This window comes from Triticum aestivum, chromosome 6B (genome assembly GCF_018294505.1).
Source record: "Triticum aestivum cultivar Chinese Spring chromosome 6B, IWGSC CS RefSeq v2.1, whole genome shotgun sequence".
NCBI classification, from domain to species: domain Eukaryota; kingdom Viridiplantae; phylum Streptophyta; class Magnoliopsida; order Poales; family Poaceae; genus Triticum; species Triticum aestivum.
Window position 1 is genome coordinate 135,665,952 of NC_057810.1, and position 72,089 is coordinate 135,738,040.

Here is a 72,089-nt window from a genome sequence, read left to right on the forward strand (position 1 = left end):
CTAGCAATGGTGGAAGGGTGAGGGTGCGTATAATCCATGGACTCAACATTAGTCAAAAGAACTCATATACTTATTGCAAAAATCTAGAAGTCATAAAAAACAAAGTACTACGCGCATGCTCCTAGGGGGATAGATTGGTAGGAAAAGACCATCGCTCGTCCCCGACTACCACTCATAAGGAAGACAATCAATAAATAAAATTGTGCTCTAACTTCATCACAAAGCGGTTCACCATACGTGCATGATAAGGGAATCACAAACCTCAACACAAGCATTTTTCATAATCACCTCAACTAGCATGACTTTAATATCACTACCTCCATATCTCAAAATAATTACCAAGTATCAAATTGATCATAGCATCCAATTCACTTTCTATGATAGTTTTTATTATACCCAACTTGGATGCTCATAATTCTAGGACCAAATTTGTAACCATAGCAAACACCATGCTGTTCTAAAAGACTCTAAAAATAATATAAGTGAAGCATGAGAGACTAGCATTTTCTTCAAAATTAAGCCACCGCCGTTCTCTAAAAGATATAAGTGAAGCACTAGAGCAAAAACTATCAAGCTCAAAAGATATAAGTGAAGCACATAAAGTATTCTAGCAAATTCTAATCAAGTGGGCTTCTCCCAAAAGGTGTGTACAGCAAGGATGATTGTGGTAAACTAAAAAGCAAAGACTAATATAATACACGACGCTCCAAGCAAAACACATATCATGTGGCGAATAAAAATATAGCTCCAAGTAAAGTTACCAATGAACGAAGAGGAAAGAGGGGATGCCTTCCCGGGGCATCCCCAAGCTTAGGCTTTTGGCTATCCTTAAATATCTTGGGGTGCCATGGGCATACCCAATCTTAGGCTCTTGCCACTCCTTATTCCATAGTCCATAAAAGCTTTACCCAAAACTTGAAAACTTCACAACACAAAACTCAACAGGAAATCTTATAAGCTCTGTTAGTGAAAGAAAACAAAACCACCACATAAGGTACTGTAATGAACTCATTCTTTATTTATTTTGGTGTTAAACCTATTGTGTTCCAACTTCTCTATGGTTTATAAACTATTTTACTAGCCATAGATGCATCAAAATAAGCAAACAACACACGAAAAACAGAATCTGTCAAAAACAGAATAGTCTGTAGAAATCTGTAACTAACGCAAACTTCCGGAACTCTAAAAATCGTACCAAAATAGGAAGTCCTGAACAATTTGTCTATTGATCAGAAGAAAAAAGAATCAACGAAAAAGCATGTTTCTGTGATTTAACAAAACTACATTCGTGCGCGCAAAGTTTCTGTTTTTCAGCAGAATCAAATCAACTATCATCATAGGTTATCCTATAGGTTCTACTTGGCACAGACACTAACTAAAAGATAAAAACACATATAAACAGAAGGTAGATGCAAGATTTATTACTAAACTAGAACAAAAACAAAAAACACAAAGAAAATTGGGTTGCCTCCCAACTAGCGCTATCGTTTAACGCCCTAGCTAGGCATAAAAGCGAAGATATATCTAAGTAGTGCCATCTTTGGCACTAAATTCATAAGTATCTCGCATGATAGATTCATAAGGTAATTTGACTTTCTTTCTTGGAAAGTGCTCCATGCCTTTCTTTAATGGAAATTGGAATCTAATATTCCCTCCCTTCATATCAATAATCGCACCAATCGTTCTAAGGAAAGGTCTACCAAGAATAATAGGGCAAGAAAGATTGCAATCTATATCAAGAACGATAAAATCTACGGGCACCAAATTTCTATTTGCAACAATGATAACATCATTGATCCTTCCCATTGGCTTTTTAATGGTGGAATCCACAAGGTGCAAATTCAAAGAGCAATCATTAAGATCATGGAAACCTAGAATATCACATAAAGTTTTCGGAATCGTGGAAACACTAGCACCCAAATCACACAAAGCAAAACACTCATGATCTTTAATTCTAATCTTTATAGTAGGTTCCCACTCATCATTAAGTTTTCTAGGTATAGAAACTTCCAAATTAAGTTTTTCATCATAATATTGCATCAAGGCATCAACGATATGTTTGGTAAAAGCTTTATTTTGACTATAAGCATGAGGAGAATTAACAACAGATTGCAACAAGGAAATACAACCTTCTAAAGAACAATTATCATAATCAAATTCCTTGAAATCCGAGATAGTGGGTTCAATACTATTTAAAGTTATGACCTCTCCAATCCCACTTTTACCAAATTTAGTATCAAGATCTAAAAACTCCAAATTTTTGGGATGCCTTCTTGGTAAAGTTAACTCATCTTCAGTCCCATAATTATCAAGATTCATATTGCAAAACAAAGATCTAATAGGAGACGCATCAATAACTTTAAGATCTTCGTCATTATTTTCATGGAAACTAGAAGAACACGCCTTTATAAAGCTATCTTTCTTAGCACGCAATCTAGCGGTTCTTTCCTTGCACTCATCAATGGAAATTCTCATTGCCTTGAGAGACTCATTGATATCATGCTTAGGGGAAGAAGATCTAAGTTTAAGAGAATCAACATCAAGCGAAAGTCTATCAACAGTCCTAGCCAAATCATCAACTTTGAGCAATTTTTCTTCAAGCAAGGCATTAAAATTCTTTTGAGAAATCATAAATTCTTTCACACTATTCTCAAAATAATAGGGCATCTTATTAAAATTGCCATAAGAATTATTGTAGGAATTTCCATAATTATTAGAGGAATTACTAGGGAACGGTCTAGCATTAAAGTTTCCTCTATAAGCATTGTTTCCAAAACTATTCCTACAAACAAAATTCACATCCATAGATTCATTATGTTCTCAATCAAAGTAGACAAGGGCATATCAATGGGATCAAGAGGAGTATTTCTAGTAGCAAACAATTTCATAAGTTCATCCATCTTTCCACTCAAAACATTGATTTCTTCTATAGCATGCACTTTTTTACTAGAAGATCTTTCGGTGTGCCATTGAGAATAATTAGCCATAATATTATCAAGAAGTTTTGTAGCATCTCCTAACGTGATTTCCATAAACGTGCCTCCCGCGGCCGAATCTAAAATATTTAGAAGCAAAGTTCAAACCGGCATAAATTTTTTGTATGATCATCCATAAATTCAAACCATGAGTGGGGCAATTGTGAATCATCAATTTCATTCTTTCCCAAGATTGGGCAAAATGCTCATGATCAAGTTGTTTAAAATTCATAATATCGTTCCTAAGAGTGATAATCTTAGCGAGAGGAAAATACTTAGAGATAAAAGCATCTTTGCACTTGTTCCAAGAATCAATACTATTTTTAGGCAAAGATGAAAACCAAACTTTAGCACGATCTCTAAGTGAAAATGGAAATAACTTCAATTTAACAATATCATTATCCGTATCTTTCTTATTTTGCATATCACACAAATCAACAAAGTTGTTTAGATGAGTAGCAGCATCTTCACTAGAAAGGTCGGCGAATTGATCTTTCATAACAAGATTCAGCAAAGCAGTATTGATTTCACAAGACTCAACATCATTAAGAGGAGCAATCGGAGTACTAAGGAAATCATTATTATTGGTATTCGAGAAATCACACAATTTGGTATTATCTTGCGCCATGGCAACAAGTAATCCAACACACAAGCAAACAGAAAAAGGCAAGCAAAAGAGAGATAGGGGAGATTGGGAAAGAGAGGGCGAATAAAACGACAAGGGTGAAGTGGGGGAGAGGAAAACGAGAGGCAAATGGCAAATAATATAAATGCGAGGGAGATGAGTTTGTGATGGGTACTTGGTATGTCTTTACTTGAGCGAAGACCTCCCCGGCAACGGCGCCAGAAATCACACGTTGGCGGGAGGTCAAATCTTGAGTTGACTTGGTGGAAGCCTCCCCGACAACGGCGCCAGAAATCCTTATTGCTACGTCTTGAGCTTGCGTTGGTTTTCCTTGAAGAGGAAAGGGTGATGCATCAATAGTAGCGTAAGTATTTCCCTCAGTTTTTGAGAACCAAGGTATCAATCCAGTAGGAGGCTCCTCAAAAGTCCCGTGCACCTACACAAAGAAACAAAGAGCTCGCAACCAACGCAATAAAGGGGTTGTCAATCCCTTCACGGCCACTTGCGAAAGTGAGATCTAATAAAGATAGTATGATAAGATAAATATATTTTTGGTATTTTATAATATAGATGCAAAAGGTAAAGATGCAAATAAAAGTAGATTGGAAGCAAATATGATAAAAGATAGACCCGGGGGCCATAGGTTTCACTAGTGGCTTCTCTCAAGATAGCATAAGTATTACGGTGGGTGAACAAATTACTGTCAAGCAATTGATAGAAAAGCGAATAATTATGAGATTATCTAGGCATGATCATGTATATAGGCATCACGTCTGTGACAAGTAGACCGACTCCTGCCTACATCTACTACTATTACTCCACACATCGACCAACTCCTGCCTGCATCTAGAGTATTAAGTTCATAAGAACAGAGTAACGCCCTAAGCAAGATGACATGATGTAGAGGGATAAACTCATGCAATATGATATAAACCCCATCTTTTTATCCTCGATGGCAACAATACAATACGTGCCTTGCAACCCTTTCTGTCACTGGGTAAGGACACCGCAAGATTGAACCCAAAGCTAAGCACTCCAAGTCCTCTGGATCACGTTCGTTCCAAAAATCATGCTCCTGAAGGTTTCATTCCGTTTGGACTCCATTTGATATTCCTTTTCTTCGAAATATTGAAATAGGCAAAAAATAGCAATACAGGCTGGGCCTCCGGTTAGTAGGTTAGTCCCAAAAAATGATATAAATGTGTAAAATAAAGCCCATAAACATCCAAAAGGGGTAATATAATAGCATGGAACAATCAAAAATTATAGATACGTTGGAGACGTATAATTTACCACAGACCTTCGGGTCCATAGTTATTAGCTAGATGGCTTCTTCTCTCTTTTTGAATCTCAATATAAAGTTCTCCTCGATCTCCAAACTCTGCAATAACCTTGTTGTGTTCCTCATTTGTGTTGATGGGGATCAGGACGGATTTGTGAAAGTTAATGGTGAGCCCAACTGAATTGGCATAGTCCGTGAGGATGTTTTTTATCGTAGTCGCTTGTGTGCGTATGCTGGGAGAACAAGGATCGTGTCGTCAGCATACTGGATCACTGGATAGTCTATTTGTCCTGAGCAAGGAAAAGGTAGCCGGAGAAGCCCCTGTCTAAAAGCTTTATTGATTGCTGCTTGGAGGAGGTCGGCTGCTAGGATGAAGATGAGGGGGGACAGAGGATCGCCTTGGCGTACACCCTGTTTACAGTGGAAGGAACGGCCTGGTACCCCATTGAGCAAGATTGATGATTTTCCTGATGAGAAGATGCATTTAATCCAGGCTAACCAACGATCATTAAAACCCATGTGCTTCGTAATGTCTAGCATGGATGTGTGATCTATGGTGTCGAAGGCTTTAGCGAAGTCCAGCTTTAATAACACAATCTCCCGTTTGGATTTTTGAAATTGATCAATGTATTGAAATGCCCATGCGAGACAATCCTGGATGGAGCGTCCCTTCAAAAACCCATATTGATTTCTGTGGATAACTCGCAGTGCAATTTTTTGAAGGCGATTTGTGAGAAACTTGGTGATCATCCTGAGATAGCAATTTAGTAGAGTTATTGGCCGATAGTCACTAACGGTTGCTGGAGAACGCGTCTTTGGGATTAGGTGATGAGTCCTTCATTGATGCTTTTTAAATTTAGGATGCCTTCATAGAACTGGTTATGTAGCTCGTACATGTCATGTTTGATGATATGCCAGCAAGTTTTGAGAAAAGCCCCACATAAACCATCTGGGCCAGGTGCACGATCGCCTAGCATTTCTTTGATCACAACATCGATCTCATCGGTGGTGAATGGAACTGTGAGGGATTCAAGGCCAGGAGTAGGCATAATGAGTGTATTCAAGTCAAACTTCATCTCTGGCGGAGCAGCAGTACCAAGTCTTTCTTTGTAGGCATGAAACAACAGAGATTCTTTGCCATTGTGATCTTCCACACATGTACCATCCGGGGCCAGTAGCGATGACACATTGTTTCTTCGGTATCTCTCTCTGGCTAGGGCTTGGAATTTTTTTGAGTTTTCGTCACCGAATTTGACCCACCTGATGGTGCACCTTTTTTTTCTAGTACTGACGTTGGTAATCAAGAAGACGCAGTAGATGCTTCTTAATGCTTTTTCTGAAGTTTGCTTCAGGCACGGTAAGTGTCCTTTTATCCTCGAGATCATCCAGTTCCGTGAGTGTTTTGTTTGAGTTATCAATGGTGATGGAGAGTTTGGAGATGTTCTTACTCAAAATCTTAAGCTCACATCTCAAATGTTTGAATTTCCAGCAGATGGTACTTGCTGCATTAGAATTTTTGACTGGCTTGGCCCAGGCCCTTTGGACAACTTCCATGAAACCCGGGTGGAGGACCCAGTAAGCTTCGAAGCGGAAAACTTTACTCCTGGGAATTTTGGTCTCAGTATTAACAACACAAGGTGTGTGAGCCAAGGTGGGTTTACCAAGAGGTTTAACCAAAGTGTTAGGATACGTAGTCATCCAATGGTTAGGAAACTTAACCATCTTTGATCAACGAGCTAGTGTAGTAGAGGCTTACTAGGGACACCGTATTTTGTCTATGTATCCACACATGTATCAAGTTTCCAGTTAATACAATTCTAGCATGAATAATAAACATTTATCATGAAATAAGGAAATATAAAATAACAACTTTATTATTGCCTCTAGGGCATATTTCCTTCATTTAGTTCTTCAGAATGTTTGTGTATATATTGATCGTCATTACCACTTGATACCTTTTGGTGAGAAAGGTGTAAGCAGGTTCATGAGGAGAAAACTCAAGATATGAAACATATTACTGTGGAGATTTGTGCTTTAGTGGAAAATTATGTCATGACATCCTCCCCTACTGCTACTCCCGGCCTTGGATTTTATAAAAACTCAATGTCGATGCATCTTTCAATCAAGATCTGCTTAGGGGCTTGATCCCACATGGAACACATGAATCGGACTTTTGCCTCTTGTAGTGAATTATGTATTTTTATGCCTGCAGATAATTGTAGACTTCAAGCAAAGTGAGGGAAGAAATAAAGTGAAATTGAGTAATAATGGTAATAGCATAAAAGTAAATAGAGAACAATAGCTAGAGTGACTGCTGGAACAACAAAGGAGTAAGGTGTTCTAAGTGCCAGTTCTTTTCCTGGCTTTTTTGGGCTTCCAGAATAAGCTGCCCCTACCCAGCTTATTCTAGAAGCCCAACCAAAATTTTCATTTTATAAGCCTACTAATCAAGTCTTAACTACTAGGATTCCAAAAAAATAAATTTGGTTGGGCTTCTAGAATAAGCTGTGTAGGGGGCAGCTTATTATAGAAGCCACCAAAAGAACTAGCCCTAAGGGAGTCCAGAATTCCCATTAGTATGTTTCTAGCGCACCTATGCATGGGTATAGTACGGTATGGATACTTTACCCACTCTTGATGGTTATGTTGTGCGAAGCTGGGTACAGAACACGTTCTACTCGAGGTAGACTCCATGCCATGCACGCCACCATCATAGTCTCCCCCATAGGGTTACAACTCATGATAATTAAGGGTTTACCCTGTGGACGCGGCCTCTCTAAGGGTTCTCCGTAACTCCCCTATCAATTGCAAAGGTTAGGAGCAAAGGCTTTTACCGTCACCTCGAATTACCTTCACATCCTAGCCCTTTACAATGATAGTGATATACTTCGTGGCCATAAGACTATTGCTAAGTGGGGCCCCTTCACAACATTCATGAAGCTATTAAACTAAGCATTCAACAGAGAATCTCACATCCAAAATAATGATTTAGATCCTACACATATCAAGACTCATCCATATCCCCAAGAACTATGGAGTCTACTCACACATGGAGACAACAAACATCATGTCAAGGGTGATGGAAAACATGGATGGGTGACACAAATAACACACAAGATGATCCACTAGGGTTCCCGATGTTACAGTGATAAGGATGTGGATGATGATGACAGTGGTGGTGGTGGTGATGATGATAGTGGTGATGATGTTGTAGCCCCCTTGTGCATGATGAGAAAGATGACCGTCTTCTCCTTGTCAATCCTTCCTTCGGATGATCTCCGAAGGTTAGGGTTCTCTCTTCTGGACGAGTTTCTGGTCTCTCTGAACATCTGATCCCCGATCCAATTTCACGGGGTGGGAGTAGTCGATCAGGCGGTGGTGTTGACACTTCATATGACCAACCATGCGAGCGGGCGCGATCACATGGAATGCCATCTTTTGCTCTGGAAGCATGGCGATGACTCTTTCTTTGCCCTCCTTGCTTGATTCTTTTTAAGCCAGGTGATTATCACTTTAAGTACATGATTCCACTACCCTTTATGGAGATTTCCTCCTTATTATGCTAAGTGGCCCAAAAAGCGTTACCTGAGAGACTATCAACAAAAAGAGGTGCGTGAACGCGGTAAAATTCCACAAAGCCTACCATGTAGGCACGAAATACCTAGTAAAATTATCACATAAATTGGACTCATCGGGGCTCGGCTGGTGCAACCCTGAGGTGATACATGGAATTTCATTGTCGTGGAAAATTGGAGAATTGATTATTGTGTTGATGGCCTATATAACGGCTAAAATTTTGGCACTGAGATTCGGGCTATCCTTTGCGCAAAAGGCATATTGCAACCTCCTTTTTTTTATTAACTCCGATTTGGAGAATATTGATACCATAAAAAATGGAGGGCATTCCCCGGAGGTGGCGGCGGCAATGTTTTACGGATGTTATTATATTTCTTGTGATTTTCTTCTTACTAGTCCTGAACATTGTACACGGAATGGGTTGAGGAGCCTTCGAGTGAAATTGTACCTCTCCTTATAGATAATGTAATGGTTATTTCAAATTAGTAAAGCTTTAATTTTTAAAAATATATTAGATTTAACGATGAAGACATGTGAGACGATCTAACAACCATGATTTGTTTAGATACAATTATGAACATATAACTGCAATAAAAATGACTGCAATCCATTAGTTATAAAAGAGTCTGCTAAATAAATGGTTAAATGTTTTTGTTGTGATAATTTCTAGTGATCTCTATTTTTTTTCTTCTGTTTTGTGCTAACTAGTTTTCCTAGTTGCAGTCAAGTACGATTAAATAATAATATAAAAAATATATATTTTTAAATAATTAATCAAAAGGTTAAACATAAAGTAAAAAAATTAGAGTGCTTCTTATGTGTGAAACTGAACGGGCCATATATTAGCGTTTCTTATAAACCTAAGTGGCACATAAATAGAAGCATATGCATTATAATTAATAATTCATTCACCCAGATGGTCATAACAATTATTGTATATAGGCAATATATTGTAGGTTTATCTTATGCTTCTTAATTATGACACAAACGGCTCCATTCATCGGGCGGTACATGGGGCAAGTGTGATTCTACGAGTAGGTATTTTCATAATATAGTTGCAGTGTCGCAATTGTATTGATGTATGTGCATTGCTCCGCAGCCCCAACGCTTCGGAGGATATCATGGCACCTTCAATGGTTGTAAGATAGTTGTTGGTGGACTTTGTCACATAGAATTTTTGATGATATGTCATACAATAAATAAGAAAAGAGAGGAAGGTTGTATGTATATGAACCAACACCCCTTACACAAGCTTCAGTGTAGAATGAGAGAGTACCTTATTTATTATCTCACATCCTATTAGGCAAACTAGATACAACCCATTGAATGTGTTGTATGTTAAGGTGTTGATTGATGACATGACATATTTTACCAACAAGCTAACATATAAATTGTTGGAGATGTCCTCATGCGAGCCCTCGACCCCTGGTGGTGTGGTGGTGTCTACAAGGATAGTGGGTGGCGTTGGTGTTGTTGGTGCAATGCATGGTGGCCATGTCATAGGGTAACTTCTCTATGGTGCCAACGTGAGGGTAGACACCATGTGTCGGTCGACGCTTTATGACTTGTGTATCCATGCATTGGGCACCATGTTATTGAGTAGGCGTCATCGACGGTGCATAGTGGTTGGTGGTGCCACTCCATACTAATTATACTGGTATGGAGGTGCTGTTGTTCATTCACACATTGCTCCATCCCACGTATCCCTCCCGTCTCTCCGTTTGACGATGCCACAAACCACCTCGTCGCCCTGTATGTTTTTTGTCGTCGCTGGTCGCATGGCCGGATGGTTGTCCCTCCTTTCCCGCCGCCCTACTGTCAACTCCTCTGAATCTCTGATGATGTTGGTCGTCCCGTCATCGCCTCCTCTGACGTTGCTGCCGCCGATGTCGACATCTTTGATGCTACTTCCCATTTCCAATTTTTCCCTTTCCTTTGTTTGCCGCCTCTTTTGGCCATGGGTGACGCGGCCACCGACTCGAAGCCTCTGCGACTAGACATGGGCACATAGCTTCCTCCCTTCCTCCCTTTGACACCAATCATCACATCGACAAAAAAAGAAGCAATCCCCACCTTCATGCCATTATAAGAATCATGGTGTCGAACATTGCATCGTAGAGTAAATTGTGTTACCAGCCGTTGTGCCCAACACTGAATAGATCCTTAAAGAATGCAAATAGACTGGGGTGACTTCTTTTGCACCATTTGAAAATGCATAAATAAATCCCAAATTATTTCCCCCCACTTTCCATTCTTCATTCTTCGTTCCACAACAAGCAACGCCATTAGCCCATCACACACACTACTAGGTACTCGCTCCCCCATCTACTAACTCCAACCAAACCTTAGCCCCTAATCCCGTCACTCTCCACCCGGGCGGATTAACGGCCGATTGGCCGCACGCCATGACCTCGGCGTGGCCGCCAATCGCGAACATCAGATTCAGTCTTTACCCCAAAACTTCGGCGACAAACTTCTGGAGGAGATCTTCCTCCACCCGCCCACCCCTGCCGCGCTTGCCCGCGCCTCCACCGCTTGCCCCTGTTTCCGCGGCATCATCACCGAGCGCTCCTTTCTCCACTGCTTCATCAAATGCCATCCACCCCCGCTCCTCGGACTCATCGACGACAAAGGTGGCTTCCAACCCGCACATGCGCCCCCTCCTTCGCCCCGCTCGCCCGTGCCCTCGCCGATGCCGCGGATTTCACATACTCCTTCATCCCCAAGCCCAGTGATGAAAGCTCCTGTTGTCCCCGCAGCGGCCGCGTCTGTTGACACCAAATTTTGGCACGGTCAATAACTTATTTAAGATGGCCTCAAATGGAGAAGTGATCTTCATGAAAGAGTTCCGTATTATCGATATGAACATCTTTGAAGTTTGGGTCATCGCAGTCCGATTTCATCTCGAAGGCCGAAACTATGCTCAAAGTACTAAGATCTTATATTCATAGTACAGTTTGGCTGATTAAGCCCCCAAGAAGACCTCAAATGGAAACATTATCTACATGGATTGTCTTCGTCTCGTCGAAACGATCGATTTTGATATAAAAATTGTTCCAATCCGAATTCGTATGCAAAAGTTAGAGCCATCGGAATACAGCCCTGTCAGGAGGCAAAAACTGGCGCGCCCCACCAGACACCCTGTCTGATGGGTAGCGCGAGGGATAGCCTGTTTTGCGCGACCGATTTGACTCTCAAGATGACCTCTGATCAAAAAACGTTCAACATAAAAGTTGTTCGTCTCGTCGAAACGGTCAAGATTACTTTTGGGATCGTTTCCATCCGAGATCGTTTACCACCACAAAAAAGACCCGCAAGGTGCAGCCAGTTTAAACCGAACAGTTTTGGAAAGTTCGGACAAAACCAATCCGAATTTGACTAGGGTTTTGGACGTGAATCCAAGGTTTTTCCTTGCACGGGAAGTCCAGCCGCCTCTTATATACCTAAGGGGTGACGGCCGATTGAACAACACACAATCGATCAATCAATCTACCACTTTTTATCTTTTATCTTTTCTCCTTAACCCTAGTTCTTCTTCTTCCTCGTTCTTCGTTCGTTCTTCTTCATTGCAGGGCGGCGAACCTCGAGGCCCTAGGGGCGGTCAGGCCGACCTAGGGCAGCCCATAGCCGCTGCGCGCCCTGACGGGGTTCCTCCCGGGCGTGTGGGGTTTCGGGTCTTCAAAAGCACCCGCCGGATTGCTTGCGTACCGCGCATCCGGACGGGTCTCCTTCGACGTAAGTTGCGGTGTATCACCCTCGGCGTTGGAGGTACACGGTGACGTGTTCGTGTGCGAACAGCGTCCTCCTCGAGGGCAGCGCATCTGGGGAAATCATCACAAACCTCGTGGTGTGTGATCCATTGTAACGACGCTACGTGCTACTTCCACCCATACCTATGGACCTAGCACTGGCGGTCGAGGAGAAATCACGAGGATTCAAGCCCTTACTCGCACCCATTGGCAAGGACGAGGGTGTGACGACCTTCAAGGTGATATGGGTGAACTCCGGGCGGAAGGAAGCGGAGAAGATCGCCGAGAGGCCGTTCGATAGAACGAAAAAGACAGCACGCACTGGATTTTTCCTCTCCTCACATGGTAATTTTCCTTCGGCCTTATTTTTGGGAATAAGATACTCCCTTTTTTAGGGGAAAAAATACTCCTAAAATGTTGAACCAAAAAACCTCAAAAAAAAAAGAAAGTTGAACCAAACGAGGCACACGCCCTCCCGCCCGGAACCCTAGGAAATTCGTTTGGTTCTTTTTTTCCCTCGATCCGCCGTTCCATTCCCCACTCACCTCGTTCCAGGTCCAGCACACTCCCTAAAAAACTGCGGCGGCCCTGCTATCTCCGACGAAAACCCTAACCACGCTCGCAGCGCACCGCCCACTACTCCGTCCCCTGAGCGGCGGCCGATTGGCTGCTTTCCATGGCCTCGACGGCGGCGCCGGTCGCCGAACACCGGACTCAGTTGTTGCTCACAGACCTCGGCGACGAGCTCCTGGAGGAGGTTTTCCTCCGCCTGCCCACCCCGGCGGAGCTCGCGCGCGCCTGCACCGCCCGCGCCTCCTTCCGCCGCATCATCACCGAGCGCTCCTTCCTTCGCAGCTACCGCAAACGCCACCCGCCGCCGCTCCTGGGGTTCGTGGGTGAGGAAGGCGGCTTCCACCCCGCCTAGGCGCCCCACCCCTCCGCCCCGCTCGCCCGTGCCCTCGCCGACGCTGCCGATTTCACCTACTCCTTCGTCCCCCAACACGGCGAGGGGCACGTGTGGGTCCCGTGCGATGCCCGGGATGGCCGTGTCCTTCTCGAAGACGGACAAATTTGGGAGGCCTTCAGACACCTTGCCGTCTGCGATCCATTGTTTCGTGGCTACGCGCTGCTTCCACCCGTTCCCGGGAACCTGGCACTCCAGGAGAAAGGCCGCCCTGTAACCAATTCACTCATGCCCATTGCCGAGGATGAGGATGAGACATTGTTCAAGGTGATATGCTTGGCTAACTACGAAACCAAGCTGGTTGCATTTCTATTCTCTTCCGTCACAGGAGAATGGTGCATAGCCGCAACTGTCAGCTGGAGCTCTTTGGGCAGCCAGCCACAGATATGGCGAAACTTCAGAGGTTGCGATTACCGTGGCGTGTCCTGTTTTGACTGTGCGCGCGGCTCCTACTACTCAACATCGACTTTTAACGACAAGCTGCTTGTGTTGGACACAAGGAAAATGGAGTTTTGCATTGTCGATGATCGTACTGGCTACCATATGAACCTCAGATGTCTGCCTGGCCAGCACGAGGACGTTGTCGACATCTATGTGCCATCCCGATTCCGGCCTGGCCAGAGTAGAAGTCTGCCTCGCATTGTTGTGGGTAGAGAAGGAGCCCTTGAGATGTTTTCTCTCGTTGGTGATCACACTCCAAATGGCTCTTTTGATCTCTATCATACCACTCAGCAAAATAATGGCCAGTCTTCCAAGGAATGTCAGCTGGAGAATATTATACCGTTGCCCGGCAAGTATGACTATTTCACTGTGGGTGCAGCTGAGGGATTCTTATTCCTTGGAGCCACTACAGAAGATCAGCTGGACTTTGTTGAAAGCGTCCCTATGAGCTTGTTGACGACTGAGTGGAATGTAGATTATTTTGCATTGGATGTCAAGACTTCTGAACTTACTAAGGTTTGTAGGAGCAGGAGGCAATTCTTCCATAAAGAAGATGTTCACTGCTACTTTGGCTTCCCCCTGTCGTTGTCAAAACCGAGTATATGATGAAGTGGTAAGTTTATTTTGTTTATATTTGGCGTGCTTTGGGAACCGTGTGTTGGCCAGTTGGCTAGTGGCGCGCGTCCGTCTGCGTGCCCAGCCCGCCACCCGCGTTCGAGCCTAGGCTCCGCATGGTGTGAATGGGTTGTTTCTTCTTAATTAATTTGCCACAGGGGCTAATCCCTATTGGTCTAGTTTTAAGAACAGAGCAGTGGCCAAATTGGTTAGAGCATATGCCAATGAGAGCTCACGCATCCGTGCTCGAGTCGTGGCCTCCGCAGGATGCCTCACTTCTACCTAAACAGCATACAGATTTTGTTTTTTGTTTTTGTTTTGAAACGACGAGCTCCCTCGTCGATCTCTATTAGAGAAAAACAACATGTAGTTAAGGGAGGGAACTTCCCCCGTTAACCATGTTTTTTAATTTTTGGCGTGCTTCACTGTCCTAATTATGCATGCTGAGAGTTATTGTTTCATGCTATTTTGAGAACCTATCTAGCCATGAAAGGTGGTCATGATTTATTTTTGTCATGTTCGATAGTTGTCATGCAACCTGCCAGTTAAAGAAAACAAATTCATTTCATAGGAGGAAAGGCATCTCTATCGCACCAAATTTGCGTATTATGCTCATCAGTTAATGTTTGAGGGCCATTCACATTTTTGGAAAGGCTTTAATTTACCATTCACATCTTATGTTCCTGCTACTATTGTTGTATACTGCTTCCTAACTGAAATAAGAATATATGATGGCTATGGAACATTTGAAAGCATGAACCGGCAGCTTATGCATTTAGTTTTAAACTGTACTGTTTTTTCAATATTTTTTTTGGAAATTACTATTTTTTCAATTTCACTTGAAAGGCATTACTGTGAAACTATGGAAGCATATTTCTGTTGCATTTGGGTGACTTGCCTATTATGAGTTTTAACTGAATATATCTGCAGGGATCAACTCGCTTTGTTTCAGGGGTTCTTGTACTTGGGCCATGTATCTGATGCCTTTGATGAAATGGAGGATGGACATGATGGTGCTGAGAAATATGCTCACTAGATATAGCACTCAAGCCTTGGTATTATTCATTAAGAATTAGCCATCATGTACTTTCTATGGTTGTATTAGGCTTTTTTAAGCAAAGACATGTTGTAAACAAGCTGAATTTGTTGAACTCTATCTCCAATGAGAGTTGTACTGTACTTTTGTGTTGGAAGCATGACATTGTCTGTTTATCCTTGTTCAGTCATTAACCTGGTCATGTTTGCAGCCACATCATGCTCTGCTCAGCATGCTCATGCATCATCTTGCTTTTAAGATCTGATGATTAGTTACAGGTTATTGTTGCCCATGCTGTTTTCAGTGTGCGAGTGTTTTGTTTGGTGCCTTTTCAGAGTCAGGAAAGCAACAGTGATCATGTTCAAGTCGCATTTTGATTTTTGAGGCTTCTGCAAAAAAGAAAAACATGCTTCTTGCTTCATCCTATAACATTCAGATATCCTCATCTTGTAAGCGAGACACCTTACATTTCCTGGTTGATCCCACACATATGCCCATTGTTGTAGTGTTTATGCAGGACATGCTTTTTAATGGTTGCTGTCATGTTTATTGACTGCAAATACTCCACCTCTTATCCAGTTGGGCATGTCTTTGATTGAGAACACTTTTCTATAAGGCTGGGCAGCACTAGAACTTCTCCCCAATCATGCTTGTCTGATTTCGTTTGCAAGGGATAACTTGCAGAGCATGTCACAAGAAACGCACGAAAAGGAGTGACCCATTGGCACAAGTTGCCAACCACCGAGTGAGTCAACAGGTAGGTGACCAGAAACTCATCATATAATACTATACTGCATGCTGGTGCTTAAGAAAATCCATCACACAGCCACTCTTCTATGTATATATGCTTGCCTGGCTCTGGCTGCTAATTATCATCTTCTTGCTTGTCGTTGCCGCCAGTGTTGCACCTTGAATCAAGATCCATCCATGGAGCCAATGCAAGGAAGAGTGCAGATGTGGATGCTCCTGTGGCTCGCCTTCTGCTTGCTCGAGCATTCGCATTCGCTGGTGTTCCCGTTCCCCATGCCGTTCTTCGCCCCTTCCTACACCAACCAGCAAGACGGTGAGAAGAATCTGCAAAACTTTTCTGAGTCTTGCAGTGCAATGCATGTATGCTAAGTCATTTTTTCCTCTTATTTTGCTGGTGCAGTTGATGCTGTGAACGAGCTGTACGCGTCACTGGGCTCGCCGGACCTCCGTGGCTGGGCTGCCTCGGGAGGAGACCCTTGCGAGGAGGCATGGCAAGGGGTGCAGTGCCTCGGCCCCAACATAACCGAAATGTTAGCTGTTCTTTTAGAATCTCTTGTACCATGCCGAGCTTCATGCACTAGCCAATCACAGAAAAGCTTTTTGTTGAAACTGACAGAGCACTCAAAGGCGCGGGTCTAGAAGGGAAGCTGAGCGAGGCACTCGGAAAGCTCACTGCTGTTACAAGATTGTTTGTGAATTTACATCATATTTCAGTTCTACTTTCTGTCCACTACCACTTCAGTTTATTTATTGACATTGTTTTTGGATTGTGTTCATGCAGGGACCTGTCATCAAACAACCTCGGCGGTGAGCTGCCGGAGTCAATGGCAATGCTCAAATCCCTTTCAGCACTGTGGGTAGCTGAGTATTATGCTTCCTAATTAGTACTCCCTCCGTTCGGAATTACTTGTCGTGGAAATGGATGTATCTAGACGTATTTTAGTTCTAGATACATTCATTTCCGAGACAAGTAATTCCGAACGGAGGGAGTACTATGCAGTGATACTCTTTTCCTGGTAGTTTGTGGTTAAATGCATTGTTTTTCTGAATTTGCAATGTGCTGCAGGCATGTGCAGAACAACAGCCTAACTGGGACACTCGATGTGCTGCGTGATCTTCCCCTGAAAGACCTGTAATTGCTTTACCTATTTACACAGATACCTCCTTAGCTCATACTGTGAAATATGATGATCACTCTACTCCTTGACGAGATAACGTGCAAAATCCTGCATGTTGTTGAGAGGGAAAAAACATTTCCATGAAACAAAGGTCTGACTGCATTTCCCGCATGCCCATTCCTGAATCTTGATTATGTGACCGTTTACAGGAATGTGGAGAACAATCAGTTCGCAGGATCAATCCCAGAGAAGATGCTGAACATCCCAAAATTTCTGTAAGAACTCCATCCTCTCTTATCGAGATTCAAGAACCAAAAGAGCTTGGCTAACTGCTGCCTGCCTAACAAATCAATAATCTTGCCTGAATTTTCTGCAGAAGAAATGGCAACCATTTCACCATTCCGATCCCTGGTTCCTCTCCGACTCCGGCGACGTCGTCTCCTTCTCCAGCTGCACATCCTCACATTACTGTAATTCCAGCAGTTACTCCACAGGACACTACACACGGTGGGGCTCCTCGGAGGCACGCCAACAAGGTGTTTCCGGCAAAGGCTGCCGGATTCAGCATTCTCGCTGCCAGTTTATTGACCATTGCTGTCGTTGTAATCGTGTTCGCAACCTTGAGAAGGCGGCAGGAGATGTCCACTCGGGAAGGGCACCTGAGCGCAATTGCGAGGAGCGTGGCAATCTGGACAAGGAAGCCTCCTAAGCTAGGTGCAACTGCCAACCCTGACAAACAACACAGTACAGGTACATGAAAAACAATGCTGAAATTTTATCCTGAAAATTAAGAACCTACATATTCTGATATCAATGTCCATTGTTGTTTTGATCATTGAAGTCGCTGCAAATGACATTGTGGGGAGCACTCTGAGAGATTGCACAAAGGTGTCGGGTTTATCGGCACATACACCTCTCAAGAACTACAGCATGCCAAGCATTGTTTCAGATAAGAATGTTCAGCGGGGGTCAGAAGAAGGCAAACCCTCGACGGTTTCCTTCAAGTTCTTCACTGTTGCATATCTGCAACAGTGCACCAACAGCTTCAGCGCTGAGAATTTTCTGCGAGAAACTCGGTTCGGCAATATCTATCTTGCAGAGCGCCCAGAATGCAAGGTAAATTGAACTGTATGTAGAACTTTCATTCCTAATTGTATCATATTCAGTTTCTTTATAGTAGCAGAGTACCATCTCTTTTTCCTGTTGGAAACTTTGTGGTGTTATTGACATCATCTTCCCATGATCACATTTCTTCTAGTTTGCGGTGCTGAAGCTTCGCGACACGGCTACGAAAATGGCGGCTGACGTGTTTCTGGAGAATGTTCGGACCATCGCCGACCTTCGACACCCCAACATAGAAGAGCTTGTGGGTTGCTGCGTGGAGCACGGACAGAGGCTGCTCGTGTACAAATATTTCAGCGAACACACATTGGACGACATGATCCACCGCGGCAGCAGCGACACTGCCGATCCCGGCAGCAAGTTCCTGTGGGAAGCTCGGATCGCCGTGGCCCTCGAGGCCGCCAAGGCTCTCGAATACCTCCATGACGGTGGCGGCGGCCAGGAGGGACATGTCGCCGTTGTCCACGGACATTTCAGGCCGGAGCATGTCCTTGTCGACGGCGAGGCGCGGGTGCGCGTGTCCGGATGCGGCCTCGCCCCGTTCGCGCCACCGTCAGCGTCAGGAACTACTACGGACTGGCAAGACGACGCACTGAGCTACGTCGGTCCGCCGGAAGAAGCCGCAACGACGGAGGCGGCCACAGGCCGCGACGTGTACTGCTTCGGTGTGGTGATGCTGCAGCTCCTGACGGGGCGCAGGCCCTACGACAATGTGCGGCCGCGAGGGGAGAGGCTCCTGGTGCCGTGGGCTGGCGCGCGGCTGCACGATCTGAGCGCTCTGCGCAGGATGGCCGACCCACGCCTCCGGGGCACGCCGGTGCCGGTCAGGTCCCTATCACGGTTCGCGGACATCATCAGCAGATGCGTGCAGGTAACTAAAGCTCGTCCTTACTTTGGTTTCTCGTTTTCTTGGGCTGCTGCGTTGTCGTCGTAATGGAGTTTGCCTACGTGCAGCGGGAGGCTGAGTTCCGGCCGGCGATGGCGGAGGTGGTGCAGGACCTGATGGGCGCCACCGCCACGGAAGAGGCGCACATAGCGAACGACTGCGGAGAGCTATCGCCGGTGACGGCAGAGTACCAACTTGGTGTGAACTGCTCGCTCTGATTGACATAGAAAACTGCCAAACATGTCCTCACCATCAGCATAGAATGCATCTATTGTACTCACTAAGCCATTTACTATGCTGCATTGCCTTTGATCTCAGGCTGGAAGCACTGTTTCAAGCAAATTATTTTTCCATCAAAGGAGAATTCTTGGGTTTTATTTGGTTATAGGGTGCAACGCCCGGACTACACTTGAGGGCCCCAATAGCAAGCTATTCTGATGGACCCTCCCTGACACTTAGCCCACATATCAAACAGATACTGCACTTGATCTTAGCCAAAAGGTCGAGAAAGATATGATTTGAAACTTTGTCCTCCCTCTCCTTTTATGGCTTCTTGGGCCAACTCCACCACGTGTGCCGGCGAGGTGGGACTAAACGAAACTAAGAGTAAACTAAGAGTTGCAGTGAGTATTAACAAATTTGTACCTGCCCCCGTTGCGCCCGTTTCTTCGCTGCACGCAAACGGGCGCATACCCCCCGCGCCAGGCTGGGCCGGCCCATTTCTTCTTTTTCTGTTAAAATTGCATCAATCAAAAAAGCATGAGTGCGGTGGTTCGAACTTGGGATGTTCCGTTTAGACATCAGCGCAGTTACCACTAGGCAAAGAACCACTTGCTGTTTGCAAACCTCTTTTGCCTCTTTTATTGTTTTTCCAGGTCGCGAGATTTTTTCTCCTTTTTCCTGCTCTTTTTTCATTTTTCTTTTCTTTATTCCTTTTTCTTTTTTTTCGTAAATGTGCAATTTTTTATTCAAATTTGATGAACCTTTATCAAATTGATGATTTTTTTTAAAACTCAATGAAAATTTTCAAATTCCATATTTTTTTAAAACGTGAAAAATTATTGAAAACCTGAACAAAAAATTATATACGATGAGCAATTTTCAAATATACATTGAACATTTTTTTGGTGTACGATGAACAATTTTTAACTACACAGCAAACATTTTTGTGATATACATTGAAATAATTTAAAACATATTTATACATTCTTTTGATATAAGATGAACAACTTTTATACATTGAAATTTTTTGTAATATAATCTGAACAATTTTTAACTACACATTGAACAATTTTATGATATGCGCTGAAAAACCATTTAAATACCCATTGAACATTTTTTTTATGTACACGGAACAATTTAAAATTGTGAACAAAATTTTAAAAAGTGAATAAATTTGAAAAACTATGAACACATTTTGAAATCATGAACAAAAAACGAAAAATACATTTTTTAAAATTCCATGAACTTTTTTCAAATTCAATGAACTTTTTCTAGATTTCGATGAACCTTTTTCAAATTCGATGATTTTTTTTCCCAAATTTGATGAACTTTTTCCAACTTTGATGAACTTTTTTTCATATTCGATGACCATTTTTCAAATTCATTGAACTTTCTTCTAAATTCAAACAAAATTTTTTGATATTGATGAACTATTTGTCAAAATTGATGAACTTTTTTAAAATCAATGATTTTTTTAGTTCGTTAACCTTTTCAATTCGTGATTTATTTTGAAATCTGTGAATTTTTTCAAATTTCGTCCCGAAAAAAATTATGTTTCCCAAAATCTGTGCGCAATAAATAGCGTGACGTTGATTATTCTTAATTCATGCGCGCTGAATATATCCATGATTGATTGGTTGCACTAGTGGTTAGTTGACTGGGACATGTACCGGAGGTCGCGTGGTTGATTCCTCACGGGAGCAACACTTTTTAGGGGATTTTTTTGTGGTATAGATGGGATTTTTTTTTCGTGGTATAGAAGGCGTGTCGTGGGCCGGCCCAGCAGGCGCGGCTGTGAGCGCCAGCTTCCTGAACCGGCGCTTAAGGCGCCGGTTAGGAGCTCCCCTCCTATACAGCGCTGCAGGCGGCGGTTGCTGCAACTGGCGCTCGCAGCAGCGTCTCGGTGGGCCGGCCCACGAGCGCGCAGCGCCAAGAAAACCCCCGCAAAAAATGCGTACGCTGCAGGATTCGAACTCACGCCATGACAGTGCGAAACCTTGAAGAATAGAAAGGTAGGCGCACTATTTATTGCGTGGTCCACTATAATGTTTAGATTTTCAATTATTTAAAAACATGTTCACATATTTCAAAAATGATGTTCACGAACATGCAAAAAAAAAGTTCACCAAAATTAAAAAATGTTCAGGTAATCAAAAAAAAGTTCATGAATTCAAAAGAAGTCCATTACTTACAAAAATGTTCAATATATTTTGACAAAATTTGCAAACTCGAAAAGAGTTTACGAATTTCAAAAAAAAGACAACATATGTAAAAGATTGTGAGTTTGAAAAAAAGTTCATTAACTTTGAAAAAACAATTTGTCGAATATGAAAAAAGTTCATGAAATTTGAAAAAGTTCAGAAGTGGAAACAAGTGCATCGATTTAAAATTTTCATCAAATTTGGGAAAATCTCATCCAAATTGAAAACAAAATCATCAAGTTTTAAAAAAAGTTCATCGAATTAGAAAAAAAGTTCACGATTTTCAAAACCAGTTCATCAAAAATGAAAACAGTTCATCAATTTGAAGAAAAAGGTTGATCAATTTGGAAAAAACGTTAATACTAATTAAAAAAAAGTGAATGGATTTTCAAAAACGTTCATCGAACTTGAAAAATAGTTCATAGAATTTGAAAAAAAAGTTCCTTGAATATGAAAAAAAGTTAATGAATATTAATACAAAGTTCATCGAATATGAAAAAGTTCATAGAGTTTGAAAAAAGTTCATTGAGTTTGAAAAAAGTTCATCAAATTAGTAAAAAGTTCATTGAATTTGAAAAGAAGTTCATCGATTTTCAAGAAAAAAGTTCATGAATTTGAAACAAAAACATCAAACCAGGAAGAAGGAAAAAAATAAACAAACAGAAACAAAAAAGGAAAAAAGGAAAAAGGGAAAAGAAAAAAGGAAAGAAGTCATGAACAAAAACCAGAAAAGTATGTAATGCGACAGTTCAGTGAAGTAGGCGTAGTGGTTATTGTAGCTTTGCCCAATGTGGAGATCGCTGGTTCAATACTTGGTTGGTGTGCCTTTTTTGCTGTTTGAAACAGAAATGCCGAGCAAACGCACACAGGAGCGAGCGGGATCACATGTACTGGGCCGGCCCAATTACGTGATTCGGTTTTAGGAACCTTCTAGCAGTTCTGTCTGGTTTTATGCATCTTGGGAACCTCCCAGAAGGTTCTCTGAACCGGTTTTTGTCTGTTTTTTCCCTTGTGTTTTCTTTTTCGGTTTTTTCCCTTTTCTGTTTCTCTTGTATTTTATTTTTTCAACAAATGTTCAGAAATTTGAAAAATGTTCGCATTTTAAGTTTTTTTCACAAATTAAGGAAATTTTAAAAAATATCCATTTAGAAAAAAGTGTTCGCAAATTTTTATAATTTTAATGTTTTCAAATTTTTTCCGCAATTTCAAAAAATGTACGGAAACTTGAGAAAATGTTCCAGGTTTTTAATTTTGTTCTAGAATTTTTCAATTGCCCACGTTCTGAAAATTCGTTCTGACACTCAAAAATCTGTTTATTTTTCTTCTTTATTTTTCTTCTTTTCTTTTCCTTTTGCTGTTTCTTTCTTTCTTCTTTGTCTCTTTTTCATTTTTTTCTTTTTCAAGTTGATATTTTTATTTTATTTTAATTCAAACCTTTTAGGTTTCTAAAAAATGTTCTACTTTAAAAATATGTTCACAATTTGAAAAAGTGTACAAGAATTTTAGAAAATGTTCGTCTACTTCAAAATTTGTTCAGTTCACAAATTTAGAAAATGTTCCTATTTCAAAAAAAAACTTCCGACATTGCAAAAATTGTTTGCGGTTGCAAAAATTGGTCTAAAATTCAAAAAATGTTCGTGTTTGATAAAATGTTAAGGAATTTCAAAAAATGTCCGTGGTTTAATTTTTTTAGATATTTCATAAAGTTCCATTTTCAAAAAAAAATATTCACAAATTCAAAAAATGTTCGCGGTTTCATTTTTTTGTAATTTCATAAAAAGTTCCATTTTTCAAATAGTTGTTCAAAAATTCAAAATTGTTCGTGGTTTACAATTTGTTCGGGATTTCATAATTTGTTCACAACTTCAAATAATGGTTCATGTTTTTCAAAAACATTTTCTGCAGTTTCAATTTTTTTGTGCACATATGCAAAAAATTGTTCCTGTGTACAAAATATGTTCAGAAATGAAAAAAATGGTCGCACTTTTTCAAAATATACACTTTCAGAAAAAATGTACAATTTCTTTTAAGATGTTCACTACAGTGTGTAATTCTGGTTTGATACAGTAGATAAGTCCGGTTGTATGGTTGTGCCAGTTATTAAAAGTGCGCATTGGTTTGCTACAATCAATGCTAGTCAGGTGGAGTGGCTGGGAGCATGCACTTCAAAGCTGTAGGTCGCAGGTTTGAGTTTCCATCGCTCCTTCTCTCCCCTTTTTTCTTTCTTTTCTTTCCACCGATACAGCGCGATGGGCCGGCCCAGTTAGTTTGCGCCCCTGTGTGTTTCAACGACATTTTGACGCAAAGCGCGTTCAATAGGACCTCCCCTAGAATAGTACTAACTTGTACGGGAGCTCCTAGTTGGCGCTGTAGGCGCCGGTTCGCGCCGCTGGTGCCCGCGCGGACACGAACTGGGCCGGCCCAACAAGCTGCTGAGAAGCAAAAAGCGAAGGGAAAAATTACTGTGTGAGGTTTATTCGGGAGAATCGGGAGTCAAACTCGTAACACCCAAGTAAACGACCACATGGGTCGACCACTGGACCAAGCTCACTGTGATGCTTACTTTAGGAAATCATAACTCTTTAATATTTCATACAGTAACGCACAGGTAGAGGACTACAGACCATACGACAAGGAGTGGCTGAGAAGTATACTACGAGACTCCGTGAGGGAAACGAGCCACCGGAGGCCTGAGGGGCATATCATTGATACTTCCTCTGTAAAGAAATATAAGAGCGTTTAGATCAGAAATCCCTTTTGATGACCGAGCTCCAATGAGGCCTCCAAATTCAAATTTCAAATTTCAAATTTCATCAAAATTCATATTTTTACGTTTCAAAAAATTCTGAAAAAAAACACAGATATACATGAAGGCATAACACACATGTGTGTAAATTTTCAGGGCAAAATACGTTGAAATGAGGGCTGTGCAAAATAAACAAATATGGGGTTGTTTAACACATGATACTATTCATCCTCTCATGCCATGAATTTGTCTTTTTTATACAGGTCGCAACTCAAGTTATTTCATCATGAAGTTTTACACACATGTGGGTTACATCTTTACGTACACGCATATTTTTTTCAGAATTTTTTGAAACATTAAAGTTTGAATTTGAATTTTTCAAACATAAAGGGCTCCATGGAGCTCGGCCTCCAAAACGCCATTCTCCGTTTAGATCACTATTTTAGTGATCTGAACGCTCTTATATTTCTTTACGGAGGGAGTACGTGATCTATCTGAAATTTAAACACAAGGACATACTTTCAATCATAGATTTTGTTTAGCTACGGTATTGCATCTATGTGTTGTGTTCGTTAGCAGGCTACGCCCATACCTAGCTTGCCAGGAGGGGTGCCAGATGCAAGTATATGAAATTACCATAATTGATAACAATTGCAACATCTGAAGGAATGACCAAACTCCTAATCCTGCCATGCCCCTTCCGGCTTCTACGTACTACCCTCCCACTGACCAACTCTGCTCTCAGTGTGCCTTCCATCCCCGGCAATGTGTTGTGACCCGGTTCCTCGATCCGACCAATCCTGATTTGATAAGTAAATCACGGGTGTTGTGAAGAAACGGGTAGGAAATGAGGGAAGGCGTATGGACCAGATGCACAGAGTGAATCTTGCAGGACAACCATCACGCCCATTTCAATAATATTAGTGTTTTAATGTTTTGAAATATTCCCTTGCAGGGGTGCAATGACATGTACGACATGTGGGGCAAGCTCAGTGTCATGGGATTGCCCACATTCGGATACGTTGTGATTAGGTGATGTGTTCAAATATATGATATGGACCTATTGAGAGCTTTGAGTTATGCTTATCAGCTAGAAACAAAATCAATTATTTCCCCGTTGCAACGCATGGGTCACTGCATATACTTTGCATGTACGTCAAAGGCAGGTCGAAGACAATTTTTATAAAACCGATTGAACAATCGTCATGTGCCAAGCAAAAGTTGGAGTCAGGGCATCTCCAGCCGTTGGCCCCCCAGGAGGGGCAAAAAATCGCCCCCTGGTGGCGCACCGGCGCTAAACCGCGCACTGGGGGCGTGATGCCCCCCAGTCGCGGCGCCCACGGTATTTTAAAAAATTTAAACACGGCACAAACACGGCGCAAATTCATTGCAAACTTCGGCGAGTTCGTTCAAACTTAAACATATTTTACAAAAAAAAAAACCGTGGGCTACTCCCGACGTCTCCCTCGCCGCTCGCCTCGCCGCCCGCCCACGCGGCTACATGCCGAGGAGGCTGTAGAACCGCGTGTAGTCGCCGCCGCCGTTGTCGTCGTCGTCGTCGTCGTCGTCGTCGCCGCTGCCGCCCCCGCCTAAACCTCCGCCGTCCCTGCTGCACCCCTCCCCCGGTTGGCGCGGCGGGTTGGAAGGTCCGGGGGCGTCGTCGTCGTCGCTGTCGAGGATCACGACGCCGTGCTCGTCCTCGCGCCCACACTTGCGGGCGGCGATCTCCTCCAGGGCCCGGCACTGCCGGACCGTCTCCTCGCGGAGGTAGTCGTCCCGCGCCCACTGCATGGCGTCCTCGTCGGAGAAGCCGCGCCGGGCTATCTCCTCGCACTCCGCGGTGAGGCCGGGCTCCGGCTTGGGCTCGACGAGGCCGGGCTCCGACTTGGGCTCGACGAGGACAAAACGGCCGGTCGGTGGCGAGGCGGGGGCGCCGATACGGACGCCGGCGCTGCGGGTGCGCGCGGCCACAGGCGTGTCCTGGGGCTCCGCCTTGACGGGGCGGAGGCAGGGCGAGCCGCCGGACGAAGAGGAGGACCCCCCGGTCTCCATGCGCCTCGGGGTCCAGGAGCTTCCCCGGCGGCATGAAAAGGAAGGGGGAGCGGGGTAGTCGAGGCGCGGCGTGTTGCCGCCCTCGATGTACTCGAGGACGGCGTCCAGCGTGCGCCCTGGCACGCCCCACCATCGACGCCGGCCGGTGGAGTTTTGCCTGCCGGAGGGCACGATGCCGTTGGTGGCCTCGAGCTGCTGGGCGTGACGGCGGCGGAAGTACGGCTCCCACAGCGGGCTGTCGGGGGCGTACCGTGGCGCCTCCCTCGCCGCATGCGACATGTTCGAGCGGATGCGAGCGATCTCCGCACGCCGCACCGCGCCGGAGGGTACCGGGGGCACCGGCACGCCGCCCGCGCTGATCCTCCACGCCCCGGGCACCCGCATGTCCGGCGGGACCGGGTACTCGGCCTCGTAAAGGAGGCGAGCCTCGTCTTCATGGAGATGGCGGCGGCCGAAGCCGTTCGCCGCCGCGCCGTCGCCTAGGAAACGTTCAGCCATTGGTTTTGAACTGGAGACGGCGAAAGGAGGAGAGGAGAGGGAGGGAGGAGCGACGGTGGAGGGGAAGTGTGAGACGGCCGAGTGCGCCGGGGCGCGGCATATATAGGCCGACGTGCCGCCCACACGCGTGGCACCGTGCGTACGCGTGGCGGGCGAGGCGAGGGCGAGGGACGCGCGTCGTCCGGCCTTCACTGCGCCGCCCGTGAAGCATCAATGGCGCAGGCTGACCGGCGCGGCAGCGCGGCAGCTTTGGCATTGATTCGCCGCGGGAAACGAGGCGATGAGAACGACGAAGGGCCAAGAAGTAATCCGGTCGCTGACGCGTCGGGCCCGCGGTTTCTTCGCGCCAAAAAAGTTCGCCCGGCGCCCCCGAGCGCCCCCAGCGCGCCGGGTTCAGGCTGGGTCCGCCGGCGCTGTTTTCGGCCCAAGCTGGCGAAAATCGGGCTTCTGGGGGCGCGACTGGGCCGTTTTTTCGGCGCCGGCGCGAAAAAATCGCCTGGGGAGGCCTTCTTGGGGGCGCGGCCGGAGATGCCCTCAGGAGGCAGCCTCCTTCAAAACTCCACTACACTATGTCCCTACACTTTGCCATAAAAAAACATATCTCCCTACACTATACCTAATATTAAAGAATGGAAGCTTTCATAGTTCTCTATACATCATCCCGTTTATATCCGTTGATTTTGTTTTAACCATGAAGATTGACGGTTGAGTTTTTTCAAAATAAAAAAAGGGTCACGAGGTGTTTCCAGGTCGCATCGCTGGTTCCATCTGCTCGTCCATCACATAACCAACATCGTAAAGCTAATCCCCTTGATTTTCTCCTCCGAAATCCCCTTGCCAGATTTCTTCTCAAATTGAAGAACATCACGTCAGCAAGGTGCAGCCATTGGAGGGTGAGCATAAGCTCCACGTTATTGGCAGAGGACGAGCCAGCCGACCCAAGGTTCGCCGCCGACGAGTTTGATCACTTCCCTGGGATGAGGCATGGCTTTCCATGATGATCGGCGTAGGCGGACACCTCAGCGTCGGCAGCTTTGGCCTGATACTGCGGAAGCACGGCCTTGCCGTGGATCACGTCCTCGACGCCATCATGGTGGATACCACGGGGAGGCTCCTGGACAAGGCCGCTATGGGGGACGACACTTCTGGGTCATCCCAGGTGGCAGGGGCGGGAGCTTCGGCATCATGGTGTCTTGGAAGCTCCAGCTCGTGTGTGTGTCCACGAATCCGCCAGTGATCTCATCACCGAGTGACAACATGTAGCGTCGGCTCTGCCCCGCGACATCATCCTCCGGGTTGTTGTCCAGAACCAGGACGCGCAGTTCGAGTCCCTGTACCGTGACAGGTGCGCAGGCGTCGTCGCGACAATGACCAAGATGCTCCAGGAGATGGGCGTGACGCGACACGAAAGTGTCAAGATGAGCTAGATCGAGTCCATCCTCTTCTTCGCATTCTACTGCACAAGGAAGCCGAAGGAGCTGCTCTTGGGGCACCAAGCCCGACAGGTACTTCAAGGGCGGCAGGGTAGGCCTCAAGGGCGGCAGGGTAGGCCTCATCGCGCCATCGACGAGGCCGTTCCCGCACCGACGCATGCTCTACAACCTGCAGTACTACGAGTTCTGAAGTTCTGGTGGTACAACATGATAGAGACGTCGTAACAGCATATGGGTTTGGATCAGGGGCTGCACTTGGAGATGCAGCCCTATGTCCAAGAGCCCGAGGGGCACGTACGTGAACTAAAGTACTTGGATTATTACACAGGGCTGATTGTATTTTATGACGGGGCTCAATTGCAAGGACATGACCATAAATCATAGGGAGCTGATTGTACTTTTATGAGGGGAATATTATTCTTTTTAGCAGTTCATCACACCATCGTGTTACTATTGTTGAACTGATGAATTCGAGAGTTTGTACTGATGCTGTCATTTCGTTGTACTGATCGTTTTTATTAAAAGAGTAAATAGGAGCTCCCTCCCGCTCTCTTCCCGTTTCACCGGCCACTCCAGCCATCGACCGAGCTGCTCGAGGCCGATCCTTCCACCCGCCTGCCTCCCTCTCGGCAACCTAGGCCCCACCCTAGGCGCAATGATGGGCACCGAGGCACGGGCGACGACGGCGGCGCTCGCGGGGGCACTCGTACTGATCTCTCTGTGTGTTTGTACATAGGAGGTATTTTTCATAGAGTAATTTTGAATGATTCCAAAAAAAGTACTTGACTTGATGTCCGTATGGGTTTGTACTGAGCGTGTTTTCGCAGACTAGATTTTACTCTCTTTTTTGTATGGCTTTTCCACATAACTTTTCAATGGTTTACGGTTTTCATAGTGCTTGAACTTGCATGGTTTATATCATTGAATTGAAAGATATTTTTTTTTGAAAAGAAAATGTTTTGTGTGTTTCTTTTTTAGAACTCAATTAATTTTTTTTTGCAACGATGTTTTGGACTTCTCTCATTTTGCGACTTGAACTTTTACCATTTGAATTTTCGTGGTTTTTCTTTTGTTTGAGCCTTTTCCCAAACTTATCTGAGACGTCATGTTTGAACATGCCACTTTTATAGTTGTGAACTTGTGGTTTTTCCAATTATTAAATTGCTTTTTTCCTCCGAACTTTTACTGCTACAATGTTTTTTTTGCAAATTTATTGTCCCTTGAGTCAGAACTGATGCAATTTTTAATTTTTAATTTATGGTACTTACGGTACTAGAGAGTTTGTACTTCTCAAAATATAACCAATCGATGTTCTTTTAGTTTTAGTTTTTAGTTTTCTTTCTCATCCTTATCCTTACTGACGGTGTCATCACCATCGTTCCTTTGTGGTTTATATAGTTGAATGGATTTACATTTTTACCATTTTCTTCTTTTAAAAAATTATGTTTTCTTCTTCAAACTTCCTACCTAACAAGAATCAGACCTTATTTATTTTTTACATTTGTACTTCCAAGTGTCTTTAATGACATTTTCACTATTTTACTTTGTTTTACCTCACCAAACAGGCGCACAACACATTTGAAGAAACAAAATACGAATCTTTGAAGCACTAGGGAGGTAACCATTGCACAGGACTTCATGTGTGCCTTCATCATAGAAAAATAGACCGAACATCGCCAAGTTCTAAGGTTGAATAAATGAATTATACAGAACATTGTCAAAACCCCGCATTTTTCTCACTAAAACAAACTTATGTACTTGCATACAACCCTCTTTGAACTTGGACGGCACCTAGTGCTCAACTTGGACGATGACTAGTGCTCAACTCGAACGGCGGAGCTTCCATTGCAGTGGAGATGATGTTGACATGCACTGGAGTTTAGCGTGCTGGAGTGATACACTTCACGCCTACTCAATGTCACGGTACCCTGCACACACACCAGCCAACAATTAACCACAGGGACTAAATTGGAGCTACAATATGAATTGAACTGGATGAAATTTAGAAATTGACCTGACAGAAGAAACTAGACACCACAGGTACATCAAATAAAAAATTGGAGTAGTTAGTACCAACTACTAAACTAATGTACTGGATATTGAACTTATAGATTGTATGTTGGCAAACTTTTACACTTGACGGCAGTAATCAACATGAACATTTCTCTCGAAGTTACAACATGTATTCCTAGATGATAATATTTGAACATCAGGGAAACAAATGTTTGAACGTTTGAGACAGTAGTGTGTGAACTTTGTCGATGAAAACATAAAACATGCTAAAATATTTCAGGAAACATGCTAAAATTGGTCCTGTTTAGTGATCAAGAAAATATTTAGAGATCACTTCTCGAAATCTTCGTTTTTGAACTCTTAAGTGAGCAACGATTGAACATACATAGAGATACAAGGATGAGATGACAAAAACCTAAACTTTAGGAGATGTTGAAGAAGAACAGCCAACGGCGGTGGTCAAATAATTTTGTAGACCACATGAACTAAAAAAAATGATCCATTGGTTTTCTAACTAGAGAACTGTAGGAATTAGCAAAATTGAACTAACATATTATAAAGAAATGAAGAGAGTTAAAAAATGCTAACAAGTAGTACTAAATAGGACTATTACAACTTGCCGTAGGGAGAGAGGCATCCCTGAACTTGGTCATCCACGACAATATACCTGAACTTGGAGTAGATTGGTAGTTGAACTTGGTACACATCCACACTAGCAACTGCAGCACAAGTCGCGGTGGGGGTGTCGGTTTGGTGCTTGACATGTAAGATGATCTGCAAACACACACAAAGGTGAACTGAAAATTTTAGTTTTTGTGTATAACAATACAAAAACATCTATGAATTTCACCCTTCAAAATGGATTCAAACACCACTTCTAAGCAATGCATCCGAGCTAATGTCCATTCATCCAGCCCTCTATGTTTCATCACTTGACATGAGCAAGCACGTACCTCGGCCTGTACATCTTTGTATAGGTGAACAGACAGGGGTGGTGGCTGTGAACGGCCAGGTCGCTCCGGCGACGGAGCCCCGCCGGGAGGAGATGGCGCGATGGTGTGGGAGCCAGGGAAGATGGGGCGCTGCGGCTACCAGAGCCAGTGCTATGAACTGAAATTTGTTTTTTTCAAGAAGTGTATGAGTGCATGTTGTTCTGAACCAGGAGCAGGTTCTCATGCACTCTTTTGTTAAAGGATTAATATCAATGATGCATCCCTTTTGATGCTTCTTTACGCATGGAAGCCAATTAAAAATTCTACAATATTTTTAATGAAAGAACAACAGAGGAGGGAGATAACCTGGAGCAGAGCTTGTAGGCGACGATCTAGTTCATACATGAAGACTCTGTCCCATGGTGAGAGGTGAATCTACAGGGTGTGCCGAAAAGCTATCATCAGGAGATGGTAGGGCCTCGCCGCCCTCTCACCTGAGGAGGTGCTCGGCAGCCTGGACTATGTGCGCGACAAGGGGGTGGAGATACTCTGATGCTAGATGTGGGAAGACGATGGATGACTCACGCAGGCTAAACTCTTGAACTTGCTCCATGACAATATTTGAACCTCCTACAAGAAAAGAATATATATCATACATCATTTTTATTTATATCTTGCTCAATCATGCACCCGAAAAATTTAAACACAACAAAATATCAGCCTTTTGGCTCCCAAACCTCCTGCACATACATTTTGAACCGATGTTTTTTCTGCCATTGCACCGTTGTTGATATATATTCGGATGAACTATCAAATGCAATACATTTTTTTCCTTCTTTTAGGAATAAGAACAAACACACACGGAGCACAAAATGCAAGCCATCTGCATTAGATGCCGTTGAAACAAGTTGAACTATCTGTTCTAAGATATTTGAACTTATCTAGGGATCCATGGGAAGGGTGTAGGGGGAGATAGCTACCTGGATTCCTAGACCGGGCGGCGCTGCTGCTTCCTCCTTCGTTACTATACAAGTCCGAATTTTCTTTGAACTTCTCCCATTGTCTCCTCTGAATTTTTGCCATTGTTCGACTTGAAATTCTGCAATTTTTCACCACACATTTATCTCTTATTGACTTAAACCACCAAAATACAAAAGTGCAACACAACTTTTCATTCAGTCCACATACGGAAGATGATTTTCTCATGCACATTACATCAAACAACTTGCATATGCCAAATAGGAACACCGAGGACAATTACCTTTGTCAAATTATCCATCAGGCACTGTCATCCTTGTCATGGAGAAGTAGGACTACTGGAGACATTGCAAAAGAGCACCGAATATTACATGTTTTCTAAAGTTGAGTAAAATATGTTTGAGACTATCAACAGTACACATATCGTATCTTTCAGCTATCAGTTCAAGAGTCAAAAACTTTTCGAACTGATGTTTTTCTGTCATTGAATTGATGTAATTTTTTGTATTTTCAATTGTTGTAAAATATGTAGTTGAACTTATAGATTTCCATTTTGTAGTTTTTGCTCTTATAAAGATCGTGTGTGTTTGTTTACGTACTGAAAACGGAATACATACTGAACTTAACAATACGGAAACAACAATACTTCATACTCGTTCTCTCTTTGTTGCCATATGGTTAGAGCTTACAGCCAAATGAGAAAAATCTTTTATTGTATTTTGTAATAATCCGACATATAGTATAGAACCAAATTGGGTTTTAACACATACAATTGAACTTTTGTTGTATGTCTTTTTTGAACTGATGACATATATTCATGGTGAACTATAGAGCATCAATTTTGGCAGTAAACACAATTCATATTTTCAGAAACAGGAGATGGATCGAACTGATTGTTCTAGGTACGGTGAACTGATGTTGCAGAGAAAAATCTAGTTTCTAGGTACGACGGACTGCTGCTCGCGACTAACTCGACCATCTTGATGCCATGGGGCTGAACTGAGGACGGCTATGGGAGTAGGGAGCATCGAGCGCGGAGGGTGGTGGCACATACCTAGGTGAAGCAGGAAGGAGACAGGCATGCGAACAAAGGCTGGCTGCTTTGGGCCCGGCGGTTGGAGGTCGTCTTCAGCCATGGCAAGCACCGGGGTGCGCCTTCCTCAGTCGTCAGTCGCGGAGAAACTTGCGCCTCCACACTTTCCCACAACTTGTCCAGAACACGAGGTTTAGCAACACGATAAGTAGTAGTAGTAGTAGCATTAATCTAGGTGGCAAGGTAGCAGTGGAAAAAAAGTAGGCAACTATTCCTAATTTGCTCCACAATAGCTTCAGTTCACATTTGCTACAACTTTCAGTTGGAAAAGAAAGAAAACGGATTGAAAATCCCCTAGTTAGGGTAGTGAACCTTTTTACTGAACAACTACAATTCTACCACATAGTAAACTGCTATATAATTAGAAAACAGTCTGAATTTTTTGCACAAACACCATACTGTTTTATATGTTTACCAAGAACTTGAGATAGCTCACGTACTGAACTGAGAACACCTACTTTGTGTTTCAGGAAATAAAATAGACATCCTCTGCTTTTTGTGATAAAACTAGTGTGGACTTGGGAGGAGAGGCAGTGTGGACGGACAATTAACCTCTCATTTTTCTTGGTCCTAAATGCATGCAGCTGGGAACTCAGGGCGACAGAGGTGGTCCCCGCGCGGCAGGGAGGAGCAGGAGGGCGGAGGTAGTTGTTGCCGATGCTCCACTTTCCCACCGGTGGTCGCCCCTGTGGAGGCAGATCCATGGTCCATCGCCGGAGGTGGGAGGCGAGGGCGTGGCGCATCGCTGGAGGCGGGAGGCGGGGGCATGGCGCCTAACGGAGGTTGGTCAATCCACTAATTATTTGGTGGTGATGGTTCATCACACTAACTCAGTAACAGATACTGCACTACCTATATTCATCGGATGATTTGGCAATAGGTATTGAATTTTGAGGATTAATGGTGAGATCACTACAACATTAGCATGTCCATGCTTTTTGAACTGATGAGTTTTTTCTCATTGTACTATTGTAACATAAGGACTAGAACAATTATCAATATAAATTGATGTTTTTTTGTAGGTTTTTCGGAATGAGAATTCCTGTTTTTGCACCCCCAGTGATGAAGGCAGGGCGAGCAGAGGCAGAGGAGGACCGTTGGTTGTTGTCTCCAATGCCATCCTGCTCGAGAACAAGACATCAAGGAGTTGAGGACTTGGACTACTGCTCACGATGAACTGAACTAAAATTAAATTTTGAAGTGAACTAAATAGATCTTTGTTTAGGCATTAAAGCAAGCACCTGAAGGACATTAGTATTATAAACTTGGATTAATACCTACTTTTCTCAGTGTTCATTTTTTTGCTTACAAGATAACTCTAACTGAACGGGGGCGAAATGAATCAGTAAGCAAGAGATGTTACTAGGGGTGAGTACCTGATAGTGTCGGCGGAGAAGCGCGGTGGTCTTGCTAGTTAACATGGGGTGACGATAACGTGAATCTCGCCGAGTTGGACTGTTGAGTTGGACTGCCGAGTTGGACGTACTTGACCCCCACGGCTTCTCACTGCTGAAGGATGCCCATGCTCGATTTTTTCAACGAGGCGCAGAGAGCGAGAGAATTCTCTGCTGCTATTTAACCGCATTGCCATCTCGTTGAAAAATTGCCAAGTGCCACAGACTACCGTTGAGGACAACAAAATAACAACAATATAAAACATGGTTTTTCTTTCCTTTTTGTTCTGCAGCTTCTCTAAAATCAAAAAAATCAGCAGTTCATACAGGAGAGCAGCGGCAAAATGAGACTTGAGAGGAGCAGCAACATCACGCCGAGAGAGATAGCAGAGGAGAGCAGCAACCTGCACATATTGGAGGAGGACACTGATAACCCACAAGTATAGGGGATCGCAACAGTTTTCGAGGGTAGAGTATTCAACCCAAATTTATTAATTCGACACAAGGGGAGCCAAAGAATATTCTCAAGTATTAGCAGTTGAGTTGTCAATTCAACCACACCTGGATAACTTAGTATCTGCAGCAAAGTATTTAGTAGCAAAGTAGTATGATAGTAATGGTAACAGTGATAAAAGTAACGATAGCAGTTTTGTAGTAGTTGTAACAGTAGCAGCGGAAAAGTAAGTAAGTAAAGCACAATATGTGAAAAGCTCATAGGCATTAGATCAGTGATGGATAATTATGTCGGATGCGATTCCTCATGTAATAGTTATAACATAGTGTGACACAGAACTAGCTCTAATTCATCAATGTAATGTAGGCATGTATTCCGAATATAGTCATACATGCTTATGGAAAAGAACTTGCATGACATCTTTTGTCCTACCCTCCCGTGGCAGCAGGGTCCTAATGGAAACTAAGGGATATTAAGGCCTCCTTTTAGAGTACCGGACCAAAGCATTAGCACTTAGTGAATACATGAACTCCTCAAACTATGGTCATCACCGAGAAGTATCCCGATTATTGCCACTTCGGGGTTGTCGAATCATAACACATAATAGGTGACTATAGACTAGGAAGATAGGATCAAGAACTCACATATATTCATGAAAACATAATAGGTTCAGATCTGAAATCATGGCACTCGGGCCCTAGTGACAAGCATTACGGATAGAAATATCATAGCAACATCAATCTCAGAACATAGTGGATATTAGGGATCAAACCCTAACAAAACTAACTTGATTATATGGTAAATCTCATCCAACCCATCACCGTTCAACAAGCCTACGATGGAATTACTCACGCACGACGGTGAGCATCATGAAATTGGTGATGGAGGATTGTTGTTGATGATGATGGCGACGAATCCCCCTCTCCGGAGCCCCGAACGGACTCCAGATCAGCCCTCCCGAGAGAGATTCACTACAGGAATCAGCTACTTTGCCGTCTGCCACGACGGACGACAAAGGCATGAATGGCGGACGACAAAGGTCTTTGCCGTCCGCCGCGGACGGCAAAAGGGGACGGCAATGTAAGGTCCGGCAAACAGCTACTTTGCCGTCTACTTTACGCGGCTGACGGCAAAGGGGCCTTTGCCATCAGCAGCAGACGACAAAGAAAGCAGAAGGGCAAAAATTGCGTTGTTAGTCCGTTAGGTGGCTAACGGCAGCCCTTTGCCGTCGCCACTGACGGCAAAATTTGTCCTGCCTTTGCCGTCCGCCGTATGATGTCAGCTAGACGTCACTACTCTTTGCCGTCTGCCACTGTAGGCAAACTGGCTAAATGGGTCAGCTCCCACGAAGCACAGTTGGCTGCCACGTGTCTTCTTTGCCGTCCGTGGCTGACGGCAAAGAGGCCGTTGCAGTCGGTGGCAGACGGCAAAGAGCCTGTATATTGGCTTTTTTTGTTTTTTTTGAATCCAACAATTTTCATAGCAAATATATATGACATATATAGATATATTTCAAAGGGCTATTTAACAGAAAACATATCACATATCCAACACATAATTAAGTTTCATCCATTCATACATAAGCAAGTTCCATCCATACACATTGTTCCATCCATATACATATTACAATGCAAAGTTCGATCAAGATAGCAAGTTCCATCATAGCAAGCTAGATACAATGCAAAGTTTCATCAAAGAAAAAACAAGCACTCCATCATAGTAAGCTAGCTTCCATGAAGTGAATGAAATCCGCAAAATGACAAATATGAAAGTTAGAAATAGGTAGAAGAAGACTAGAACAAGAAGAAGACTAGAACAAGAAGTATATGTCATTTATGAGCTAACTTAGATGAAATGGATCATATATGAGCTAACTAAGTTGAAATGGGTCGTTTATGAGCTAACTAAGGTGAAATAGATCATCTATGAGCTAACTTAGTTGAAATGGGTCGTTTATGAGCTAACTAAGGTGAAATGAATCATTTTTGAGCTAACTAAGTTGAAATGGATCGTTTTTGAGCTAACTTAGGTGAAATGGATCATTTATGAGCTAACTTAGTTGAAATGGATCGTTTATGAGCTAAGTAAGGTGAAAAGGTAATAACACCAGTGGTGCTTAAACTTGCCACAGATGTTCACTTTAGTGCCCGAACTTGAAAAATACACTGAATTGGTTCTAAAACTTGACATTATGGTTCAAATACGGTTCAAATCACGTACAAATACATATGCATTTATTGACTAGACATGCCAGCATGGCAGGGGGCCCACCTGTAGTGCTGGGACAGAGTAAGCTGCAAGTGTACGTCTAAATGACCACCAGGTCCCACTTAACAGTGCATACAATAATAAATAAATAAAATAACACACGCATAGGATTTGAACTTGAAACCTGCGCTGTCAAAAGGCTACACTAACCACTTCACTCAGCGTAGCTGCGTAAGAATTGTTCTCGTTATTTGTCACTAGGCTTTATCAACCGGCGTGAGCTGGTCCACTTAAATGAGCTTCTCTCAGGCCCATTTTCCACGTGTTATTTTTTCTTTATTAGAAATTACATAAATGTTCAAGTCATATATAAAGTGTTCATGCTTTTAGGACATGTATTTCTAGTTTCAAAACATGTTCACGTATTTTAAAAAAGTTTTTGTGTTTGTCAAAAGATATATTTTCAAATAAAAATAAATTTAAAATATCGATGGAAAAAAATAATGTCCTAGTGTGCCCCCAGGGTCATAGATCCTCAAATGAACACTTTTAAATTATACATACATTTTTATAATTAAAATGCACATACATATTTGTGAAAATTACATTAACATTTTTTAGAAGTAAGCTATTTTTGTCTGCCTATTATTTATAGGGCAAGAATATTCGAAATTTATATTTAGTACTATTAAGTAATTTATAATTTTTTTACAAATTTCAAAGGAAAAAGAAAACTCATAAGTGGAAGGGCCACGTGAAAAATCCTAACATTCTAAAGAAGGACCACGTGAATATTATTGGAAAATATGAACATTGTTAAAATTAATTTAACATTTTGAAAATATTAACAATTAATATGTGAATGCTCTAAAAAAAATTCAAATGTTATAATAATTCTTAAGTAATATTTAATTTTGTGAAGGGGAGCCTTGGCGCAGTGGTAAAGCTGCTGCCTTGTGACCATGAGGTCACGGGTTCAAGTCCTGGAAACAACCTCTTGCAGAAATGTAGGGAAAGGCTGCGTACAATAGACCCAAAGTGGTCGGACCTTTCCCCAGACCCTGCGCAAGCGGGAGCTACATGCACTGGGGCTGCCCTTTTTAATATTTAATTTTGTAAATATTTAAATCTAATATTTATTTATTATTGTTATTGTGGTTTACATGTTTTTTTATAATTTCTGAAAAAGGGAAAACAACTAACATGAGAAAAATGGGCCGCACGGGTGTAATTGTGCTGATAAAGTTATTGATGCAAAGAGGACAACAATTTCCTGGGCAACGTGGTTAGCATAAGTCTTGTCCTGCTCGAGGTCTCCGGTTCGTGTCCTGAGCGCTCCATGCTTTTTGTTTGTTTTTGGTCTGCATTGTCAGGTGGGACAAGACGGTCATATAGACGTACACACTGCAAGTCTGTCTTCCCCACACATCAGGTGGGCCCCCTGCCATGCTGATATGTCTATTCAGCAACACATATGTATGTGTACATGATATGGACCGTATTTAAACCATACAGCCAAGTTTTAGAACCAATTCGGTGTATTTTTCAAGTTTAGGCACCAAAGTGAACATCCATGGCAAGTTTAAGCACCATTGGTGTTATTACCTCTAAGGTGAAATGGATCGTTTTTAACTGACTAAGGTCAAATGGATCGTTTTTGAGCTAACTAAGGTGAAATGGATCATTTAAGAGCTAATTTAGGTGAAATGGATCGTTTTTGAGCTAACTTCGGTGAAATGGATCGTTTTTGAGCTAACTTCGGTGAAATGGATCGTTTATGAGCTAACTTAGTTGAAATGGATCGTTTATGAGCTAACTTAGTAAAATCATCATTTTAGAGCTAACCTAGGTGTGATGGGTCATTTTGGAGCTAACCTAGGTGTGGTGGGTCATTTTGAAGCTAACCTAGGTAAGATGGGTCATTTTGGAGCTAACCTAGGTGAAATGGATCGTTTATGAGCTAATCTAGGTAAAATGGGTCATTTTAGAGTCAACTTGGATAAAATGCATCATTTTAGAGGTAACCTAGGTAAGATGAGTCATTTTGGAGCTAACCTAGGTAAAATGGGTCATTTTAGAGCTAACGTAGGTAAAATGGATCATTTAGGAGCTAATCTAGTTAAAATAGGTCATTTTAGAGCTAACTTGGGTAAAATGGATCATTTATCAGCTAAGTAAGGTAAAATGGGTCATTTTAGAGCTAACTTAGGTAAAATGGGATCGTTTATGAGCTAACTAAGCTAATTATGCCATTTTTTACATAAGTAAGCGAAGTACATATTGTTTTAGAGCTAACATAGGTAAAATGGATGGTTTTGGAGGTTAGTAAGCTTATTAAGTCATTTTGGAGGAAAAGAAGCTAACTCTAAGTCATTATGGTAAGCATATTGGAGGAAATAAAGCTAAGTCTAGGTCTTTATGCATTTGTTAAGAAAAACACTAGAGACACTTACCATGATCATGGAGGTGTTTTAGCGGGTTGGCTCGTGCCGGTAGCTGGAGAAGGATTGTGCGATGCTTGTCTGGAGTTATGCTGCACCAAAAATCATTTCCAATGTCTCGTTAGCATGATGACACTCAAATGTTAAGACTAGCAAGTAATGTCCATTCAAATTAAACTCACCATGGTCCCAGGAGCAATCACTGGCATCGGCGGAGCGGTCTGACCGGACTTCTCGCACACAGACTGCACATTTGGTTTTGACGACTCAGTCATACTAGTTAGTAATGAGACAAACGCTACATGAATGTTTTGGCTAATGTGTAGAAAAAACACCACAAGGAGCTCGTACATGGCCCTTGCCTGCATGTCATTCCGTGCCCTCTCCTCCTGCAACATCTTTGTCGTCCTCTCCTCCAACTCCCGCTGCCTCTCCGCCGCCTCCGCCAGAAGTTTCTCCGTTCTATCTCTCTCACTTTGTATAGCAGCCTGCAACACCACTCCTCGTTACCATTTGTAATCGTTGATGGAAGCGCACACAATGTAATGGAGAAAGATAGCTGAGTACATATAACTAACCTTGAAGGCGAGTTGGACTGGCCGTTCACGAGGCCTTATCTCAGGAGCGGAGCTCGACCGGCGCGCCTTGATCTCTGGGAGAGTGCTAGGACAACGGATAAGTCCATCTCCCATGGCTATGGAGCCATGGGACCTCCCGCCACCAGATATCAGCAGCAGCTCAGTATCAATGGGACCCTGGCTCAGGTTAAAGTCCTCCCCTTTCCTCGCCTTCCCCTCATCTCTATATTTCACGAGCTTGTCGTGGGAGGAGATGTTGGTGAAGTTTTTTGGATCATCGAGATCAGACGCAGAGAATGCCTTGACTTTCTTGTAAGAGCCAGTGTGGGCCATGGCATACAGGTCGTACACCTCTGGCACCTTATCCGCCTTATTGTAGCGTGTCTGAAAGAGAGAAACAAAGTAAATTAGTAATTAAAGGGCTGAAAGCTAGCATGACGAACGAATTGCATGAATCATGAAGCAAACCACATACCTAGTTCCGCCCGTACTGATATAAGTTGGAGCTGCCTTGATGGTGTGGCACACCTTCCATTTGGGCATGTTTGTCCTTGGCCTCATTGTGGAGGGCTCGCCATTCTTTTGAGCACCACTCATTAACCAACACCTCCCAACAATCCATCCGATCCGCACACCATCTCGGAGGGGCCTAAGTTAGAAAATAGAAACTTGAGCGCTACGGCTATGAATTACTAAATGAAGGAAGTAAAGTACAAGGCCTTAAGAATTACATTCATGTACTCCTCCTGACTCAAGAACTTCTCGCGGCACGCCGGCTTGGTCTTCTTGATACCACGCGCAGCGTAGTAGTCTTGAATAGCCTGCACCCGAGCTTCGTGCCGTAAGTTCTGTAGTAGGCGCTTGCAGACGTTATCGATAACATTTGCCACCTCCTCCTCGTATCCCTCCTCACACCTGTAGAATGTCTACAATCAAATGAGACAATATTGATTAGTACAATTAATAACTAGCTAGTTGAAGATTTTTAATTGTGTAAAAGAGAAATTACCCGGAACTTTCTAATCACCATGTCTGCCCTTGTCTTGCACAAGACACCGTCGATAATCTCACCCAGCGGGGCCGAGGTAGCCAAGTAGTGCTCCCAACTCAATCCAAGCTCTGGAAGCCGACCCTCACCAGGCAACATGACAAACCTCGGGAAGTTTTGCCGACAAAGAACTCCAAGGACGGAGTTGGGCCGGCGGACACTATGATGGTGGTCCCAACCCCTGCAGCATGACAAGGCCAACGCATTAGATATTTGAAGAAACATGAATGCAGAAGGGTACAAAAAGATTAAATGCACTTACCTCTCCCCATCAGGGAAAATCAACCACCTCTGCTCGCGGGTCGCCGACATGTCCGGGGGCCGTGTACAACCACGCTGGTAGATGGTGCCCCCTCCTCCTCAATATCAGTCGGCTCCCCGCCATCATCAGCATGGACACTCGGCCCCTTAGGCTGATCCGACTAGGTACCCCATCTAGACGTGTGTTCCTCCGGGGTCTCGTGGGCCGAACTCTCGTGGCCCGAAGGCCCGTCAACCCGAGGCTCGTGGGCCGAAGGCCCGTGGACCGGAGGCTCGTGGACCGGAGTCCGTGTAGCCTCCTCCTCGGACAAGTCCACCCTAGCAGTCACGTGCTCGGGTGAAACAGCTGGGGGTGGCGGCGAGGAAGGTGCCCTCGCAGTCACCCTACGTCCTCTCCCGCGACCACATGCTCCAGCTCCTCTCTTCTTCTTACCTCGTCCCCTTCTCGGCACCGCGGTCGATGAAGAAGGGCCCGGCGGTGTCGCCATACTGTCCAGCAACGCTCGGCGGAGAGGTGCATGTGGAATGGAAGACCTCGTACCACGCGCCAACGAAGAAGGGTCCTCGGAGCGCTCCCGACCAGCACCCACCATCTTTCAACACCTGCCATGACAAAGAGTAAACGAAATTAGTACAACATAAAAAAATACCGACATGAATAATAATATGTATATCACTTCTTTTCTTTTCTTCTTTTCTTCTTCTTCTACTTCTTCTACTTCTTTTCTTCTTCTTCTTTTTCATCTTTTTTCTACTTCTTTTCTTTTCTTCTTTTCTTCTTCTTCTTCTTCTACTACTACTTCTTTTCTTCTTCTTCTTCTTCTTCTTCTTCTTCTTCTTCTTTTCTTCTACATATATATTCTTTTTTCTAACACTAACACTAAATCTTCTTCTTTTCTAACACTAAATCTAACACTAACACTAACACTAACAATTAAACAGCAAAAAGAAAGAAAAATATGTATATCACTTCTTTTCTTTTCTTCTTCTTTTCTTCTTCTTCTACTTCTTCTACTTCTTTTATTCTTCTTGTTTTTCATCTTTTTTCTACTTCTTTTACTTCTTTTCATTTCTTCTTTTCTTCTTCTTCTACTTCTACTTCTTTTCTAACACTAAATCTAACATTAACACTAACACTAACAATTAAGCAGCAAAAAAAAGAAAAATATCTATATCACTTCTTTTCTTTTCTTCTTTTCTTCTTCTTCTACTTCTTCTACTTCTTTTCTTCTTCTTCTTTTTCATCTTTTTTCTACTTATTTTACTTCTTTTCTTTTCTTCTTTTCTTCTTCTTCTACTTCTACTTCTTTTCTTCTTCTTCTTCTTCTTCTTCTTATTTTCTTCTACATATTCTTTTTTCTAACACTAACACTAAATCTTCTTCTTTTCCAGCACTAAATCTAACACTAACACTAACACTAACAATTAAACAACAATTAATCAGAAAAAAATAAACAGAAAAAATATACTCACCGGAGCCGGCGGCGACGGTCGCGCCGGGGTGGTGGGCGGGTGGGGGGGGGGCGGGGCTCCGGCGGCGGGGGCGGGGGCGATGGCAGGGGCGGCGCCGGGCGGTGGGATGGTGGGGCGTCGGCGTGTGGGGGAGGGGACGGTGGCGGGGGCGGCACCGGGCGGCGAGGCGCCGGGGTGACGGGATGGTGGGGCGTCGGCGGGTGGGGGAGGGGGTGGTGGCGGGGGCGACGGCGGGCGGCGGGGGCGGGGGCGGTGGCGAGGGCGGCGGGGGCAGTGGCGGGGGCGGCGCAGTGGGCGGGGGGGGGGGGGGGGGGCTCGGCTAGTTAGGTTAGTTAGGTCCAGTTTTTGCCGTCCGCTTTTTTGTATCTTTGCCGTCTGCTGCGGATGGCAAAGAGGGAGGACGTTAAGTGTTTCCGTTAGTGGGTGCCACCTCCCTCTTTGCCGTCAGCCAGCGGACGGCAACGAAATGGCCGATGGCAAAGGACTCTTTTGCCGTCTGCCGTTTCGTTACCGTCTGCTTTTCGGTAGCTGACGGCAAAGAGCTTCTTTGCTGTCCGCTAGAAGATGGCAAAGAGCTGGTAGATGGCAAAGTAGTTGATTCCAGTAGTGATTAGGGCTTGGCGGCGGCTGCTACGTCTCCAACGTATCTATAATTTTTGATTGCTCCATGCTACTTTATCTACTGTTTTAGGCAATATTGGGCTTTATTATCCACTTTATATTATTTTTGGGACTAACCTATTAACCGGAGGCCCAGCCCAGATTTGCTGTTTTATGCCTATTTCAGTGTTTCAAGGAAAAGGAATATCAGACGGAGTCAAAACGGAACGAAATCAACTGGAGAAGTTATTTTTGGAAGGAAAGCCACCAGATGGACTTGGAGTGCACGTCAGGGAAGAAGGGAGGTGCCCACGAGGGTGGGGGCGCGCCCACCCCCCTAGGGCGCGCCCCCTGCCTCGTGGCCCCCCCTTCGGTCCACCGACGTACTTCTTTCACCCATATATACCTACGTACCCTAAAACTTCCAGAACAGAAGATAGATCGGGAGTTCCGCCGCCGCAAGCCTCTGTAGCCACCAAAAACCTCTCGGGAGCCCGTTCCGGCACCCTGCCGGAGGGGGATCCCATCACCGGTGGCCATCTTCATCATCCCGGCGCTATCCATGACGAGGAGGGAGTAGTTCACCCTCGGGGCTGAGGGTATGTACCAGTAGCTATGTGTTTGATCTCTCTCTCTCTCTCTCTCGTGTTCCCTCTATGGCACGATCTTGATGTATCCTGAGCTTTGCTATTGTAGTTGGATCTTATGATGTTTCTCCCCCTCTACTCTCTTGTGATGAATTGAGTTTCCCCTTTGAAGTTATCTTATCGGATTGAGTCTTTTATGAGAACACTTGATGTATGTCTTGCCATGATTATCTGTGGTGACAATGGGATATCATGTGCCACTTGATGTATGTTTTGGTGATCAACTTGCGGGTTTCATGACATTGGGAACCTATGCATAGGGGTTGGCACACGTTCATGACTCTCCGATAGAAACTTTGGGGCACTCTTTGAAGTACTTTGTGTTGGTTGGATGAATCTGAGATTGTGTGATGCATATTGTATAATCATGCCCACGGATACTTGAGGTGACAATGGAGTATCTAGGTAACATTAGGGTTTTGGTTGATTTGTGTCTTAAGGTGTTATTCTAGTACGAACTCTTTTATAGATTGATCCGAAAGAATAACTTTGAGGTGGTTTCGTACCCTACCATAATCTCTATGTTTGTTCTCCGCTATTAGTAGCTTTGGAGTGACTCTTTGTTGCATGTTGAGGGCTTGTTATATGATCTATCTATGTTATTATTGTTGAGAGAACTTGCACTAGTGAAAGTATGAACCCTAGGCCTTGTTTCCTATCATTGCAATACCGTTTACGCTCACTTTTATCATTAGTTACCTTGCTGTTTTTATATTTCAGATTACAAAAACCTATATCTACCATCCATATTGCACTTGTATCACCATCTCTTCGCCGAACTAGTGCACCTATACAATTTGCCATTGTATTGGGTGTGTTGGGGACACAAGAGACTCTCTGTTATTTGGTTGCAGGGTTGCTTGAGAGAGACCATCTTCATCCTACGCCTCCTACGGATTGATAAACCTTAGGTCATCCACTTGAGGGAAATTTGCTACTGTCCTACAAACCTGTGCACTTGCAGGCCCAACAACGTCTACAAGAAGAAGGTTGTGTAGTAGACATCAAGCTCTTTTCTGGCGCCGTTGCCGGGGTTAGCGCTTGAAGGTATATCTTTAGATCTTGCAATCGAATCTTTTTGTTTCTTGTTTTATCACTAGTTTAGTTTATAAAAGAAAACTACAAAAAAAATGGAATTAAGGATGCCTCATATGCTTCATCTTTTTAATGTCTTTCGTGAAAATGATGGGAAGGAAAATTGTGCTCAAGTACTAGAAGAAGAATTACATAGAATGCTTGGCATAAAATATGTGAATGATGAGCATGATTGCAATGTTGTTAGTATGAATTCCTTGAATATCCATGATGCTAATGATATGCAAAGCCACAAGCTTGGGGAAGCTATGTTTGATGAAGATGATATTTTTTGTCCCCCAAGCTTTGATGAGCAAATTTACTATGATGAAAGCATGCCTCCTATCTATGATGATTATTGTGATGACACGTATGCTTTAAAGAATAATGATAACCATGAAACTTGTCATCTTGATCCTAATTTTAAATCATATGATAGTTATTTTGTTGAGTTTGCTCCCACTACTATTCATGAGAAGAATTTTGCTTATGAGGAGAGTAGTAAATTTTCTATGCTAGTAGATCATGAAAAGAATGCTTTAGGTGCTGGTTACATTGTTGAATTCATTCATGATGCTACTGAAAATTATTATGAGGGAGGAACATATGCTTGTAGGAATTGCAATAATATCAAGTTTCCTCTCTATGTGCTTCAAGTTTTGAAGCTATGCTTGTTTTACCTTCCTATGCTAGTTGATTATCGTTCCCATAAGTTGTTTGCTCACAAAATCCCTATGCATAGGAAGTGGGTTAGACTTAAAAGTGCTAGTCATATGCTTCATGATGCTCCCGTTATGTTTCAATTCTTATCTTTTATGTGAGCATCATTGTCATCATCATGCCTAGCTAGAAAGGCATTAAAGAAAAGCGCTTGTTGGGAGACAACCCAATACTTATCCTTACTGTTTTTGTGTGTTCACATGATTATGCTACTGTAGTAATCATGTTTTATAGCTTTTGTTTCAATAAAGTGCCAAGTAAGACCTTTAGGATAGCTTACGGTGATAGTTGTGTTGATCCTGCTGAAAATCAGAAACTTTTGCACCCAGTAAATTAGTTTTGTTAATTCACAGAAACGTGCTTCTGATCTGATTCTTTTTGCTCTGGATTGGTACACGAATTTCTTAGGACTTCCTAATTTGGTAGGATTTTTGGAGTTCCAGAAGTATACGTTTGATACAGATTACTACAGACTGTTCTGTTTTTGACAGATTCTGTTTTCTATGTGTTGTTTGCTTATTTTGATGAATCTATGAGTAGTATCGGAGGGTATGAACCATACATAAGTTGGATTACAGTAGATATTACACCAATATGAATTTATAATGAGTTAATTACAGTACCAATGTGGTGGTTTTCTTTTCTTTCACTAACGGAGCTTATAAGATTTCCTGTTGAGTTTTGTGTTGTGAAGTTTTCAAGTTTTGGGTAAAGATTCGATGGACTATGGAATAAGGAGTGGAAAGAGCCTAAGCTTGGGGATGCCCAAGGCACCCCAAGGTAATATTCAAGGACAACCAAGAGCCTAAGCTTGGGGATGCCCCGGAAGGCATCCCCTCTTTCGTCTTCGTTCATCGGTAACTTTACTTGGAGCTATATTTTTATTCACCACATGATATGTGTTTTGCTTGGAGCGTCATTTTATTTTGTTAGTATTAGCTTGATGTTATTTATAATAATGTTTTGCATCTTTAGTTTCAATAAAGAAGTCAAGGATAGCCTTTGCCATGCTTATTTTGCTAGTATACATGTTGCTGTTTGAAAAACAGAAAGTTTACCGCTGTTGCAAAAATTCCCTAGAAAAGTCAGAGAGTGGTATAATGTTGAATCTTTTTGCATATTGAGCTCTGATAAATTTATTACAGTGGGAATTTTAGTTCATAATTTTTGGAGTCAGGGAAGTATTGATACTCTTGCATTCTTTACAGACTGTACTGTTTTGGCAGATTGCTGTTATGGTTGCATTGTTTGCATATGTTTGCTTGATTAATGATTCTATTTGAGGATAGGAGTATTAAATATGCAGAGGCATTTAGTATGCAATGTTGAATAATTATTTAAGTGATTTGTTACAGTAGAAAATGATAAGGTTTTGCATTGGTTTATACTAACCTATCTCACGAGTTCTTGTTGAGTTTGTTGTGAATGAAGCTTTTGATAAAAAGAGAAACCATGATATGAGAGGAATTAAGGAGACACAAAAGCTCAAGCTTGGGGATGCCCAAGGCACCCCAAGATAATATTTCAAGAAGTCTCAAGCATCTAAGCTTGGGGATGCCCCGGTAGGCATCCCACCTTTCTTCTTCAACAACTATCGGTTAGTATCGGTTGAGCCTAAGTTTTTGCTTCTTCACATGAGTTGTGCTATCCTTGCAATGTAGTTTTCTTTAGCTTTGCTTGCTGTTTGAATAAAGTATCAAGATCTGAAATTATTAAATGAGAGAGAGTCTTCGCATAGTTGCATAATTATTTAGCTACTCATTGACCTTCACTTGTATCTTTCGGAGTAGTTTGTCATTTGCTCTAGTGCATTACTTTTACCTTTTTAGAGCATGGTGGTAGTTTTGTTTTAAAGAAAATATTGATCTCTCATGCTTCACTTAGATTATTTTGAGAGTCGTTAATAGCATGGTAATTTGCTTAATATTAATATACTTGGTATTCAAGATATGTGAAACTTTCTTATGAGTGTGTTGAATACTAAGAAAAGTTTGATACTTGATAATTGTTTTGAGATATGGAGGTAGTGATATTAAAGTCATGCTAGTTGGGTGATTATGAATTCAAAGAATGCTTGTGTTGAAGTTAGCAAGTCCCGTAGCATGCACGTATGGTTAAAGTTGTGTAACAAATTTGAAAGATGAAGTGTACCTGGCTTGTGCATCCTTATGAGTGGCGGTCGGGGACGAGCGATGGTCTTTTCCTACCAATCTATCCCCCTAGGAGCATGCGCGTAGTACTTGATTTTTGATGACTTCTAAATTTTTGCAATAAGTATATGAGTTCTTTTGACTAATGTTGAGTCCATGGATTATACGCACTCTCACCTTTCCGCCTTTGCTAGCCTCTTCGGTACCGTGCATTGCCCTTTCTCACCTTGAGAGTTGGTGCAAACTTCGCCGGTGCATCCAAACCCCGTGATACGATACGCTCTATCACACATAAACCTCCTTATATCTTCCTCAAAACAGCCACCATACCTACCTATCATGGCATTTCCATAGCCATTCCGAGATATATTGCCATGCAACTTTCCACCGTCCGATCATCATCTTGACATACTTTACTTTTGTCATATTGCCATTGCATGATCATGTAGTTGACATCGTATTTGTGGCAAAGCCACCATGCATTATTTTTCATACATGTCACTCTTGATTCATTGCACCATCCCGGTACACCGCCGGAGGCATTCATATAGAGTCATATCTTGTTCTAAGTTTTGAGTTGTAATCCTTATGTTGTAATCAATAGAAGTGTGATGATCATCATTATTAGAGCATTGCCCAAACAAAAAAGAAGAAGAGAAAGGCCAAAGAAAAACGAAAGGCCCAAAAAAAAGGGCAATGCTACTATCTCTTTTTCCACACTTGTGCTTCAAAGTAGCACCTTGTTCTTCATGTAGTGAGTCTCATAAGTTGTCTTTTTATACTAGTGGGAATTTTTCATTATAGAACTTGGCTTGTATATTCCTACGATGGGCTTCCTCAAATGCCCTAGGTCTTCATGAGCAAGCGAGTTGGATGCACACCCACTAGTTTTCTTTTGTTGAGCATTCATAGCTCTAGTGCATCCGTTGCATGGCAATCCCTACTCCTCATGTTGACATCAATTGATGGGCATCTCCATAGCCCGTTGATTATCCTCGTCAATGTGAGACTTTCTCCTTTTTTGTCTTCTCCACACAATCCCCATCATCATATTCTATTCCACCCATAGTGCTATATCCATGGCTCACGCTCATGTATTGCGTGAAGGTTGAAAAAGTTTGAGATTATTTAAGTATGAAACAATTGCTTGGCTTGTCATCGGGGGTATAGAAGTTGGGAACATCTTTGTGTGACGAAAATGAAGCATAGCCTAACTATATGATTTTGTAGGGATGAACTTTCTTTTGCCATGTTATTTTGAGAAGACATGATTGCTTTGATTAGTATGCTTGAAGTATTATTATTTTTATGTCAATATGAACTTTTGTCTTGAATCTTTCGGATCTGAATATTCATATCACAAGTAAGAAGAATTACATTGAAATTATGCCAAAGTATCACTCCGCATCAAAAATTCTTTTTTATCATTTACCTACTCGAGGACGAGCAGGAATTAAGCTTGGGGATGCTTGATACGTCTCCAACGTATCTATAATTTTTGATTGCTCCATGCTACTTTATCTACTGTTTTAGGCAATATTGGGCTTTATTATCCACTTTTATATTATTTTTGGGACTAACCTATTAACCGGAGGCCCAGCCCAGATTTGCTGTTTTATGCCTATTTCAGTGTTTCGAGGAAAAGGAATATCAGACGGAGTCAAAACGGAACGAAATCAACTGGAGAAGTTATTTTTGGAAGGAAAGCCACCGATGGACTTGGAGTGCACGTCAGGGAAGAAGGGAGGTGCCCACGAGGGTGGGGGCGCGCCCACCCCCTAGGGCGCGCCCCCTGCCTCGTGGGCCCCCCCTTCGGTCCACCGACGTACCCCTTCACCCATATATACCTACGTACCCTAAAACTTCCAGAACAGAAGATAGATCGGGAGTTCCGCCGCCGCAAGCCTCTGTAGCCACCAAAAACCTCTCGGGAGCCCGTTCCGGCACCCTGTCGGAGGGGGATCCCATCACCGGTGGCCATCTTCATCATCCCGGCGCTATCCATGACGAGGAGGGAGTAGTTCACCCTCGGGGCTGAGGGTATGTACCAGTAGCTATGTGTTTGATCTCTCTCTCTCTCTCTCTCGTGTTCCCTCTATGGCACGATCTTGATGTATCCCGAGCTTTGCTATTGTAGTTGGATCTTATGATGTTTCTCCCCTCTACTCTCTTGTGATGAATTGAGTTTCCCCTTTGAAGTTATCTTATCGGATTGAGTCTTTTATGAGAACACTTGATGTATGTCTTGCCGTGATTATCTGTGGTGACAATGGGATATCATGTGCCACTTGATGTATGTTTTGGTGATCAACTTGCGGGTTTCGTGACATTGGGAACCTATGCATAGGGGTTGGCACACGTTCTTGACTCTCCGATAGAAACTTTGGGGCACTCTTTGAAGTACTTTGTGTTGGTTGGATGAATCTGAGATTGTGTGATGCATATCGTATAATCATGCCCACGGATACTTGAGGTGACAATGGAGTATCTAGGTGACATTAGGGTTTTGGTTGATTTGTGTCTTAAGGTGTTATTCTAGTACGAACTCTTTTATAGATTGATCCGAAAGAATAACTTTGAGGTGGTTTCGTACCCTACCATAATCTCTACGTTTGTTCTCCGCTATTAGTGGCTTCGGAGTGACTCTTTGTTGCATGTTGAGGGCTTGTTATATGATCTATCTATGTTATTATTGTTGAGAGAACTTGCACTAGTGAAAGTATGAACCCTAGGCCTTGTTTCCTATCATTGCAATACCGTTTACGCTCACTTTTATCATTAGTTACCTTGCTGTTTTTATTATTTCAGATTACAAAAACCTATATCTACCATCCATATTGCACTTGTATCACCATCTCTTCGCCGAACTAGTGCACCTATACAATTTGCCATTGTATTGGGTGTGTTGGGGACACAAGAGACTCTCTGTTATTTGGTTGCAGGGTTGCTTGAGAGAGACCATCTTCATCCTACGCCTCCTACGGATTGATAAACCTTAGGTCATCCACTTGAGGGAAATTTGCTACTGTCCTACAAACCTGTGCACTTGCAGGCCCAACAACGTCTACAAGAAGAAGGTTGTGTAGTAGACATCAAGCTCTTTTCTGGCGCTGTTGCGGTTAGCGCTTGAAGGTATATCTTTAGATCTTGCAATAGAATCTTTTTGTTTCTTGTTTTATCACTAGTTTAGTTTATAAAAGAAAACTACAAAAAAAATGGAATTAAGGATGCCTCATATGCTTCATCTTTTTAATGTCTTTCGTGAAAATGATGGGAAGGAAAATTGTGCTCAAGTACTAGAAGAAGAATTACATAGAATGCTTGGCATAAAATATGTGAATGATGAGCATGATTGCAATGTTGTTAGTATGAATTCCTGGAATATCCATGATGCTAATGATATGCAAAGCCACAAGCTTGGGGAAGCTATGTTTGATGAAGATGATATTTTTTGTCCCCCAATATTTGATGAGAAAATTTACTATGATGAAAGCATGCCTCCTATCTATGATGATTATTGTGATGACACGTATGCTTTAAAGAATAATGATAACCATGAAACTTGTCATCTTGATCCTAATTTTAAATCATATGATAGTTATTTTGTTGAGTTTGCTCCCACTACTATTCATGAGAAGAATTTTGCTTATGAGGAGAGTAGTAAATTTTCTATGCTAGTAGATCATGAAAAGAATGCTTTAGGTGCTGGTTACATTGTTGAATTCATTCATGATGCTACTGAAAATTATTATGAGGGAGGAACATATGCTTGTAGGAATTGCAATAATATCAAGTTTCCTCTCTATGTGCTTCAAGTTTTGAAGCTATGCTTGTTTTACCTTCCTATGCTAGTTGATTATCGTTCCCATAAGTTGTTTGCTCACAAAATCCCTATGCATAGGAAGTGGGTTAGACTTAAAAGTGCTAGTCATATGCTTCATGATGCTCCCGTTATGTTTCAATTCTTATCTTTTATGTGAGCATCATTGTCATCATCATGCCTAGCTAGAAAGGCATTAAAGAAAAGCGCTTGTTGGGAGACAACCCAATACTTATCCTTACTGTTTTTGTGTGTTCACATGATTATGCTACTGTAGTAATCATGTTTTATAGCTTTTGTTTCAATAAAGTGCCAAGTAAGACCTTTAGGATAGCTTACGGTGATAGTTGTGTTGATCCTGCTGAAAATCAGAAACTTTTGCACCCAGTAAATTAGTTCTGTTAATTAACAGAAATGTGCTCTTGATCTGATTCTTTTTGATCTGGATTGGTACACGAATTTCTTAGGACTTCCTAATTTGGTAGGATTTTTGGAGTTCCAGAAGTATACGTTTGATACAGATTACTACAGACTGTTCTGTTTTTGACAGATTCTGTTTTCTATGTGTTGTTTGCTTATTTTGATGAATCTATGAGTAGTATCGGAGGGTATGAACCATACATAAGTTGGATTACAGTAGATATTACACCAATATGAATTTATAATGAGTTAATTACAGTACCAATGTGGTGGTTTTCTTTTCTTTCACTAACGGAGCTTATAAGATTTCCTGTTGAGTTTTGTGTTGTGAAGTTTTCAAGTTTTGAGTAAAGATTTGATGGTCTATGGAATAAGGAGTGGAAAGAGCCTAATCTTGGGGATGCCCAAGGCACCCCAAGATAATATTCAAGGACAACCAAGAGCCTAAGCTTGGGGATGCCCCGGATGCCATCCCCTCTTTCGTCTTCGTTCATCGGTAACTTTACTTGGAGCTATATTTTTATTCACCACATGATATGTGTTTTGCTTGGAGCGTCATTTTATTTTGTTAGTATTAGCTTGATGTTATTTATAATAATGTTTTGCATCTTTAGTTTCAATAAAGAAGTCAAGGATAGCCTTTGCCATGCTTATTTTGCTAGTATACATGTTGCTGTTTGAAAAACAGAAAGTTTACCGCTGTTGCAAAAATTCCCTAGAAAATTAAGAGAGTGGTATAATGTTGAATCTTTTTGCATATTGAGATATGATAAATTTATTACAGTGGGAATTTTAGTTCATAATTTTTGGAGTCAGGGAAGTATTGATACTCTTGCATTCTTTACAGACTGTACTGTTTTGGCAGATTGCTGTTATGGTTGCATTGTTTGCATATGTTTGCTTGATTAATGATTCTATTTGAGGATAGGAGTATTAAATATGCAGAGGCATTTAGTATGCAATGTTGAATAATTATTTAAGTGATTTGTTACAGTAGAAAATGATAAGGTTTTAAATTGGTTTATACTAACCTATCTCACGAGTTCTTGTTGAGTTTGTTGTGAATGAAGCTTTTTATAAAAAGAGAAACCATGATATGAGAGGAATTAAGGAGACACAAAAGCTCAATCTTGGGGATGCCCAAGGCACCCCAAGATAATATTTCAAGAAGTCTCAAGCATCTAAGCTTGGGGATGCCCCGGTAGGCATCCCACCTTTCTTCTTCAACAACTATCGGTTAGTATCGGTTGAGCCTAAGTTTTTGCTTCTTCACATGAGTTGTGCTATCCTTGCAATGTAGTTTTCTTTAGCTTTGCTTGCTGTTTGAATAAAGTATCAAGATCTGAAATTATTAAATGAGAGAGAGTCTTCGCATAGTTGCATAATTATTTAGCTACTCATTGACCTTCACTTGTATCTTTCGGAGTAGTTTGTCATTTGCTCTAGTGCATTACTTTTACCTTTTTAGAGCATGGTGGTAGTTTTGTTTTAAAGAAAATATTGATCTCTCATGCTTCACTTAGATTATTTTGAGAGTCGTTAATAGCATGGTAATTTGCTTAATATTAATATACTTGGTATTCAAGATATGTGAAACTTTCTTATGAGTGTGTTGAATACTAAGAAAAGTTTGATACTTGATAATTGTTTTGAGATATGGAGGTAGTGATATTAAAGTCATGCTAGTTGGGTGATTATGAATTTGAAGAATGCTTGTGTTGAAGTTAGCAAGTCCCGTAGCATGCACGTATGGTTAAAGTTGTGTAACAAATTTGAAAGATGAAGTGTACCTGGCTTGTGCATCCTTATGAGTGGCGGTCGGGGACAAGCGATGGTCTTTTCCTACCAATCTATCCCCCTAGGAGCATGCGCGTAGTACTTGATTTTTGATGACTTCTAAATTTTTGCAATAAGTATATGAGTTCTTTTGACTAATGTTGAGTCCATGGATTATACGCACTCTCACCTTTCCGCCTTTGCTAGCCTCTTCGGTACCGTGCATTGCCCTTTCTCACCTTGAGAGTTGGTGCAAACTTCGCCGGTGCATCCAAACCCCGTGATACGATACGCTCTATCACACATAAACCTCCTTATATCTTCCTCAAAACAGCCACCATACCTACCTATCATGGCATTTCCATAGCCATTCCGAGATATATTGCCATGCAACTTTCCACCGTCCCGATCATCATCTTGACATACTTTACTTTTGTCATATTGCCATTGCATGATCATGTAGTTGACATCATATTTGTGGCAAAGCCACCATGCATTATTTTTCATACATGTCACTCTTGATTCATTGCACCATCCCGGTACACCGCCGGAGGCATTCATATAGAGTCATATCTTGTTCTAGTTTTGAGTTGTAATCCTTATGTTGTAATCAATAGAAGTGTGATGATCATCATTATTAGAGCATTGCCCAAACAAAAAAAGAAGAAGAGAAAGGCCAAAAGAAAAAACGAAAGGCCCAAAAAAAAGGGCAATGCTACTATCTCTTTTTCCACACTTGTGCTTCAAAGTAGCACCTTGTTCTTCATGTAGTGAGTCTCATAAGTTGTCTTTTTATACTAGTGGGAATTTTTCATTATAGAACTTGGCTTTTATATTCCTATGATGGGCTTCCTCAAATGCCCTAGGTCTTCATGAGCAAGCGAGTTGGATGCACACCCACTAGTTTTCTTTTGTTGAGCATTCATAGCTCTAGTGCATCTGTTGCATGGCAATCCCTACTCCTCATGTTGACATCAATTGATTGGCATCTCCATAGCCCATTGATTATCCTCATCAATGTGAGACTTTCTCCTTTTTTATCTTCTCCACACAATCCCCATCATCATATCCTATTCCACCCATAGTGCTATATCCATGGCTCACGCTCATGTATTGCGTGAAGGTTGAAAAAGTTTGAGATTATTTAAGTATGAAACAATTGCTTGGCTTGTCATCGGGGGTATAGAAGTTGGGAACATCTTTGTGTGACGAAAATGGAGCATAGCCTAACTATATGATTTGGGATGAACTTTCTTTTGCCATGTTATTTTGAGAAGACATAATTTCTTTGTTAGTATGCTTGAAGTATTATTATTTTATGTCAATATGAACTTTTGTCTTGAATCTTTCGGATCTGAATATTCATATCACAAGTAAGAAGAATTACATTGAAATTATGCCAAAGTATCACTCCGCATCAAAAATTCTCTTCTTATCATTTACCTACTCGAGGACGAGAAGGAGGTAAGCTTGGGGATGCTTGATACGTCTCCAACGTATCTATAATTTTTGATTGCTCCATGCTACTTTATCTACTGTTTTAGGCAATATTGGGCTTTATTATCCACTTTTATATTATTTTTGGGACTAACCTATTAACCGGAGGCCCAACCCATATTTGCTGTTTTATGCCTATTTCAGTGTTTCGAGGAAAAGGAATATCAGGCGGAGTCAAAACGGAACGAAATCAACTGGAGAAGTTATTTTTGGAAGGAAAGCCACCCGATGGACTTGGAGTGCATGCCAGGGAAGAAGGGAGGTGCCCACGAGGGTGGTGTCGCGCCCACCCCCCTAGGGCGTGCCCCCTGCCTTGTGGCCCCCCTTCGGTCCACCGACGTACTTCTTTCACCCATATATACCTACGTACCCTAAAACTTCCAGAACAGAAGATAGACCGGGAGTTCCGCCGCCGCAAGCCTCTGTAGCCACTAAAAACCTCTCGGGAGCCCGTTCCGGCGCCCTGCCTGAGGGGGATCCCATCACCGGTGGCCATCTTCATCATCCCAGCGCTATCCATGACGAGGAGGGAGTAGTTCACCCTCGGGGCTGAGGGTATGTACGAGTAGCTATGTGTTTGATCTCTCTCTCTCTCGTGTTCTCTCTCGTGTTCCCTCTATGGCATGATCTTGATGTATCCAAAGCTTTGCTATTGTAGTTGGATCTTATGATGTTTCTCCCCCTCTACTCTCTTGTGATGAATTGAGTTTTCCCCTTTGAAGTTATCTTATCGGATTGAGTCTTTTATGAGAACACTTGATGTATGTCTTGCCGTGATTATCTATGGTGACAATGGGATATCATGTGCCACTTGATGTATGTTTTGGTGATCAACCTGCGGGTTTCGTGACATTGGGAACCTATGCATAGGGGTTGGCACACGTTCTTGACTCTCCGATAGAAACTTTGGGGCACTCTTTGAAGTACTTTGTGTTGGTTGGATGAGTCTGAGATTGTGTGATGCATATCGTATAATCATGCCCACGGATACTTGAGGTGACAATGGAGTATCTAGGTGACATTAGGGTTTTGGTTGATTTGTGTCTTAAGGTGTTATTCTAGTACGAACTCTTTTATAGGTTGATCCGAAAGAATAACTTTGAGGTGGTTTCGTACCCTACCATAATCTCTACGTTTGTTCTCCGCTATTAGTAGCTTCGGAGTGACTCTTCGTTGCATGTTGAGGGCTTGTTATATGATCTATCTATGTTATTATTGTTGAGAGAACTTGCACTAGTGAAAGTATGAACCCTAGGCCTTCTTTCCTATCATTGCAATACCGTTTACGCTCACTTTTATCATTAGTTACCTTGCTGTTTTTATATTTTCAGATTACAAAGACCTATATCTACCATCCATATTGCACTTGTATCACCATCTCACTACTAGGGAAAACCTTATACACAGAACTTTAGCAGCAGCGTGTGTCAAAGAAGCACGCTAGTGCTAAATAGCAGCAGCGAGCCTGCCGAAACCACGCTGCAGATAGTTTCTTAGCAGTAGCGCGTCTCGCACAAAACACGTTACTACTAAAATTCTCACGGCTTAGCCGATATGGTACACATAGTACTAGCGATCTACATGGAACCGCACTACTGCTACTTTCTTTGTAGCAGCGCGTTTTGCTTTAAACTCGCTACTACTAAATGATATAAAATTAAATGAAAAGCAAATAGAAAGGTAATTGAGAATGAAAGAAATAGAAGAAGGTGAAAGGAAAAAAATAAAATGTGAAGAAAAATAAGTGAAAAAGGGAAAAAGGAGAAAGTTGTAGCAGTAGCGCGTATCGCAGAACGCGCTGTAGCTAATGTAGCAGTAGCGTGTTTCTAGGAACGCGCTACTGCTACTTCTGACTTAACCACCGCGTTCGTCCTTCCCCACGGCCACTTCCGCCAAATCTCACTACTCCGCTCTCGCCGCCGCCGTCGCCCATCGGTCGCCGCTTGCTCTCGCACACCCTCTACGCCGCCCCGCCCCCGGATTCAATGCCGCCCCCGCCCCCGACCTCAACGCCGCCCCGGACGCCGCCCCAGACGCCGCCCCCGACCTCAACGCCGCCCCAGACGCCGCCCCAAGCCCGACCTCGACGCCGCCTGCCCCTCTCTCGCCGCAGGCACCCGATCGAGGTGAGCATGCCTGCTCCTCCCCCTCACCTACCTCTGCCTAGATAGAGTTCTTCAAATTTTAGTTGCATCAAATAGTTAGGGTTCATCTATGGGTGGAAATGAATTGGATACAGATGCGGCTGGGATTTTTTCTTAGGTGACGTTTTCTTAGATGATGAATAAACACTAGTGTAATGCATAATAAAACGAGTAAAATTTGACCTTCTTCTATTTAGTTAGTAAGAACTAGTTAGTAAGAACTAGGTACTAATTAGGTGATTTTTTAGTTAAAGCAATTTTTCCCGCCTCGACGTGGACGATGCCTATCCCGCATCCTCGTCGTCGAGTCGGCGGAGGACGACACCTGCTTGACCAGATCGGCCATGTTTGGGACTGGGCTCCGCCGGGGTGGTACTGGGAGGCGCTACCTACCGGGGGGTGCAGGTTGGTGAGGAGCCAGCCTGTCGTTGACCCGAACCTTCTTTGGTGGCGGTCGTGTGGGCCAGTGATGATCCAGAGGCTCGAGGACTCCGCGGAGGTGGTGCGTCACCATGTCAGTGAGGAGGACGCGCACGTCCGTCGCTACTTGTTTGCGTTGGAGCACAGGCCGTTCTCCAATACTTGGCAGGTTCTCCGAGGATCTCACTGGAGCTATGATCCCGTGATGGTGCCTTCTCTGTGGGTGTCCACCGCCCACGTCGATACCCGTCGTGTGCTAGAGTTTTAGTTGTATTAGTGATGTTATATGTATGACACTATTCGTGATGTATTAATGATAATATTCGACGATGTACTGACGCATGAGATGATCTACTTTTGCTTATTGAATGCATGCTAATTTGAGTCCTATAAGATATTTTGAAATGTATATCTTGTGTTGCTCAATATCCAAGTGGCCGGTCATGTTTGCAGGTTACACCTTCGAGTGGCTTATGTTTTGTCGGAGTGTTGATTCATTTCCGTTCCGGCAAATTTCAGGCGCTCGATATGTCCTATTTTAGCAAAGGTCATGCCGGATTTTTCCGTGAATTTTGGCATGACTTGTGCTAGAATATGTAGGAAATATCGAGTGCCCCGGATTTATGTGTTGAGTATCTTGGTAGTTGTCTTCGATCGATTTTCAATTAATGTTTTAACTATGAACATAGGAAATGTCTGACGACGAGAAGGATTTCGGTATTTGCAAATACTGCGAAGACGAGCGCGGCCTGTGCGACGGAATCTTCCTAGATGATGATAGGCGCTTCAGCATCAAGCTGGACAAGAACTTCAAAGTGGATACAGTAAGTCACAACGACAAGTCTTTTTTCGTAATTAAGCATGACATCTCCTTCATTTGCTTCAACTTATATTTTTTTACTATTCTACTAGCGTATCCCCTGCCATGCAAGAGTTTTTGTATTGGATAAGATAGGTTTCAGTCATAGTATGGAGGAAAAGAAAGTTTACTTGAAGACCGAGCATGGTTATATTTTCCATGCGAAGTTATACAATTCAGACGACTACACCTATTTTGGATGCAAAACATGGCGAGCACTATGCAAGACTTATGCATTTGAGCCTGATATGGTTATCACCTTTGATATTCGTCCGGAAGATGATATTGAAGGTAATACCGACATCTGGGTCGATGTGCAAATGCCTCCAGTTATACCACAATGTAAGTTTCTCAACCATATTTATGTCTTTGATATTGTTTATTCAAAAATAGTTGACAACTAATTTGTATTGTCAGCTTATTTCCATGCAAGCAAACATGTCCAGCGCTTGGTAGACAGGACCATATACTGTCCTGGGGCTGAACTCAACTGCGAGGAGCTCAGTCATTATGTTTTATGGCTTGAGGATCTTGATACTGTCAAGACAAATTTTCTTCCTGCATTTAGAAATGTTAGTACTGAAAATGTGCGACCAATAGTGTTCGTAATGAACTACGGTCACATCTATTTAGGAAGGATGGTAAGATTTTTACTATTTGTCATCGGTGCATCTTTTCCATACATTATTTTTGAAGCTAAACTTCATTGCTAAGTATGTTACCGTACGATGTTCTTCAACAGGGACTCCCAATGAATGTTGTGCCTTATGGGATCAAGAGTAAAGGTACCATGAGTATTATCAGCTTACGGCCAAGATATCCTACAGATTACTTTAGTGCATTCAAGATTAGCGACGGATGCTTAATAGTGCAAGACTGGACAGATATGTGATGGGGGAGCGCAGAGAAGTACTAGGGGGCAGCAAACAGATGCGCTACCCACGATTAGGAGACAGGTTCATCTGCATGCTCCAGTTTGATCGAGGAGGAGAGCTATATATGTTTTATGTTATTTTACCTAAGAGAGAGCAGCAGGAGTGATTAGCTAGCTAGAAATGAGTTTGAGGATGATGATGTGCTACACTATTACTATGATGATAAAATAGCTAGTGTTGGTGGTAATGACTATGATGATTATTATTAGCTAGTGTTAGTGCTGATTAAATAAATACTGTTGGTGGTAATGACTATGATGATGATTAAATAGCTTGTGCTGGTGGATTAGATTCAAGTGGAGGCAACATGTTGTGCACATCGAAAGTACTACTAGTCCAAACTAGATCAAGTTTGGATTAGTAGTATACTTTTGACATGCACCACATATTGCCTCCACTTGAAGCTAATCCACCTTCATTTAATACACTGTTATGGACATAATGATGTAAACCTCATCACAGCTGGTAATGTACCAATATTTGTATGATGGCGCATAAATACACTAAAAATAAAAAAAATAAAAAAATACTAGTAGCGATGGAAAGAAAACACGCTGCAAGTAGATACCTTAGCAGTAGCGCGGTAGTGAACAAGCGCTACAGCTATTTGTCCTAGCAGTAGCGCGTGGTGGCACGCGTTACTGCTAAGCAATAGCTGTAGCGCCTTATTAGTAGCGCGGCCACTCGCGCTACTAGTGGGCATAAAACACGCGCTACTGCTAGGGTTTTCCCTAGTAGTGTCTCTTCGCCGAACTAGTGCACCTATACAATTTGCCATTGTATTGGGTGTGTTGGGGACACAAGAGACTCTCTGTTATTTGGTTGCAGGGTTGCTTGAGAGAGACCATCTTCATCCTACGCCTCCTACGGATTGATAAACCTTAGGTCATCCACTTGAGGGAAATTTGCTACTGTCCTACAAACCTGTGCACTTGCAGGCCCAACAACGTCTACAAGAAGAAGGTTGTGTAGTAGACATCAGCGCCTCCATATCGTAAAACGCGATGAAACTTTCTCTCTGATTTTTTTCTCCGTGAAAGCAAATATATAGAGTTGGAGTTGAGGTCGGTGGACATCCAGGGGACCCACGAGGCAGGGGGCGCGCCCAGGGGGAGGGGGCGCGCCCCCCACCCTCGTGGATAGGGTGTGGCCCCCTGGCCTTGATTCTTTCGCCAGTATTTTTTATATTTTCCAAAAATAATCTCTGTGGATTTTTAGGTCATTCCGAGAACTTTTGTTTCTGCACAAAGATAACACCATGTCCGTTCTGCTGAAAACAACGTCATTCTAGGTTAGTTTCATTCGAATCACGCAAGTTAGAGTCCAAAACAAGGGCAAAAGTGTTTGCAAAAATAGATACGACGAAGACATATCAACTCCCCCAAGCTTATACCTTTGCTTGTCCTCAAGCAATTCAGTTGATAAACTGAAAGTGATAAAGAAAAACTTTAAAAACTCTGTTTGCTCTTGTTGTTGTAAATATGTAAAGCCAGCATTCAAGTTTTCAGCAAAGATTATGACTAACCATATTCACAATAACACTTAGGTCTCATGTTTACTCATATCAATGGCATAATCAACTAGCGAGAAATAATAATAAATCTCGGATGATAACACTTTCTCAAAACAATCATAATATGATATAACAAAATGGTATCTCACTAGCCCTTTTCGAGACCGCAAAACATAAATGCAGAGCACCTCTAAAGATCAAAGACTGACTAAACATTGTAATTCATGGTAAAAGAGATCCAGTCAAGCCATACCCAATATAAACTAATAGTAATGCATGCAAATGACAATGTGCTCTCCAGCGGGTACTTTTTAATAAGAGGGTGATGACTCAACATGAAAGTAAATAGATAGGCCCTTCGTAGAGGGAAGCAGGGATTTGTAGAGGTGCCAGAGCTCGATTTTAAAATAGAGAGGAATACCATTTTGAGCGGTATACTTTTACTGTCAACGCAACAACTATGAGATCTCAATATCTTCCATGCTACATACATTATAGGCGGTTCCCAAACAGAATGGTAAAGTTTATACTCCCCCACCACCAACAAGCATCAATCCATGGCTTGCTCGAAACAACAAGTGCCTCCAACTAGCAACAACCCTGGGGGAGTTTTGTTTAATTATTTTGATTTGCTTTGATCTTTTTGATCATGGGACTGGGCATCCCGGTTACCAGCCATTTTCTCGTGAATGAGGAGCGGAGTCCACTCCTCTTGAGAATAACCCACATAGCAGGGAAGATACAGACATCCCTAGTTGAAACATGAGCTGCTCGAGCATACAAAACAGAATTTCATTTGAAGGTTTGGAGTTTGACACATACAAATTTACTTGGAACGGCAGGTAAATACCGCATATAGGAAGGTATGGTGGACTCATATGGAATAACTTTGGGGTTTATGGAGTTTGGATGCACAAGCAGTATTTTTGCTTAGTACAGGTGCAAAAGACTGGGAAGCGACCAACTGAGAGAGCGACAACAGTCATGAACATGCATTAAAATTAATCAACACTGAGTGCAAGCATGAGTAGGATATAATCCATCATGAACATAAATATCGTGAAAGCTATGTTGATTTGTTTCAACTACATGCGTGAACATGTGCCAAGTCAAGTCACTCAAATCATTCAAAGGAGGATACCACCCTATCATACCACATCACAACCATTTTAATAGCATGTTGGCACGCAAGGTAAACCATTATGAGCTCCTAGATAATTAAACATGGCATAAGCAACTATAATCTCTAATTGTCATTGCAAACATGTTTATTCATAATAGGCTGAATCAGGAACGATGAACTCATCATATTTACAAAAACAAAGGAGGTCGAGTTCATACCAGCTTCTCTCTTCTCAATCAGTCCATCATATATCGTCATTATTGCCTTTCACTTGCACGACCCAATGGTGTGTATAATAATAATAGTGCACGTGCATTGGACTAAGCTGGAATTTGCAAGCATTCAATTCAAGGGAGAAGACAAGGTAATATGGGCTCTAAGTTAAATCAACAATCATGCATATGAGAGCCACTAAACATTTTTTATTATAGTCTTCTCCTCTCGACCCCCAAAGGAAAGAAAAGAAATAAAACTATTTACACGGGAAAGCTCCCAACAAGCAAAAGAAGAACGAAAAATATTTTTGGGTTTTCTTTTTAATTATTAATACAAGCATGGAAATTAAACTAACTATTTTTTTTGGTTTTTCTTAAGGTTTATCGAACACAGAAGAAGAAAGCTAGAAAAAAGAAAATTAAACTAGCATGGATAGTACAATGAAAAGTATGAGCACCGACAACTAGAATGAGTGTGTGTGAACATGAATGTAATGTCGGTGAGCGATACGTACTCCCCAAGCTTAGGCTGTTGGCCTAAGTTGGTCTATTGCCAAGGATAGCCGGGCTGATATCTGAAGTTATAACTGGGGTCATACTGAGATGCAGCAGCCATTGCCTCCTGAGTTGTGGCATGGTGGCGAGCTGCCTCCGCTCTCCTCTCGTATTCAGTTGCCTCCTCCCTGGTGACAACATATCTTCATTTTGCCTGGTAATCAAAAAGGGAAGGAGCAGGGAGAGTAACATGGACAGTGCGACGTCTGTCAAAGATTAGTCGATACTGGAGGAATTGTTCATTCCTCACAAGAAAATGATGACTGACCATAGCGTCATAATCTAAAAAGGCAGGAGGCAACTCCCTATCACCTGTGGAGGTATACCAAGATAATTAGCAACACGGGTCGCATAAATCCCTCCAAACAAATCTCCAACTAAACCATTGTTATGCAACCTACGTGCAACAATTCCCCCCAAGTTGTAATCTTTATTACCTAATACAATACTCTTGAGAACACAAAGATCAGGAACACACATGTGACATGCTTCATCTTTACCATTAATACATCTACCAATGAAGAGAGAAAAATAATGTATAGCAGGAAAACGAATGCTCCCTACGGTAGCTTGTGCTATATCTCTAGATTTTCCCACAATGATACTAGCGAGAAAGTCTTTATATTCAGATTTATGGGGTTCATTAACACTACCCCACTGTGGGAGTTTGCAAGCAGTAGTGAAATCTTCTAGGTCCATTGTATATGATTGATCATAAATATCAAACATGACACTTTGAGAATTACGCGAAGATGAAAATTTAAACCTTCTCACGAATGAATCAGTCAAATAGTAGTACTGAGGACACTTATCTTGCATGAAGTACTCAAGATCGGCATTATGCACATATGCGTCAAATTCATCCTTGATGCCTGCATTGACCATAAATTCTTCCGACGGCCATTCACAAGGCCGCACGTCAGCTTCCCTTGGTGGTTCATCGTCTTGCTCATGCATAGCGCGCCTGGGTCCTTTCTTTGTTGAAGAACCACCTTGGTACATTTTCCTAGACATATTTCTTCCTCTGAAAAATTTCTGAAATTTTTAGTAACTCAAAATAAGAGTGAATCAAACTCAATAAAACTGATAGCAACTACTCCCATAAGTGCCTAGAGCCTATATCATGCATTAGAATTATTTGGGACCTCATAAATTTGACATGCAAGCTCAAGAACAGGGTCATCTAGGCAGCAAAAATTTGCAATGAATAAAGCACTAGAACAAAAACTAATTGGACAATTGGAGGAGTCACATACCAAGGAACAATCTCCCAAAGCAGTTTTATGAATGGAGCTTTGAGCAAGCAGATCAAAAATCGCAGCAAAATGAGCTAGAACTCGTGCTTGAGCTAGATGGTGATTTTTTTGGGAGGAAGATGGAGTGTGTGGGTGCAGGAATAAGTGGAGGGGGCCCATCATGGGCCCACGAGGTAGGGGGGCGTGCCCTGGACCCTCGTGGCCAGGTGCTTGCCCCCCTGCTGTGTTCTCAGTGCTTAACATCCTCAAATATTCCATAAAGAATCATACTAAATTTGCAGGGCATTTGGAAAACTTTTATTTCGGGTATTTTTTTATTGCATGGATAATTCAGAAAACAGACAAATAATACTATTTGCTTTATTTATTCTAAATAATAGAAAGTAAAAAGAGGGTACAGAAGGTTGTGCCTTCTAGTTTCATCCATCTCATGATCATCAAAAGGAATCCACTAACAAGGTTGATCAAGTCTTGTTAATAAACTCGTTCCGAATAACATGGAACCAGAGAAATTCCGAATAACACTAGATTACCTCAATGGGGATATGAACATCTCCAATAATAAGAATATCATATTTTTTCTTGACAGTAGGAAGAGGAAATTCAAAACCTCCAATAATGATAGTTGGAATTTTTCCAATAGAATTGATGCTATGAACTTGAGGTTGTTTCCTCGGAAAGTGTACCGTATGCTCATTACCATTAACATGAAAAGTGAGATTGCCTTTGTTGCAATCAATAACAGCCCCTGCAGTATTCAAAAAGAGTCTACCAAGGATAATTGACATACTATCGTCCTTGGGAATATCAAGAATAACAAAGTCTGTTAAGACAGTGACATTTGCAACCACAATAGACACATCCTCACAAATACCGACAGGTATAGTTGTTGATTTATCAGCCATTTGCAAAGATATTTTAGTAGGTGTCAACTTATTCAATTCAAGTCTACGATACAAAAAGAGAGGCATAACACTAACACCAGCTCCAAGATCACATAAAGCAGTTTTAACATAGTTTCTTTTAATGGAGCATGGTATAGTTGGTGCTCCTGGATCTCCAAGTTTCTTAGGTATTCCGCCCTTAAAGGTATAATTAGCAAGCATGGTGGAAATTTCAACTTCCGGTATCTTTCTTTTATTTGTAATGATATCCTTCATATATTTAGCATAAGGATTTATTTTAAGCATGTCAGTTAAGCGCATACGTAAGAAGATATGTCTAATCATTTCAGCAAAGCGCTCAAAATCCTCATCATCCTTTTTCTTGGATGGTTTAGGAGGAAAAGGCATGGGTTTCTGAACCCATGGTTCTCTTTCTTTACCGTGCTTCCTAGCAACAAAGTCTCTCTTATCATAACGTTGATTCTTTGATTGTGGGTTATCAAGATCAACATCAGGTTCAATCTCTACATCATTATTATTGCTAGGTTGAGCATCAACATGAACATTATCATTAACATTATCACTAGGTTCATGTTCATCACCAGATTGTATTTCAGCATCAGAAATAGAATTATCATTGGGATTCTCAGGTGTGTGTACAACAGGTTCACTAGAAGCATGCAAAGTCCTATCATCTTTCTTTTTATTCATTCTAGAAGGACTGGGTGCATCTACATTATTTCTCCGAGAATCTTGCTCAACTCTCTTAGGGTGGCCTTCAGGATACAAAGGTACCTGACTCATTATACCAGTTCTAGTAGCCACTCTAACAGCAAAATCATGTTTATTATTTAATTCATCGAGCAAATCAGTTTGAGCTTTAAGTACTTGTTCTGCTTGAGTGGTAACCATAGAAGCATATTTTCTAATGAGTTCAAGTTCACCTTTAATTCTAGCCATATAATCACTCAAGTGTTCAATCATGTAAGCATTACTCTTTAATTTTCTATCAACATAAGCATTGAAGTTTTCTTGTCTAGCCATAAAGTCATCAAATTCATCTAAACATCGGCTAGGAAACTTAGTAGACGGGATTTCAACTTTATCATATCTATAAAGAGAATTTACCTTTACTACCTGTGTCGGGTTATCAAGACAATGTGTTTCTTCAATAGGAGGTAAATTCTTAACATCTTTAGCTTTAATACCTTTCTCTTTCATGGATTTCTTTTCCTCTTGCATATCTTCAGGACTGAGATATAGAACTCCCCTTTTCTTCGGAGTTGGTTTAGGAATAGGCTCAGGAGTTGGCTCAATTGGCTCAGGAAGAGTCCAATTATTTTCATTAGTCAACATAGTACTCAATAGCAATTCAGCTTGGTCGACTGTTCTTTCCCTGAAAACACAACTAGCACAACTATCCAAGTGGTCCTTGGAAGCATCAGTTAGTCCATTATAAAAGATATCAAGTATTTTATTTTTCTTAAGAGGATGATTAGGCAAAGCATTAAGTAATCGGAGAAGCCTCCCCCAAGCTTGTGGGAGACTCTCTTCTTCAATTTGCATAAAATTATATATTTCCCTCAAGGCAGCTTGTTTCTTATGAGTAGGGAAATATTTAGCCGAGAAGTAATAAATCATATCCTGGGGACTACGCACACAACCAGGATCAAGAGAATTAAACCAAGTTTTAGCATCACCCTTTAATGAGAATGGAAATATCTTAAGGATATAATAGTAGCGGGATTTCTCATCATTAGTGAACAGGGTGGCTATATCATTTAACTTAGTAAGATATGCCACAACAGTTTCAGATTCATAGCCATAAAAAGGATCAGATTCAACCAAAGTAATTATATCAGGATCGACAGAGAATTCATAATCCTTATTAGTAACAAAGATAGGTGAATGTCGGATATCGGGTTCCGGCAAAACCCTTAAGGTTCGAACTCTGGGGTGCACATGAAGATCTTCTCCCTACCGATCCACGCCCCAAAACCTCGCTGTGAATCTAAGCTACATGATGAACAACACAAGGGACACAAGGTTTATACCGGTTCGGGCCACCGTTGTGGTGTAATACCCTAATCCAGTGTGTGGTGTGGTGGATTGCCTCTATGGCTGAACAGTACAGGGGAAGAACAGCCTCGCGAGGGGTGTTCTTGTGGTGATGTGCTTGGAGAGGAATTGCTCCGTCTCTATTGGCTCTAGGTGAGATATCCAGATGCATTCTATTGTGGTGGCTATGTCTATTTGCAGAGGCCCCGGTCCTCTTCCCAAATATTGAGCGGGAAGGGAGCCAACAACGGCCATTTTGAAGGGGGACAACTAGTACAAGCTATCCTGACTAAAGTTGGTCTTCGACTGCCAAAGGCACTAGTGATGACGCCGTCTTGGGCTCCACGGTGATCTCCGTCCCGCCGTCCTGCTGGTCTTAGTCTCGTTGAACCGATATGGAAACCTTTGCTTGATGCCTCGATACTCCGCACATGCGCTTGCCCCCTTTGCACCAAAGAGGAAACGAGGACACTACGCTGGCTGGCACCTGCCTGGCGCCCGCCTGGTCTTGATCGTCATGGCTTGCGTCACGAGCACCTCGCGAGGTACTCCTTGCCTTGATCTCTCCGCCTCCTCGCGAGCTTGCCGGGTGAGGCCACCCCTGAAGCCTTGCGTCATCCGCCCTGCAAGGCTTGGCCCCTCGCGAGGGTCTTGAACTTAGGTTGATGATGACGGGCCATACTGGGCCACTGCTTGAGCCACGCCGCAGGCCGCAGGCAGGCAAGTCTGGGGACCCCCGTTCCCAGAACACCGACAGTAGGCCCCGGGCCCAAGGCACGCTCATACTTGGCTTAGCAGCGAAGCCAAAGGGCAAGTGCGGAGTGCCGCGGGCCCCAACAACATGTGGCCTTGATCACCGCTTGGCGGTTGATTGGACGTGGGCGTCTCCGCTTCCCCACTCTCCCCCAATATCCGCCTGGCTAGGTGGCCATGAAGCTTTACACAATTATTCCCCTTCGCTGCCCGCGTGCTTCCTGTTCCCGCTTCCAATCTGACTTGAGCTCTGCCCCCTCCGTCGCTATGGCGCCAACTAGCAAAGAGAAGGGGAAGAAGCCCATGTCCTCATCCAGCTCGTCTCCGGCAGTCGAGCCCGCCGTCGGCCGGTCGCTGGTGCTCAATCTGGAGGCCTTGGAGAAGATCCGCCCCGCACTCGCCTCCAGCTTCAATGAGTGCGGAAGGACGATGGTTTGGCCTGCGTCCCATGCCTCCATCGACAGGATTGTCACAGAGGTTCGATTCTCCATCGACGCCCTGTGGGCTGGCCTGGTTCCTCCTTTCTCCGCCTTTTTCAATGCGGGCTTTCTCATTATCAGATCCATATGATGCATCTTGATCCCCAATCTGTTACCCTTCTTGCTGTTTTCGCCTTTGTTTGTGAAGCCATGGTGGGCATTGCTCCTTCCATTGCCCTCCTGTGCCACTTCTTCTCCCTGCGCCTGACCGACCCATTGCAGTGCTCGGGGTGTGTGAGCTTCCAGGCCGTGGCAGAGACGGCCGCCTCGGGGATTGATTTTAGCCTTTCGCCTTCCATGAGTGGGTTCCAGAAAAGGTGGCTGTATGTGGATGTCGGAGTGCCCAGCCCCCTGCTCTCGCATCCGACATTGCCTGCTATCCCCAATCCGGGTTGGGGCCACGAGAGGCTCGTGAGCCCTCGGCTCTCCTTCGTCTGGCGCCGACTGGGGAGGTTGAGAGCGCTCGGCGTGACGGCGCCCCAGGTGGTGAAGGAGTTCCTCCAGTGCCGCCTTGCTCCTCTCTAGCGCCACTCCCGGCCGATGTGGGCCCTGACTGGGCATCAGGACCGCGTGAGGCTCCAGGATACGGAGCTGGCGCCTGAAATGCTGAAGAAGGTTCTGGAGGTCTTGATAGGCGACCCCTCGCCGGGCGATATCCGGCATGGGGGCAGCCTCCTATATCTCTACTCGGGCGGAGCCGAGTTCACGAGGCAGATGCCTCATTTCAACGAATGGGGGTTGCGCCCGGCTGGCCTCGTGGGGCCTCGCGAGAATCCCGTCGCCGTGGCTCCCTTCCCCGTTGCCAACATTGATCTTGCCTCGGGAGGGGGTGCAGGGAGGCAAGCATCGCTGGAGGCTGGGGGATCTGGTGTCGAGATGCCGATGTCGCGCGGGGCTCCCGAGGCATTGTCCTCTGGAGCTTGGGAAGCCCGTCCTGAGGCGGTCGTTGATGAGGGGGCGCAACTTGCGGCTCCCGAGGCAGAAGACCCCGAGGCCTCAGCAGGCCACCAAGAAGTGGTGCCCGACCGCTCCTCTCAGCTTGGCGCCCCTGAGGCAGGCTGCCTAGGCGCTTCTTCATCTGCGCCACGCGCCGGCCCTCACGTTGATAGCCTGGGTTGGTTCCGCATAGACTTCGATGCCCTCCGCAAGAGGAAGGAGCCTTTGAGTGGCAGTGAGCGCCCCTGCCGACCGTTGAAGCACAGGAAGTACTTCGCCATGGATGAGTAAGTAGCTCATTCTTGTAATTCCTCAATTGATGGTCCCTTTCCTGACTGTGGCTCTTCAGGATCCCTCCTGCCAAGCTCACGGAGTCTGCCGAGAAGCTACTTCCTCCGGCCTCGCCTCCATCGCTGGCCTTGGGTGTCCCGAGCTTGCATGCTGCCCCTGACACGAGTTCGGCCAGAGAGGCGAGCCGGCCTGCACGGTGCCTCGAGCCTGTGTGCTTGCCGCCTTTGCTTCGCGACCTCGCCCAGGGCGTGACCAGCCTGCCCCGGGCTCCTTCTCTGATCGTGGACGGCGAATGGTTGAATTTGATCCTTGGCCCTTCTTCTGGGGATGGATCTGCGTCGGCCAGGGTCCCTTGCGGAACCCACCCAGCGATTGTGGGGGCGCCGGCCCCCAGCCCCCCGCCGAGATGGGGCGAGCCGCTTCAGGGCCCTCCGCTAGTGCCGGCGGCGGAGGATGATATTGAAGATGTGCTCAAGCGAGCGCGGGAGCGCAGCGCCGTTCGCCAAGAGTTCCTCCGAAAAGCGATGGATGCGATGGGCCAGCTCGGTGGAGAGCTCGCAGACGTGGACGCGTGCCTGGAAGCTGAAGGCCTGTGGCTGGTTGAGGAGCAGCGCAAGCTGAAGGTGGCAGTCCACCTTGCGCGTCATCAGCGCGAACTCGACAACGCGAAGGCCGAAGCGTCCCTTACGGCCTCGCAAAAGGCCTTCTCCTGAGCTATTGAGGAGGCTCGGGAAGTAGACCAACGGCGCGAGATCACAGAGAAATGCACGTGGGAGCTCCAAGCCTGGAGCACTTCCCTGGAGCAGCAAGTGGAGCTGCGCCAGGCCGCCCTTGCGTCACTGAAGGGGACCATCGAGGAGGAGGAGCTCCGGAGACGTGAAGAAGCACTGACGCTGGAGGCCGCCGAGCGCAATCTCGACCTTGAGTGGTTGGAGACGAGGGAGCGCCAGGTTACCCAGGCGGCGGACGACTTTGGCGCGTGGGAGGCCCGAATCCAAGAAGAGGTCGACCGCCGCGTGGCGGAAGTTCGTGTGGGTCTTGTGTGCGAGCACGATGAGAGACTAGAGCTGGTTGAAGCCGAGGCTGTAGGCAGGACTGCCGCCCTCAGGTCCAAGCTGACTGAAGCGACGCAGCGCGTGGAGGCCACCGCAGCCGCCCTGGTCTCAGCGCAGACTGAGTTGGCCTCCTCCCGCACTGAGCTGCTTCTTCTCCAACGGCGGGTTGATGATGCTGAGTCCGTTGCACGGAAGAACAGAGAAGAAATTCTCCAGCGGCAGACTCTGGAGCATATGCATGGCCCCATGCTCCAAGCGCTCAGGGACAGGGCCAACACGGCCCTGGGCAATATCTGCGATGCGCACGCTCCGCAACCCCATGTGACCAACTATGTCGGTCATCTCCAGTTCTTCACTGATGTGATGACGCATCTGGAGAATTGCTCTAAGAGAGCTCGCCAGCTTATCGAGGACAGGAGCTGCAGCCTGCTCGGGCTTGTCGAGGAGAGATCCCCACTTCGACTTCGACGCCGTCATTGCTCCGGTGCCCGTGGCCATTCGAGGCGACCTGGCGCAGTGGGTGGAGGACAACATGGATTCACTTGTCAGGGCCTTTGCTTCTGATGATGATAGTGTGGTAGTTGCTGCGGATGAAGGTGATGTGGTGAACGGCGGTGAAGATGGCGTCAATGACGGCGATGGTGATGCCAGTGACAGTGACAGCGGCGCCAGTGATGCCTCTGGAGGCGACCAAGAGGATGAAGGAAATATTCCCTAGAGGCAATAATAAAGTTATTATTTATTT

At 43.4% G+C, this 72,089-nt stretch overlaps 1 protein-coding gene, 1 long non-coding RNA gene and 1 pseudogene across 3 annotated transcripts; 2 read left to right on the top strand and 1 right to left on the bottom strand.

Moving 5' to 3' along the window:
- The first annotated feature begins 12,719 nt into the window (after positions 1-12,719).
- LOC123133761 (uncharacterized) lies at positions 12,720-15,477 on the top strand. Its single transcript, XR_006465387.1, has 2 exons — positions 12,720-14,225; positions 15,158-15,477. It is a non-coding gene; the product is annotated as an uncharacterized lncRNA (long non-coding RNA).
- Positions 15,478-16,138: 661 nt separating this feature from the next.
- Positions 16,139-19,516, top strand: LOC123133762 (protein STRUBBELIG). 2 transcript variants are annotated; one of them, XM_044553169.1, is made up of 10 exons: positions 16,139-16,326; positions 16,414-16,543; positions 16,630-16,701; positions 16,795-16,866; positions 17,080-17,145; positions 17,341-17,406; positions 17,508-17,881; positions 17,973-18,247; positions 18,390-19,124; positions 19,208-19,516. In XM_044553169.1, exons 1-10 carry the CDS (start codon positions 16,191-16,193, stop codon positions 19,355-19,357), a joined length of 2,076 nt encoding a protein of 691 aa, XP_044409104.1. In that variant the 5' UTR covers positions 16,139-16,190; the 3' UTR covers positions 19,358-19,516. The 2 variants fall into 2 exon arrangements, with proteins under 2 accessions (XP_044409104.1, XP_044409103.1); XM_044553168.1 differs by having other exon boundaries at positions 16,630-16,866.
- Positions 19,517-19,521: 5 nt separating this feature from the next.
- Positions 19,522-19,654, bottom strand: LOC123140244 (uncharacterized; annotated as a pseudogene).
- Positions 19,655-72,089: the final 52,435 nt, after the last annotated feature.

Bases quoted from the DNA above. Each gene is read 5' to 3' on its own strand.
- LOC123133762 (XM_044553168.1), top strand. From the start codon at position 16,191: ATGGAGCCAATGCAAGGAAGAGTGCAGATGTGGATGCTCCTGTGGCTC. The intron at 16,544-16,629 runs GTTAGCTGTTCT...TGAAACTGACAG, and splicing joins GGCCCCAACATAACCGAAAT to AGCACTCAAAGGCGCGGGTC. The intron at 16,867-17,079 runs GTGGGTAGCTGA...AATGTGCTGCAG, and splicing joins CTCAAATCCCTTTCAGCACT to GCATGTGCAGAACAACAGCC.